The sequence below is a fragment of the Dasypus novemcinctus genome, chromosome 10 (assembly GCF_030445035.2).
Source record: "Dasypus novemcinctus isolate mDasNov1 chromosome 10, mDasNov1.1.hap2, whole genome shotgun sequence".
In the NCBI taxonomy this organism is placed as follows: Eukaryota; Metazoa; Chordata; class Mammalia; order Cingulata; family Dasypodidae; genus Dasypus; species Dasypus novemcinctus.
The window spans coordinates 98,776,006-98,848,094 of record NC_080682.1 but is presented as its reverse complement, the minus strand read 5'-3'; the positions used below and the strand labels follow the sequence as shown (position 1 = coordinate 98,848,094).

General features: G+C 38.1%; 3 protein-coding genes across 3 annotated transcripts; all 3 read right to left on the bottom strand.

Moving 5' to 3' along the window:
- Window positions 1–33,260: 33,260 nt before the first annotated feature.
- LOC101439385 (olfactory receptor 52D1-like) lies at window positions 33,261–37,650 on the bottom strand. Its single transcript, XM_004471735.2, has 2 exons — window positions 37,638–37,650; window positions 33,261–34,210 (listed from the first exon to the last, which is right to left on the bottom strand). The coding sequence occupies exons 1-2, from the start codon at window positions 37,648–37,650 to the stop codon at window positions 33,261–33,263; spliced, it is 963 nt and encodes a 320-aa protein (XP_004471792.2).
- Window positions 37,651–56,484: 18,834 nt separating this feature from the next.
- On the bottom strand, window positions 56,485–57,417 carry LOC101439814 (olfactory receptor 51G2-like). The gene has a single exon (XM_004471736.3). It carries the CDS (start codon window positions 57,415–57,417, stop codon window positions 56,485–56,487), a length of 933 nt encoding a protein of 310 aa, XP_004471793.3.
- Window positions 57,418–62,591: 5,174 nt separating this feature from the next.
- On the bottom strand, window positions 62,592–63,551 carry LOC101440243 (olfactory receptor 51G2-like). The gene has a single exon (XM_004471737.1). The coding sequence runs from the start codon at window positions 63,549–63,551 to the stop codon at window positions 62,592–62,594; it is 960 nt and encodes a 319-aa protein (XP_004471794.1).
- Window positions 63,552–72,089: the final 8,538 nt, after the last annotated feature.

Below are 72,089 nucleotides of genomic sequence, written 5' to 3'. Positions count from 1 at the left end.
GTGTGAAGTATTCTGTTATTTTCATCTATTTTCTTAATTTCACACATATTCTTGAATGATACATTTATATCTACACAATTTTATTCCGGTTATTATGCCATCTTAACTTTTAAAGGCATTACTTTACAGTCTTCAGGGATATGTTATTGCTTTGAAAAAGTCAATTGTAGGTAAAATTGACATAAATTTATAGGTAATTTTCAATATGCTATGAATGCCTTTAAAATTCACTATTTTTCTTTCATGCTCTGTATTTTCATACGGAAAAGTTTTAACATTCCCTAGGTGATGTTTTAAGTTCCCTAGATGATAGATTATACTTGCATGCAGCAAGAACTGAGCACCACTATCAACATTTTTTATCCAAGTGGATCAACCTTTAAGCTAAACATTTGAAGAGAAACAACATTTATTGAACACCTACAAAATGCCATGTTCTTTACTGTATACATGGTATCAATATCAGTTAATGGTCACAATATTTGTTAAGTACCATATATACAGAAATCATAAAAAAGGCTTAACAGTCTCATAGTTAATGGGCTAGTAAATAGAAGAGCTTGGATTTGACATCTGTGCAGCTCTAAAGCCATTCTCTTTCCATAAAGCTCACAATGCTTCTACTTATATCTAAATCTCACTGAAAGGAGTTCTAAGAAACACAGCTTGTCACAAGTACTGTGCAAAAATTGCTCTTTTTTTCTGCCAACCTCTACCCTTAGTTTGAATCCACTTAACAAATATTTATAGATAAACATTCAGTCAGGATATAAAATGCCTAGAGCTATGTTTACAATAGTGTTGGGATCTTAGAAGTGCACAGGACACATATTTTCCTTCTTTCCCATCTGATTTCTATGGAGATTGAGCTCCATCAAAAGAGTGTCATATGCTAGTTCAAAATATTACACTTTTTTAGAGATGGTGGCCATTTTTGAGGGACATACTTTGATTTGAGGGCATGTGAGCATACTAACTAAACCCCAAGTTAGGCATGTATTTGTAGTTCTGAAAAGAAAGGTTGGTTATATGAACAAGCTTTGGAAAATACATAACTTCTTTTAGAAAGCCTTAATACCAAGAACTGGGTGTTTTGGGGTAAGAGCTTAGTTGAATTTCCTGAATTAATTCCTACCAAATTATAAAATCTATTACCACTTCTCCCAAAGCATAGTGACTAAGGGTATGGAGAAAGAATGGGTCTTACAATCTTTGAACATTTGAATATTAAGAGAGTGGGAGAATCATTTTGGTCTAACAGTTTAATAGAGTAGATTCAGATATATAAACATTTCATTTTAACATAATGGCATCTAATACTTATATTAATAGATGCTTACATTCTTCTAGTCACTCCTAAGTTCTTTAAATACATCAGCCCATTAAATGTTTATATAAACTCTACCAGATTTATAGCATAGATACCCTCATTTCCAATAAGGAAACTGAAGTACAGAGAAATTAGTTCACTTTTCCTGATTTCAGAGATGGTTAGAGGTGGAGCAGTGATTTGAAACCAGGATGTCTGGCAGTAGGTTTACATTCTTAACCAAGGCACAATATAGTTAGTCATGCTATACTAAGATATTCCAATGTGTGTGATAGAAGAGGAAAGTAGATATTCAGCCATGGAGTTTGGAAATTCAGGAAATATGTACAGATGTCAAGTCATCAGGAACATAAGGTAGCCAATAATAAAATTCCCTGTCGATTATGCCAAGTCAGGTGTGTGTGTGTATGTGTGTGTGTGTGTGTGTGTGTGTGTAAAGAAGGTGGTGGCTCAGTTTTGAATTAGCCAAGTCTGCATTCAAACATCTCACCTTGTAAAGATTTTCTCCTTTTCTACCATCTGACAGGTGCTAATCAAGTTTCAACATTCCAAAATCATAATTCTCAAAATTTAGAAGGTATGAAGTCTCTGAAAAATACAGATTCCTGAGGACCTCTCTAAAAGCATCAAATTCAAAACTTTTGTGGTGGACACCATAAAATTCATATTTCTAACAAACATCCTAGATGCTAATTATTCAGTGGTTTATAGTGCTTTGAGAAATACACTTACAGAAAACTATTGATATACATATAGCTGTCCTTTAACTCAGATGCTGCAACACAATTTAAAAGTCCTATCTGTACTTATAGATTCTATTTAAAATTTAGAATATTGGAGAGTTTCATTAGAAACTTTTTGACAAAAAAATGGCACATAATCTAAAAATCACCTTTCTTGACACTTTCAGCTAAATGAAGCCATAGGTTAGCCAAATAACCCAAAATCTAAGTAAAGAGAAGCAATTTTCTAAGGACAGATGGGACAAATACCCTTACTTGCCTATCTGATTCCTAAAAAGATTGATCTCCATCAAAAAAGTGTCATACGCAAGTTCAAAATAATGCCCTTTTTTAGGGATGGTGGCAATTTTGGAGGACTTAACGTGCCAGGAAAAGCTGTTAGATGCCACACAAGCCAGTAGGAAGAATTTAATAAAAATTTTTTTCTCAAAGCCAATTGTGGGCATTTATCTGTATATAGAATCCCTGAGAGCCACAGACACAAAGAGGAATTATTCTCAGTCAGATATTTCTACACAGACCTCCACCAAATACTCACCAGAAAGATTAGGGACAGGATGAGGGGCCCCAGAACTCCCTCATGGTTGGACAGGTCTGATAGAGGGGAACAGCAACCATGTAGGAAAGACCACAGAAAGTATCACTCCTCTCTCCCATGTAACAACAGCCTTCAGCCACTGGAGGAAGCACATATATGAAGACCCACTACAGGTGAGGGAAGGGAAGAGAAGCAAACCCTATAACCCTGGGGAAGAGGCAGGATCATCAGACGTCTCCTACAGCTTGGGAGAGGCAGAATCACAGGGAAGACTCTACACCCAAAACCCAGGGACCTAGCAACTGCCTGAGGCTCAACCAGAACAGATATGATACTTCCCAGCACTCACAACCAGATTGCTGGAGTCTGGTAACTAGTAACAGTGGTCTAGTCTAGAAAGAGATTAAAGAGTCTGGAGATGGGCTTGATTTGAGGCACCAGCTACAAAGGGAAGGCCTAAAGCGGATAAACACAGGTAAAGCTAGGGGATGGGAGGGTTGTGATACATTCACCAAAGAAAATAATAGTATCAAGAAATAGACAAACTGAATATTCTTTTATCGGCTGAAGAAACTGACCATGTGGTTAGAAAATTTCTAACAAACAAAAGCTTAGGTCCAGATGTCTGTACTCATGAATTCCACCAAACTTTATTTTTCTTTTGGATTTATTTTAATTTATTTTTTGTCTTTATTTTTTTAATGATACATTCAAAAAATATGAGTTCCCCATATACCTGCCACCCCCCTCACCCCACTCCTCCCATAACAACTTCCTCCATCATTATGGGACATTCATTGCACTTGGTGAATACATCTCTGAGCACTGCTGCACCATGTGGTCAATGGTCCACATTATAGTTTACACTCTCCCCCAGCACACCCAGTGGGCCATGGGAGGACATATAATGTCCAGTAACTGTTCCTGCAGTACCACCCAGAACAAATCCAAGTCCTGAAAATGTCCCCACATCACATCTCTTCTTCCCACTCCCTACCCTCAGCAGCTACCGCGGCCACTTTCTCAACATCAATGCTACATTTACTTCCATTACTAATCACCATAGTTCCAGAATAGAATATCAGTAAGTTCACTCTAACCCATACTCTATTCCTTCATTCTGTGGCCCCTGGCATTGTTATGTCCACTCCATCTCTATATTGAGAGGATGCTTAGATTCCACTTGGGTGATAGATGCAATTCTCCTGCTTGCAGTTGCAGGCACTCTTGGCTCCTTGGTGTGGTGGTTGACCATCTTCACCTCCCTGTTAGCTGGCTGGGGTAAGTCCAATAAATCAGAGGATAGGAGTTGCTACCAACTTTTAACAAAGGTAGAATACTAATTCTATTCAAATTATCCAAAATATATAAATAGGACAAATACAAATACTTTCTAACTCATTCAAGACACAATTGAAGACATGTTAGGTAGGGGTCATTTCATAAGAGGAATAATGGATAGATAAAGGATGAATAAAATCACACAATAGGGGAGCCTGTAGAAGCCACTTTTGCTTATAACTAAAAGGAAAATATGATTGATTATTTGGGAAAAAATTAAGGTCCGTTTGCAATGTTAAATAGTGCAAACTTTCTCTAAAATCCACGAACTCATATTTTCTCTTGCAATAGCAAAAATAGTTATTTTTCTGAATTTCATTCTTGTTTGTCAGCACCAATGTGTAGCACAGAGGCCTACAAATGGAAAATTAGCAATCATAAGCCAAGATCATCAGCACAGTTGACTCCATGCCTATGCTTAAGTGGATGAAAAACATCCCGGGGACCTCAGAAAGATGAAAGAGCAGGTATAATATTGGGAGGCATTGTGGGTAATCATAGTTTGGAGATCTTTTAAAAATGAACTATTTGAGTGTCTCTCTTTCAATGAACAGATCTCAACCTTGTTAAGCGCATATAGAAAAACAAAAACACTAATGAACCTTCTATCATAACTAACCATATAATTGCATCATGAAGACTGAAAGTACACAACATTTACCAGCAAATTGTGAACATATGATTCCAATGAACCTCATCATATCCATTCAATTCAATTCAACATTTTACTTCAACATACACTGAAGAAGTATCTGCCATTTATGTGCCAGGTCTTGTGCTGGCACAAGCTAGATAAAGTGACTTTCCTCATGGAAATTAAAATTTAGTAGCTAAAACAGTGATAATTTGAAGATTTGTAACTCTCAGGAAAGATCATGTTCTTTGAACTAATCCCTTAAGATGCCTGTGGAACCATTTCATTACATTAGATTTAATTAAGGGAACTTCTGATTAGATTGCTTTTGAGTAGACCACTTTAGGGGCTTTGATTGGATTACATCGGTGAGACAAGACCCAGCTTGGGTCTCCACACTCTTTAGAAGTTTTATATAAATGGAGAACTGAAAACAGAAACACACAGAGAAAGACAGCTGCCATTTTTACCCTGCCATGTGAAAGAGGACTTCAGGACCAGCTACAGCTGAGAAAGAGACCAAGAGAAATCCTGAGAGGCTGAGAGAGAGGCCAGAGACTAGAATCAGTGAAGCAAAAGAAATTGAAGAGAGGCGGTCTAGAAAGAGAACAGCCATCCAATTGCTCTCAGGAGAGCTTCAGGAGAAAGTGAACGTGGGCATAAAATAGACCTTGACTGCCATTTTGCTTTGCCATGTGGCAGGAGTCCAGGATCTGGCAGCAGCTGATCTTTGTGTAAAAAAGCAAATCTTATGATGCCTTGATTTGAACATTTTAACAGGCTTGGAATGGTAAGCTTTTACCCTAATAAATTCACTTCGTAATAGTCAACCCAATTCTGGTATTTTGCTCCCAGAAGCCCTATCAAACTAAAACAGTTCCACAAATAAGCAATTAAATTAATTCAACAATTATTGAGATTAAAGTCATTCCTGGCTACTTTGGATTTAGAAAGATTTTTCTGAAAACATTTTATAATTTCAAATAAAATATTGTTTGAATTGTGACTACTAATTTGTAGACCAAAAATTGAAACACAGTGCAAACATAGTGAATGCCGATATGATTCTACATATACTACATTTTTGTGCTGAATGTATTTAATTCACTCTTCAAAGAAACAAGAAATGCAGTGAACCAGAACTTTTGCAGAAAATTTTGTATTTATGTAGAACTCCCACTGTTTAAGCCTCCAGATCATTTCTCATCATATAGTGACCTTCCAGTTCCTCCATTTTTGCCAATACCAGACATTCACCCTGTCTTGCTGTTTTATTAGTGGAGCCATAGTGAACTTCATCTCAGTTCTATCCTTTTACTCTGATGTGCTTAGAGTAGAATACAATTGTGGGAAGATGGCAAAGTAAGAAACGCCAGTTTTCAAATCTTCTAACAGAGCAACAAATAAACACACAAGAACCGTCTAAAACAAACTCCAAAGTCCTGGAGAACACTACATCATCCATAAAAGAGCAAGTGGAAAAGGCTTGTAAATGACATTAGCCAGTAACTAGCACCCATTCCCCAATATTGTGATAGGTCTTCATGGGATCCAGCCCCTGACTAATTCACTAGTATCAGAAAGGGACATAAAAATCCCCTTCTAAAGACCAGGGTTCAGCATGAGTGATCAGTGATAATGGCTTTTGGGTAGGGACTTCAGATTGTGAGAGAGACTATTTGTTTGTTTTTCATTTTTTATTATCTTTTTTTTTTAAAGATACATAAATCACACAAAATGTTACGTTAAAAAATATAGGTTCCCATATATCCCACTCCCCACACCCCCCACTTCTACATGGACAACATCTTTAATTACTGTGGTACATTCATTGCATTTGATGATTACATTTTCGAGCCTTGCTACACAGCATGGATTATAGCATATGTTGTAGTTTACACTCTCTCTCATTCCATTCAATGGATTATGGAGACTATTGTTATAACCAACCCTGGACAAAGACAGATGGTGGAGGAGATTTAAAGATGCAAGGCTACCTCAGAACAGTAGGGGACAAGTTAAGTTTGTGGGCAGATCAAGGAAGTTCAGCTTTGAGGAGCCATGCAAGAAGCTCCTGGCTTCCTAACTGACCCCTCCTTGGGGAAGTTTGCAACCACTATGCAGTCCTTCATGGCTCCTTGACCTTGTTTCAGATGGAGAAGACTGACTTGGGAAACTGCTCTCCAGTGTGCCCCCTCCCAGAATTTTCCCTTTATATGAATGCAGCCTGCGGCAACTAAAGGAATGTACAAAACCATAGAGGCAGACAATCTGGGGCAGAGGCTTGCCTGCTTTAAACACTGAAGAGTGACAAATCTGTCTCCTGGCAAATAGAGTGTGTACATTCAAACTCCTGTAGACAGGAGAACTCCAAAACAACTATCAAGGACAAGCCAAGGGCAAAATGTAGGCCCAGAAAAGACAGGGAGAATGCTCAACACCAGATTCAACTTCACAAGACCTTTTCGATAGGAGGGATGTATCTCAAGAAAATATCTGTCATAATGCTGGTTACAGAATCAAGGAAGAGACATCTCAAGGAATAAATCCCAGAGTTAGCAGTTTAAAACAGTAAAAGGTACAGTGTGCAAAAAAGTATAAGACAAAAAGGAACAGGAAATGATTGTCCATCAAAGGAAGAGCACAAAAATCCAGAAATACCAATGAAGAAGACCAGAATGTAAAATTACATAACAAAGACTTCTAAAAATGCTTTAAAAATACTTAAGGAAAGGAAAGGAAATATAAAGAAAGAATGAGGGGTTTCAAGAAAACAGTGAATGAACAATATAAGAATTTTATTAAAGAGCTAAAAATTGTAAAAAATGAACCAAACAGAACTACTGGACTTCAAGACTACAATAACTGAAATGAAAAATTCCCAGATGGGTTGCAGGAACAGATTTGAACTGGCAGAAAAGAGAGTAAGCAAATTTGAGGATGAGAAAATGAAAATGAGTTAAACTGAAGAGCAGGAAATAAAGAATTAAAAAAGATGAAAATAGCCTAAGACACCTCTTGGACACTATGAGCCATACCAATGTATGCATTCTGCAAATTCCAGAACGAAAGGAAGAAGAAAAAGTGGCAGAAGTAATATTCAAAAATATAAGGAAAAAACTACAGAAAGTTAGCAAAAGAAGTGAATATGCACATTCAGGAATCCTAGTCAAAACCAAGCAAATAGGAAAAACATAAGAAAAATATACCAAATCATATACTGAACACATTGTTAAATGTAAAGGACAAAAGAGAGTTCTGAGACTTGCAAGAGAAAAACATGCTGTGCATAAGGGAGTCTCAATTAGACTGAGTGTCTATTTCTCATCAGAAACCATGGAGACAAGAAGACCATGGGTTGAAATCCTTAAAATGCTGAAAGAAAACAACTGCCAATTAGGAATTTTATATCCAATGAGACTTTCTTTCAAAAATAAGGTAGAGATGAAAGACATTCACATATAAACAAAGGTTGAAGGAGTTACCACCACTAGACCTGACATATAAACAATATTAAAAGGAGTTATTCAGACTTAAAAAATGCTACTAGAAAGGGGTAAAAAGAACATAAAGAAATAAAGATCACCAGTAATGGTAACCATTTGGGTAATTATAAATACCACTGTTATTGTATTGCATTGCATTGTTTGATATGTAACCCCATTTCTTTCTACAGGTGCTAAAATGCAAATGAATAAAAGGTAAGAAAAATATGCAATTTTGGACATACAATATGCAAAAATATAAATGGTAAAAATATTTTAAAAACTAGGGAGATAAAGCTATATGGGAAAAGTATATATGCATGCCATTGAAGTCAATTTGGTATTAAACCAAATATGGCTGTTATAATATTAGAATGCTACATTTAACCCCAAGGTAACCATAAGGAAAATATATGAAAACAGAAGACACTCAATATGGTACAATGAGAAAAAAAATCAAATAACATAAATAAATGTAAATAAGGCATTGACAGAAGAGTTGAGGGAAAAAAAAGATATGACTTATTATGGCTAAATAATAAAATAGCATAATAAAGTCCTGCACCATCAGTTATGACTTTAAAAGAGACTTATGGGTTGATGATAATGGCAGTGGGGACACTGAAACCAGATTCTGCTGAGACTTTGCCAGATAAACCAGTAATGGCCTACGCTGAGAAAAGAGTCACCTGGCATCCTCCCCACCCTGAGGATACAACCACCAAATATCAAGTCTGCACTACCCAGTCTCCAGTCTGCTCCAAGGAGTCCCAATTTCCTCCTAAACCTAAGGAGAGGGCCACCCAACATCAAGCCTTCACGACCCAAACTCCAGCCTGTCCCAAGGTGTCCTGAGTTCCTCCCTGCATTAAGAAGACAACAACCCAACTCCATCTTGCCCTGAGGAGTCTGCTATTGAACCCAACTTGAGAAGAATTATGTTGTCTTACCAGAAGAAACTGGAAGGGAAAGTCTTGAGGTAATTGGCTTTCAAGACATTTCTAATTTTTCTCCTTATCTCCCCTCCACCCCTCTTCTCTTCCAGACCTATAATTAGATTTAAATAACAACCAAGCCCCAAAGGTGAAATAAAAAGTATGATCCATGAGGAAGTAAACTATATTCCAAAATAATTACATGAGCTTTCCAGTTTCTATAGACAGAAATCAGGGGAATATGTATGGGAATGGATATTGAGGACATGGGATGATGGTGGAGGGAATATGAAGTTCAATCAGTCTGAATTTATTGATATGGGTCCACTAAGCAAAAGTTCGGATTCAGTGCTGTAGCTCAAGGGGTTAGAAAGGGCTCTATGAGTTTATTTGAGTGGCTCCCTGAAACATAGACCAAAAGATGGCTTACAATCCACCAGGTTGAGATGTTAGAATTATCCTGATATACTGTAGATGAAAGTTACAAAGGATTGGAGATTGGAATGCTAGAATAGGTTTATCATCTAAGATGTGTCCCCCCTCCCCAGGAATGTCTAGAGGATACATCTTTCACAGGACTGTGAGGAATAAATTTGTGAAAATTAACTCTATCATCCCTGAAGTACTTTGTGGTCGCTCCTCTCTGTAGGTCAGGTGTTACTATAGCAACTGCTTTCTTGAAACTAGGATCCTTAATTACTATGGGGAGAACAAAATCTCTGTGGTAGAAGCCAAGAAGCAGCACTTAATAGCCAAAGAAAAGTGGGTGTGGCTACAACAGTGAAAGATGGACTCAAAGCAGCATTGAAAAGTGTCTGAGTCCCACAGACCTATGGTATTGGCTAATAGAGACTGGAGCAACCAGAAGTAAAATAGATGGGCAGTTTATGAAATTCCTACTTGATCTATATAAGTAGAAGTATTCCACACGGAGTGAACAAAACCCTAACTTTAATTACAGAAACAGGGACTCATGGCCACATAATCAATTCCCAGGATTTAGATAGTTCAGAGACTCAATGCCCCTTAAATGAAGGAAAGCCTGGGTCCCCTTGGGGAAGGATCCTGTTACCCTGCCAAAAATTTATACTGTTAATCTTCCTGCCACTTTTCCTCAGAGATCTACAGCTGTGTAATAGGGTAAATGTACACTGGGAAAAGGGAAATCAGATATTTCTGAGATTATTAGACACTGGCTCTGAAGTGACATTAATTACAGGAGACGTAAAATGTCACTGTAGTCCATCAGTCAGAGTAGGGCTTATGGAGGTCAGGTGATTAATGGGGTTTTGTGAAGTTCCATCTCACAGTGAGTCCAGTGATTCCCTGGACCCACTGTGTGGTTATTTCTTCAGTTCAAAGATGCATAATTGGAATAGACATACTCAGCAATGGGCATAATCTGCAAATTGGATCCCTGACTTGTGGAGAAAGGGCTATTATGGTAGGAAAGGCAAAGTGGAAGCCACTAGAATTTCCCTTACCTAGCAAAATAGTAAATCAAAAGTAATAGAATTTTGGAGGGATGGTAGAAATCATTGCCACCATTAATGATTTAAAAGGTGCAGTGTTGGTGATTCCCACCACATGCTAATTCAACTCTCCAATTTTGCCCATGAAGAAAACAGATGGATCTTGGAGGATGATAGATTATAATAAACTTTGTGACTCCAATTGTAGCTGCTTTTCCAGATGTGGTGTCTGGAGCAAATCATGAGCAAATCAACACATCCCCTGTTTCTGAGTATGCAGCTATTGACCTAGTAAATACTTTGGCCTCAATTGCTGTTAGTGAGCACCACCAGAAACAGTTTGCTTTCAGCTGATAAGGCCAGCATTATAACTTCACTGTCCTACCTCAGGGGCATATCACATTTCCAGCCTTATGTCATAATATTGTCTGCAGGGACCTGGATCATCTCTCACTCCCCAAAGACATCACACTGCTCCATTATATTGATGAGATCATGCTGATTGGACCTAGTGAACAAGAAGTCATAACTACTCTAGACTTCTTGTTGTGGCATTTGCATGAGAGAGAATGGGAGATAAGTCTAACAATAATGCAGATACTTTCTTTCCACCTCAATGAAATTTCTAGGTATCCAGAGGTGTGGACCATGTTGAGATATCCCTTATAACATGAAAGATAATCTGTTGTATCTGGCCTCTCCAATGACCAAAAAGGAGGCACAATGCTTATATGGTCTCATTAGATGTTGGACACAACATATTCTTCACTGTATGTGATACTCTGGTCCATTTACCAAGTGACCAGAAAAGCTGCTAGTTTTGAGTGGAGACCAGAAAAAGAGGTGACTCTGTAACAGGTCCAGGTTGCTGTGTAAGCTGCACTACCATTTAAGTCATACGACCAAGTAGATCCAATGGTGCTGGAAGTGTCAGTGGCAAATAGAGATGCCATTTGAAGTCTTTGACAGGTCCCTGTAGGAGAAACACAATGCAGAGTCTTTGGATTTTGGGGAAGCCCTGCCATCCTCTGGAGATAACCACAATCATTTTGATAAAGAGCATTTGGTCTGGGCCTTAGTAGAGACTCAGTACTGAACCATGAGCCACCAGGTTACCATGAGCCCTGAGTTGCCTATCATAAGCTTTGTATTGTCTGTCCCATTAAACTATAAAGCTGGGTTTACACAGCAGCATTCCATCAAAAAATGGAAGTTGTATATTTGAGAAAGGGTTGGAACAGTTCCTGAAGTAACAAAGTTACATGAGGAAGTTGCGCAAATACCCACAGTCACCAATTCTGCAATATTATCTCCTCTTTCTCAGCCCACAGTTATGGCCTCTTGGGGACCTCTTTATAATCAGTTGACCGAGGAGGAGAAAATTCTGGTCTGCCTTATAGCTGATATTCAGGTAACACCTGAAAGTGGACAGCAGCAGCACAGCAGCCCCTCTCTGGGACTTCCCTGAAGGACTTGTGGTGAGGGTAAATCCTACCAGTGGACAGAACTTCAAGCAGTGCACTTGGTTGTTCATTTTGTTCAGAAGGGGAAATGGCTGGAGGTCAATTTGTACCCTGATTTGTGGGATTTCGCTAATGGTTTGGAGGAATGATCAGATACTTGGAAGGAACATGATTGGAAAATTGGTGACAAAGAGGTCTGGGATAGACATGTCTGGAATAGCCTTTTTGAGTGGGTAATAAACAAGAAAATGTTTGTGTCGCATGTGAATGCTCAACAGAGGGTAACTTCAGCCAAGGCAGATTTTAATAATAAAGTGGATATGATGACCTGTTCTGTGGATAGCACTCAGCCTTTTCCCCAGCTACCCCTTTCATTTCCCAAAGGGCTCATGAACAAAGTGGCCATGGTGATAGGGATGGAGGTTATGCATGGGCTCAGCAACATGTAATTCCCCTCAGCAAGGCCAATCTGGCTACAGTCACTACTGAATGTCAAATCTTCCAGCATGCAAGACCCACACTCAGATCAATTATATTGGAACACTTTCAACATAGAAGGGGCAGTGATTTGTTCTGAATGGACAAGGCACATTCTCTGGATATGGTTTTGCCATCCCTGTATGCAATGCTTCTCCCAAAACTATCATCTGAATACTGACTGAATGTCATATCCACTGCCACTGCAGTCCACAAAGCATTGCTTATGATCACAGAACCCATGTCACAACAAATGATGTGCAGGAGCAGGTACAAGCTTATAAAATTCACTGGTTTTACCATGTTACCCATCATCCTGAATCAGCTGGATTGGTAGAATAGTGGGATGGCCTTTGGAAGACTCAATTACGGGTGTTAGGGCAAGATGGTGTCAGAGTAAGAGCACCCATATCATTGCTCCTACAGAAAAAAAAATGGCTGAGTGGGGACAAAATCCTGCCTGAGTGAGCCGTTTTGGGAACACACAAATCACAAGGCTGATGGACATCAATCCAGAGAGAGCAACAAGAAGAGTGAAAGCTCAAGGTAAAACCACAGTTTTCTGCCCATCCCCAGGAGAAGCAGCCACAGATTTCCTTTACTTCCTCGGAGAAGAAAAACTCCAAGAGTGGGAGGGTTCTGGTGAAGGGTGGAGAGGGGTACTATGAGTGCAGGTTCAATTGTCTGGACCCCCTTTTTTGAGCTTTGAGGAACATACCAATTGGCTTGAGGAGAAAGCAGGAAGGGGGGAGGGCAAATCTGTGGAGGCAGCGTGATTTACTAACCTCTGGGGGTTATGTCTGGGAGAAGTTGGAGCCAGGCAGTTAACTAATTCTGTGCAACATACCTAAGGAGGACACAGTAGGAAGTGCTTAGTAAGTTTCCAAGAGCATCTATAGGGTTTCCAGCAAGGTGTGGGTGCTCTCTCTCGAAGAGACTGAGAGTCATTTTCTGCTGTGATTTTGTTCACCAGTGTCCCATTTGAATTTCAGAGGGGAATTCTCAAGTGGGCTTCCTGATGCTCTGGGCGAGAGGAAAGTGAGCAAGGGAGAAAGGGGGAAGGGCAAATTCCTAATTAGTTTATTCAATTGCAAAGAATCTATCCTGCCCCTGGAAGGGGACTTTTTTTCAGGAGTAGGTTGACCTTGAAGGAGGGTTTGACCCCTGAGGCGTTTCAGCTTTGAATATACAAGGTCTCTGGTTCAGTTCCAAACTCCTCTTAGTGTGGTGACCCACTGGGAAATTAGCTGATAATTTGAGACAGGGAAAACATAGATAATATCCTTATATTAACTTCCCTTGAGTCTCTTATTTTCCCTAAATAAGAGTTAAAGAGGGAAGTCAGTTTTTTTTTTTTTTTTTTACTGTTTGGTGACTCCTTGCTTAAGGGCTTGTGTTTTTTTTTCCTTGTTATCTTGTCTTTCCTTCCTCATTAATCCCCCACCCTTTTCTTTCTCTTCCTTTTTTTCCTTTTTATAATTAAATGCTGCCTCTTTGTTTATTGTTTGCTGTGCTTCCTCATCCTCAACCACCTCTTTTCTGTGTGTACTGATTTGGGCTACCAATGCTATCTCTTTTCCTTTCTACTTCTTTCTCCATTCCACTTTCTGTTGTTGCCCTTACATTTCCTCTCTTTGTTTAGCCTACAATTTTCTGCCTCTTTATTTCTAACACTTCTGTTTTCTATCTTTTATTAACTCTTTATCTTATTGTCCTTTCTTTTCTCTTTCCCTCTTTCTTGATCATGCTAGTCTTTTAACTCATACTATATTCTTCTCCATATTCAGTTTCAATTTCATTGTAGGTACTCCACTTTCTTATTCCTATAACTATAAACTGCTTATATGAGTTTAATATTTATTCTCCTAAGTCTTTTTTTTTTATTGATTTTGTGATAATATTACATTAAAAATATATATGTGAGGTCTCATTCAACCCCACCCCCCCACCCCCCCCTCTCCCCCCCCCCCCCCCCCAGCAACACTCATTCCCATCATCATGACACATCCATTGGATTTGGTAAGTACATCTTTGGGCACCTCTGCACCTCATAGTCAATGGTCCACATCATGGCCCATACTCTCCTCCATTCCATCCAGTGGACCCTGTGAGGATTTACAATGTCCAGTGATTGCCTCTGAAGCACCATCCAGGGCAGCTCCATGTCCCAAAGACGCCTGCACCTCTCATCTCTTCCTGCCTTTCCCCATACCCATCAGCCACCATGTCCACTTTCCCAATCCAATGCCACCTCTTCTATGTGGACATTGGATTGGTTGTGTCCATTGCACCTCTATGTCAAGAGGAGGCTCAGATTCCACATGGATGTTGGATGCAATCCTCCCACTTTCAGTTGTAATCACTCTAGGCTCCATGGTGTGGTGGTTGTCCTTCTTCAACTCCATCTTAGCTGAGTGTGATAAGTCCAATAAATCATATTGTAGGTGCTGGAGTCTGTTGAGGCTCAGGACCTGGCCATCACATTGTCAGTCCAGAGATTCAAATCCCCTAAATATATCTTAAACCCCAACATTAACTGCACCTCCATCACCTTAGCATGAAAGTCTTATGAAGGAAGATCCCATCTGAGTCCAGATTCATCACACATAAACATCAGTTCCAAAAAGGGGCCATCTGACCTGGTAGTTAACCCCATCGGCCATGACCATATCTCCCATGGGTCTCTTTAGCCCTCAAAGGAACCGATATCTGGGGGTTGTATCTGCTTTATCTGTCTCTCTGACTCTGCTCAGTTGTGCATGAGGGCAATCCTTCTGCCAGCCTCCAGACTCTTTTTTAGAAACTCGTAGCCATATAAACTCATTTCTCTTTTCCATTTCCCCCTTACTTTAGGTCAAACAGCATTTTAAAGTCATGTTATTTTATGTAGACAGGGATATTCTGCTGATCCACATTGAACCTTCCATATAAGGTCATTTTCCAGTTGCATCATCAGTTGGTAGTTGATAGTGGTCCCTCGGTGCCAGGGAGGCTCATCCCCGGGTGTCATGTCCCACGCTGGGGGGAAGGCATTGCATTTACATGCTGAGTTTGGCTTCAAGACTGGCCACATTTGAGTGACATGAAGGCTGACAGGAGGAAATTCCCAGGCACAATGTTGCTCTAGGCCTTGTTCTTATTTTAGGCTTATCAGCTCACAAGCATAGTCATTAGCATCAGGGGCTCACTGTTGAACCCTCACTCCCTCCCGGTCCCCGCCGCTGTACCTGGGAGACTGTCGCTGCTCCGCTAGGGACCACAACAGAGCACCATTGGCCAGGAACCCAGTACCCCTCCTGCTGTGGTATTTAATTGTTGCCACTATGAGTATATCCAAACATTACCATGCACCCTGGACATATGTTCTGTACAGCTCCCTGTCAGCCAAATATCACCTGTCATTGGTATCCCATACCAGTATCCCTCGATAGCCATTGTTGAACCACTCTGTGATCCAGAACTCCCCGAAATTTGAAGCCCAATATAATGTCATGGTCCCTTACTAGGGAATGGTATATAGCGATGGATTTAAAGGTTAGATAAAGAACTTGGATAAAGTTAGATAAAGAACTTAGATAAAGAATGTTGACTTGCAAAAATTCTACATCCTATCTTTCCCCCCCCCCCCCTAATTATTCAGCTTCTCTTCACAGGAGTCCTAGACCACAGCAATGCATATATATAATATACAGCATTCCCATACATCCACCACAAAACCTTTTTCCTTCCACAGCGATACTCTTACACCCTTTTCATATCATATTTACTTAACGTGATGTACAGAGTCTGAGACATTAGCTTTCTAACAAGGTGACATCTGTGCTTACATTATGGTGCATACTTTAGGATATACAGTTCTTTACATTCTTAGTTATCCTATGTTTTACATTCTGGTTTACATTATCAGTCTGTCATCTCCTATATGTTATGGTGTAATATTACATGTTTTATATCCATCCTTGTGTACTCTCAAGAAACTCCTCTCTTACCCCCCATTTACCTTGGTTCCACACATTTAACGTCCATTTTCCCTTCCACCTTGGTGCCCACAGTGAGAGCCAACCTCCGTTTCCTGAGGAGCCACTTCCAGAGATAGATGGAATAGTGTTCAGGGCCTAACTTGCTCAACTGCCCCAATGCCCTGGGAGCCACCCTTTCTCTCGAGGGATACAGTTCCCTCTATTTGGTGGCATTAGTCCTCCCCAGGATGTGGGTCCACCCCCACTCTCACTACTTGGGTTTCTACCCCATGGTGATACCCACTCTGGCAGAATGAGCATTTAGACATTCCCCAGGAGCCCATCCTGCATCAGACCCTCCCCTCCGAGCATTCTAAACAGGTAACCCTCTTTTTTATATTTTGATATGATTTTCTCGGCATTTTACTCTCCACCAACACCTGACCCTCTCCTGTGTTCGTATGCTACCCCTCCCTCCCCCCACTTTTGGGCAATGTTACCCATCCGTCCCTCCCCAGCCACCCTCAAACCCACAAAGCCCCAACCAAAGGCAACCCCTTGCCCCCTTTTATCTCTTCTTTGTGTTCATACTTACCACCATCTCGTCTTAAATTCCACCCCTGCAGACATCGGCTCATATCCTTCCTCCACCCTCCGATTTCCTGTAAGCCTATCGTTCAGTCTCTTGCTATCTAAGGCAGCTTGTTTATTTCATATCATTGAGGTCATGTAGTATTTGTCCTTCAATGTCTGGGTTGCTTCACTCAACATAAGGTTCTCAAGATTCATCCATGTTATCACATATGTTTGTAGTGTGTTTGTTCTTACAGCCGAGTAGTATTCCATTGTGTGTATATACCACATTTTATTGATCCACTCATCTGTTGATGGGCATTTGGGTTGATTCCAACTTTTGGCAATAGTGAACAATGCTGCTATGAACATTGGTGTACATATATCGGTTTGTGTCCTTGTTTTCAGTTCTGCTGGGTATATACCCAGCAGTGGTATTGCTGGGTCATATGGCAAATCTATGGCTAGTTTTTTGAGAAACCGCCATACTGTCCTCCAGAACGGTTGGATCGTTCTGCATTCCCACCAGCAGTGGATGAGTGTTCCCCTTTCTTCACATCCTCTCCAGCACTTGTATTCTTCTGTTTTTTTCATAGCTGCCAATCTTATGGGTGTAAGGTGGTATCTCATTGTAGTTTTGATTTGCATTTCCCTGATAGCTAGAGATTTGGAACATTTTTTCATGTGCTTTTTTGCCATTTGTATTTCTTCTTTGGAGAAGTGTCTGTTTAAGTCTTTTTCCCATTTTTTAAATGGGTTGTTTATCTTTTTATTTTCAAGATATAGAAGTTCTTTATATATGCACGTTATAAGTTTCTTATCAGATATATGATTGCCAAATATTTTCTCCCACTGTGTGGGCTCCCTTTTTACTTTCTTGACAAACTCCTTTGAGGTGCAGAAGGCTTTAATTTTGAGGTAGTCCCATTTATCCATTAGTTCTTTTGCTGCTCGTGCTTTTGGTGAGATATTCATAAATCCATTTCCTATTACAAGGTCCTGTAGATGTTTCCCTACACTGCTTTCTAAGGTTTTTATGGTCTTGGCTCTTATATTTAGGTCTTTGATCCATCTTGAGTTGATCTTTGTATAAGGTGTGAGATGGTAATCCTCTTTCATTCTTCTACATATGGCTATCCAGTTCTCCAGACACCATTTGTTGAATAGGCCACTCTCTCCCAGTTGAGAGGGTTTGGTGGCTTTATCAAATATTATGTGGCTGTATATGTGAGGTTCTATATCAGAGCTTTCAATTCGATTCCATTGGTCTGTGTGTCTCTCCTTATGCCAATACCATGCTGTTTTCACCACCATAGCTTTGTAGTATGTTTTGAAGTCAGGTAGTGTGATTCCTCCAATTTCATTTTTCTTTTTCAGTATGTCTTTGGCTATTCGGGGTCTCTTTCCTTTCCAAATAAATTTCATAGTTAGTTTTTCTAGTTTCTTAAAGAAGGCTGCATTGATTTTTATTGGGATTGCATTGAATGTGTAGATCAGTTTTGGTAGGATAGACATCTTAATAATATTCAGTCTTCCTATCCATGAACAAGGAATAGTCTTCCATTTATTTAGGTCTTCTTTGATTTCTTTGAACAATCTTGTACAGTTCTCGGTGTATAAGTTCTTTACCTCTTTAGTTAAATTTATTCCTAAGTATTTGATTTTTTTTGTTTACTATTGTGAATGGTATTTGTTTCTTGATTTCCTCCTGATCTTGCTCATTATTAGTGTACAGAAATGCTACTGATTTTTGCGCATTCATCTTATAACCTGCGACTTTACTAAACTCATTTATGAGTTCTAGAATCTTTGTTGTAGATCTCTCAGGGTTTTCTATGTATAGGATCATGTCATCTGCAAATAATGAAATTTTGACTTCTTCCTTTCCAATTTGAATGCCTTTTATTTCTGGTTCTTGCCTCAGTGCTCGAGCAAGTACTTCTAAGACAATGTTAAATAGGAGTGGAGACAGTGGGCATCCTTGTCTTGTTCCTGAGTTTAGAGGGAAAGAGTCTAGGATTTCTCCATTGTAAACAATATTGGCTTTAGGTTTTTCATATATACTCTTTATCATGTTCAAAAAATTTCCTTGTATTCCAATCTTTTGGAGTGTTTTTATCAAGAATGGGTGCTGTATTTTGTCAAATGCTTTTTCTGCATCAATAGATATAATCATGTGATTTTTTTCCTTCAATCTGTTTATATGGTGTATTACGTTGATTGATTTTCTTATGTTAAACCATCCTTGCATACCTGGGATGAATCCCACTTGGTCGTGGTGTATAATACGTTTAATGTGTTGTTGAATACGATTAGCAAGTATTTTGTTAAGTATTTTTGCGTCTAGATTCATTAGAGAAATTGGTCTGTAATTTTCCTTTCTTGTGATGTCTTTGTTTGGCTTTGGTACTAGGGTAATGTTGGCATCATAGAAGGAGTTGGGTAATGTTTTTTCTGTTTCGATTTTTTGGAATAGTTTCAGCAGGATTGGTGTCACTTCTTTCCGGAATGTTTTGTAGAATTCACCTGTGAAGCCATCTGGCCCTGGGCTCTTCTTAGTTGGGAGATTTTTAATAACTGATTCTATCTCTCTGCTTGTGATTGGTTTGTTAAGATCATGAATTTCTTCTTTTGTCAATATGGGCTGCTTATGTGTTTCTAGGAATTTGTCCATTTCCTCTAGATTGTCATTTTTGTTGGAATATAGTTTTTCAAAATATCCTCTTATGATAGTCTTTATTTCTGTGGGGTCAGTGGTGATATCGCCTTTCTCATTTCTTATTTTGTGTATTTGCATCTTCTCTCTTTTTTTCTTTGTTAGTGTTGCTAAAGGTTTGTCAATTTTGTTAATCTTCTCAAAAAACCAGCTCTTGGTCTTGTTTATCTGTTCAAGTGCTTTCTTATTTTCTATTTCATTTAGTTCTGCTCTTATCTTTGTTATTTCCTTCCTTCTTCTTCCTGTTGGGTCACTTTGTTGTTGTTTTTCTAATTCCTTCAAATGTGCAGTTAGTTCTTCAATTTTTGCTCTTTCTTCTTTTTTGATATATGAATTTATGGCTATAAACTTCCCTCTCAGTACTGCTTTAGCTGCATCCCATAAATTTTGGTATGTTGTGTTATCATTATCATTTGTTTCAAGGTAGTCATTGATTTCTTTTGAGATTTCCTCTTTGACCCACTGTTTTTCTAAGAGTGTGCTGTTTAATTTCCAAATCGTGGTGTGAAATCTGGGCTTCTGTCCCTTGCAAATCTCCAGCTTGACTCCACTGTGGTCAGAGATAATGTTTTGTATGATTTCAATCTTTCTGAATTCGTTCAGCCTTTCTTTGTGGCCTAGCATATGATCTATCTTGGAGAATGATCCATGTGCGCTTGAGAAAAATGTATATCCTGCTGTGTTTGGGTGTAGTGATCTATATATATCTATTAGATCCAGCTCCTCTAATATACTATTCAGGTGTTTTGTTTCTTTGGTGATTCTCTTTTGAGATGTTCTGTCCAGAGTTGATAGTGGTGTATTAAAATCCCCCACTATAATTGCAGATGTATCTATTCTTTCACTTAGTTTTTCCAGCGTTTGCCTGACGTATTTAGAGGCACCCTTGTTAGGGGCATAGATATTTATGATTGTTCGATCTTCTTGACAGATTTTTCCTTTCACTAAAATGTAGTATCCTTCTTTGTCTCTCACAATTGTTTCACATTTAAAGTCTATTTTGTCTGATATTAATATAGCTACTCCTGCCTTTTTTTGGTTACTGTTAGCTTGTATGATTGTTTTCCAGCCATTCACTTTCAATCTCCATGCGTCTCTGGGTCTAAGATGTGTCTCTTGTAGACAGCATATGGATGGGTCATATTTCCTTATCCAATGTCCCAGTCTGAATCTTTTGATAGGTGAGTTTAATCCATTGACTTTCAGTGTTATTACTGTCAAGGAATTATATGTGCTAGCCATATTTTGATTGGATTTGTGTTTGTCATATTTTGTTTGTATATTTTTTTTGTCTTTTTTGTTATTGTTGTTGGTCTTATACTCTCCTCCAACTCTGCCTTTCCTGTTTTTTCCTTTCTTCCTGTAGAACTCCCTTTAGAATTTCTTGAAGGGGAGGTTTCTTGTTGGTATACTCTTTCAGTTTCTGTTTGTCTGCGAATATTTTGAACTCTCCATCATGTTTGAATGCTAATTTAGCTGGATAGAGTATTCTTGGTTGGAAATTTCTTTCCTTTAGTACTTTGACTATATCATACCACTGCCTTCTTGCCTCCATGGTTTCAGAAGAGAAATCAGCACTTAATCTAATTGAGCTTCCCTTGTATGTGATGGTTTTCTTTTCTCTTGCTGCTTTTAGGATTTTCTCTTTGTCTTGAGCATTGGATAATTTGACAAGTATATGTCTTGGGGTGGGCCTGTTGGGGTTTATGACTTGTGGAGTGCGCTGTGCTTCTTGGATATGTACATCTGTCTCTTTCAGTAGATTTGGGAAGTTTTCAGCCATTATTTCCTGTAGCATTCCTTCTGACCCCTTTCCCTTCTCTTCACCTTCTGGAATGCCTATAATACGTATGTTTGATCGTTTTGCATTGTCATTCAGGTCCCTAAATCCTAATTGGATTTTTTCTATCTTCTTATTGACCCCTTCTACTATCTGCTTGATTTCTGAAGTACTGTCTTCCACATCACTAATTCTCTGCTCTGTCTCTTCTAGTCTGCTGATATTTGCTGCAAGCGTATTTTTGATTTCTTGAACTGTGGTGTTCATTCCCATCATATCTGTTATGTTTTTTTGTATGTCTGCAATTTCCCCTCCAAGTGATGTCTTCATGTTGTTAACCTCTTTCATTACTTCGTCAAATTTGTCGGTGATAAATGTTCTGAGATCTTTCATTGCTTGTGCCAAGTTTTGCTCCCCTTCGTGATTATTGGTTTGTTGATTGGATTCAGCCATGTTTTCCTGATTACTGGTTTGGTTTGTAGATTTTTGTTGCTTTCTGGTCATCTCTTTATCTTTGACGGATTTAATCAGTTCCTTAGCTTCTTTGTCTGCTCTTGGAGGTTAATTAGCTGTTATTTTTGCATAGGTGTTATATCTTCTCTTTGTCACTTTTTTCTTCTTATTCTAGTTTCTTGTTGTTGGTTAAGTTCACTTTCCACTCCATCGATGTCCAGGCACTTCTGCCCTGCAAAAATCCCGAAAAAGCCCGACCTTGGAGAGCCTGCAGCCGCGCCCAGCCATCTCCTCCCGGGACCTACCGCAAAGGCAAGTTCACTCAGCGACCATCTTGCCTCCCCCCCTCTCCTAAGTCTTATACAGTTCTTCTGTTAACATTTACTATGACTACTACTATTATACTTTTTCTTTTCTTACATGTTTTGCTTTCTTTGGCCCCAATCTTTTTCCTTCAAGGTAACTTAGACAAAAACAGGGTAATAGAATAAGAAGAACAAAATGTCAAAGACAAAAATAAACACACACACACAAACAGAACCTAAAAATCCCTGAGACTAGAGGGAGAAGCTAATCAACTGAATGAACCCACCAAGTAAAATGCTGACCAGACAACAACAAAAAAACTACAAGCCAAACCAATAATCAGGAAGACATGACCCAATTCAATGAACAAATTAAAAACTAGGCAGAGGAGCAGAACATCAAACACCTATCAAAGCTCTCCAATCAAATACCATGGACGAATTTAATGAAGTTAAGGAAGAGATTGTGGATATTAAGAAAATACTTGGAGAGCATACTGAGGAAATCATAAACATATCCAAAAAGATAATGGATATGATGATGATGAATGGCAGTATTCAAGAAATCGAAAATACACTCTCAGCAAATAACAGCAGATTTGAAGAAGCAGAGGAAATAATTAGTGATGTGGGAGACAGTAAATCTGAAATCAAGCAGATCGTAGAATTGATAGATAAAAAGATTTTAAAAATCCAGCAAGGATTTAGGGATTTGAATGACAACACAAAATGCACAAACATATGTATTATAGGCATCCCAGAAGGAAAAAAGAAGGGAAAGGGGACAGAAGGGGTGTTGGAGGAAAGAATGGCTGAAAACTTCCCAAACCTATTGAAGGTGATGGAGGTTTATGTCCAGGAAGTACAGTGCACCCCAAAGTGTATAAGTCCCAAAAGGGCTATCTCAAGACATATACTTGTCAAAATATCCAATGCTAAAGACAAAGAGAAAATACTGAAGGCAGCAAGAGAAAAGAGAACCATCACATACAAGGGAAGCTCAATAATGTTAAGTGCTGATTTCTCAACTGAAACCATGGAGGCAAGGAAGCAGTGGTATGATATAGTCGAGGTATGAGAAGAAAAAAATTTCCACCCAAGAATACTCTATCCAGCAAAGCTGGCATTCAAAAATGATGGAGAGTTCAAAATAGTCACAGATAAACAGAAACTAAAAGAGTATACTAATAAGGAACCTGCCCTTCAAGAAATACTGAAGGGAGTTCTGCAGGAGGAAGGAAAAAAACAGAAAAGACAGAATTGGAGAAGAGTATAAGAACAACCAAAATGACAAAAAGAGAAATAAAAACAACATGTGGTGTACACAAATCCAAAGAAAATATAGCTAATGTAAGTAATTCCTCAAGAGTAATAACACTAATGATAATGGATTAAACTTACCTGTGAAGAGACACAGATTGGCAGAATGTATAAGGAAATACATTCCATTTATATGCTGTCTACAAGAATCCCACCTTAGATGCAGGGATTCAAGTAGGTTGAAAGTCAATGGCTGGAAAACAATCTTGCAAAAAAAAAACAATAACCAAAAGAGAGCAGGATTAGCTATATTAATATTGGACAAAATAGACTTTAAATGCAAAACTATTTTAACAGACAAAGATGGACACTATATATTAGTACAATGGGTAATTTTTCAAGAAGAAAGAACAATGCTAAACATTTATGCACCTAATCAGGGTGCTTCAAAATATGTGAAGCAAACACTGGAAAAATTAAGTGGAAGAATAGATGCCCATAAAATTATAGTGGGGGACTTTAATAATCCATTATCACCATTAGAAAGAACATCTCAACAGGAATCGATAAAGAAACAAAGGATTTGGATAATATATTAGAGGATCTGGACCAAAGAGACATATACAGAACACCCAAATACAGCAGAATATAGATTCTTCTCAAGTGCACATGGACGGGGAGGTGAGAATGGTCACCACACCAGGAAAGCAAGAGTGTCTGCAGCTGCAAGCAGGAGAGTCACATCCATCAGTCATATCCATAAACGTGGGGTCTAATTTATAGGTCACAACTTATAGGTGGAGTGGGCATCGTAATACCAGGATCCACAGGAACAAGGAATATAATAGGGATAGGAGTGGACTTGCTGGTATTCTAATATAGAACTGCTGTGACTCTAGCAATTGAAGTAATTGTATCATTGATTTGGAGACTCACTGACCTTTGGAGACTCACTGACCTCAGCAATGTGAGTTGCTAATGGCAGTGAGAGGGAGGAAGAGCTGTGATATGGGATTTTTGGGACTTGAAGTTGTCCTGAATGACATTGCAGGGACAGACGCAAGACACTGTATATCCTGCCATAACCCACTGGATGGACTTGGGGAGAGTGTGAAATACAATGTAAACTATGGTCCATTTGGTGTGGTAGTGCTCAAGTCTTCATTCACCAAATGCAATGAATGTGCCTTACTGATGAAAGGGGATGTTGATGTGGGAGGAGGGGGGCTGAGGGGGTGAGGGTTGGGGAGTGGTGTATATGGGAAATGAACCTCATTATTTATTTTTTTTCTTCTTTATTTTCGTTTAATATTATATTAAAAAAATATGAGGTCCCCATATACCCCCACCCCACTTACCCCACCCCTCCCACATCAACAACCTCTACCATCATCACAGCACATCCACTGCATTTGGTGAATACATTCTGGAGCACAATTGCACCACATGGACAGTGGTCCACAATGTAGTCAATGCTCTCCCTCAGTCCAACCATGGACCACAGCAGAACGGACAACATCCAGCATCCATCCCTGAATCACCACCCAGGACAACTCCAAATCCTGAAAATGCCCCCACACTGTATCTCTATTTCCATTTCCCTGCTATCAGCAGTCACCATGGCCACCCTCTCCACATCACTACTACAATTTCTTCCCTTACTAATCACAATAGTTCCCCAGAAGAATACCAGTGAGTCCACTCTAATCCGTACTCTATTCCTCCAGCCTGTGGACCCTGAATGGTTTTGTCCAGTCACCCTGTACATAAAGAGGGAGCTTAGGTACCACATGGATGATGGATGCAATTCTTCTTGCAGCTATAGGCACTCTTGGCTCCCTGGTGTGGTGGTTGACCCTCTGCACCTCCCTGTCAGCTGGCCAGGGAAGTCCAACAAACCAGAGAGTAGGAGCTGCAAGTCTGCTGAGGCCCAGGGCATGACCATCACATGGACAGTACAGAGATTCAGGTCTCCTGAGTATATACCAACCCCAGGGCCAACCACAGGTCCAGGAAAAGTAACAGAAGAGGCATGTGTAGAAAGGTCATATTTGAGTCCATCTCTATCACACTCAGGAACACAAACTCCAAAGTAGTACCAACTTACATGATCCTGAACTCCAGAGCCATCTGCCATGACCATAGAACCTGTGGGTCTCTGCAGTCCTCAGGAGAACCAGCACATGGGTTTTCATCTACCTTGGCTGTCTCTGGTACCCTGCTGATGCGTGCATAAGTGCAATCCCTTTGATGACCTACCAACTCTTTTTTGGAGATTCATAGCCATATAAACTCAATTGTTCTTTCCATTTCCCCTTTTTATCCAAAGTCAAAAAGTAGTTTTTAACACCTGATATTACATGTAGGCTGAGATATTCTGCTAGAATGAATTGATCCCTTTATTCAAGGTCTTTTTCTAGTTACATCATCAGCTGGTGCTTGGTAGTAATCCCTTGGCACCAGGGAGGCTCATCCCTGGGAGGCATGTCCCACACTAGGGGGAAGGCAGTGCATCTACATGCTGAGTTTGGCTTAGAGAGTGGCCACATTTGAGTAATATGGAGGCTCTCAGGAGGTAACACTTAGGCATCTGGCAGCTCTAGGCCCAGTTCATATTTCAGGTGCACAGGCTAATAATCATAGCCATCATTATCAAGGGCTCATCATTGGACCATCCATCTTTGTTGGTCTTTGCCATTGCACTTGGGGAATTGTTGCTGTTCCATTGGGGAATATGATAGAGTTCCCCTGGCCAGGAACTCAGCACTCTATCAGCTGTCATTTACAACTGCAACCACTATGAAAATATCCAAACCTTTCTATGTACCCTGTATACATGCCCTGGAGAACTCCCTCCCAATCATGTGCCTCCCACCAATAGAACCCCACACAAGTGCTCCTCCCCCACCATAGTTGAACTTCTATGTAGTCCCAAACTTATTCAAAAAGGAAGCCCAAAATATTGCCAGGTTATATTAATAGTAAAATCGAATGTAGTGATGGGTTTAAAGGTTAGATATAGACTACATAGTAATTTAGAAAAATTAAATAAAGGAAAAATAAATTGGGATATCAAAAAATGAAAAAATGAAAAAGCTTTGTTTAGACATTTTGCCTTTCATCACTGCTATAAGTGTTGACCTGTATGTACAGTGGCAAGGCAATTTCTTCCATATCTTCCTCAATGTCTACATCCTTTCTTTTTTTTTAATTATTAAGTTTGTCTTCATATCAGCTTTAGATCATAGTAATTCATATATACAATATATGGTACTACTACATATCCAACATCAAACCCTTTATCCCTTCCTCAGCAATGCTCTTTTTACAAGTTCATTTTACATTTGCTGCAGCTGATGTATAGATATTGAAACAAGAGCTTTCAAACATGGTTCCATTTGGGTTTACATTATGGTTTATATTTCAGACTATACAATTTTCTAAATTTTTAGTTATCTTATGTTTTACATTATGGTTTACCTTTTAGCCTATAGACTTTTATACATTTTTGGTGTAATTTAACATGTCCTATATCCATGACTGCATGGTCTTGTGGAACACTTCCATTGCCTCACAGTTAGAGTGATTCCATGTATTCAATACCTCTTTCCTCCTCCCCTCAGGGCCCACCATAACAATCAATCTTCATTACTTGAAGGACCACATTCAGAGATACTGGCAACAATGTTGAGGGTTTGACATGCTCAACTGCCTATCCCATTGGGAGCCACCAATTCTCTCGAGAGATACAATTCCCTCTGTTTGAGAACATCAATCCTCACCAGCATGTGGGTATACCTTCACTCTCATTGTATGGGTCTCCACCCAATGATATAACACACTGACAAAATGAGCACTCACACACTCCCTAGGAGCCTGCCCTGTGTCAGATGCCCCCCTTTAAGCATCTTAAACAGGTAACCTTCCTTATTATATTTTCTTAAGAGTTTTCTCTACATTATAATTTTAACTACATACCAGACAATCTCCTATGTTCAAATGTTCCCGCCACCCTCCTCCCAATTTCTGGGGTCATCTGACGAATCCTCCCTTCCCTAGCTCCCCTCAAGCCAATAAAGCCCTACCCAAAGCTATCCCTATGCCCCCATTTTATCCCTTCCCTGTACAAATACTTACCTCCATCTTATCATAGGTTTCACCCATGTAGGTGTCAGCTCACAACCTTCCTCTACCCTCCAACTTCCTTTAAGTTTATCATCCAGTCTCTAGCTCTCTGAGACAGCTTGGTTTACTTATTTCATATCAGAGAGGTCATGTAGTATTTGTTCTTCAATGTCCTCAACATAAGGTTCTCAAGATTCATCCATGTTATTACATGTGTTTGTACTGTATTTGTTCTTATAGCTGAGTAGTATTCCATTGTATGTATATACCACACTTTATCCGTTCATCTGTTGATGGGCATTTGGGTTAATTCTAACTCTTGGCAATAGTGAATAGTGCTGCTATGAACTTTGGTGTGCATATATCAGTTTGTGCCCTTGTTTTCAGTTCTATTAGGTATATAACCAGCAGTGGAATTGCTGAGTCATATGGCAAATCTATAGCTAGTATTTGAGAAACAGCCGAACTGTCCTCCAGAATGGCTGGATCCTTCTGCATTCCCACCAGCAGTGGATGAGTGTTCCCAGTCCTCCACGTCCTCTCCAACAGTTGTTGTCTTCTATTTTTTTGATAGCTGCCAGTCTTATGGGAGTAAGATGGTATCTCAGTGTTGTTTTGATTTGCATTTCCCTAGTAGCTAGGGATTTTGAGCATTTTTTCCTGTGTTTATTAGCCATTTGTTTATCTTCTATGGAGAAGTGTCTGTTCAAATCTTTCCCATTTTTTAAATGGGCTTTTTGCCTTTTTTTCCCCCCAAGATATAGGATTTCTTTATATATGCAAGATATAAGTCTTCTATCAGATAAATGCTTACCAAATATTTTCTCCCATTGTGTAGGCTCTCTTTTTACTTTCTTGACAAACTCTGTTGAGGTGCAGAAGACCTTAATGTTGAGGAAGTCCCAATTATCTATTTGTTCTTTTGTTGCTCGTGCTTTTGGTGTGAAGTTTATGAAGCCATTTCCTATTACAAGGTCCTGTAGATGCTTCCCTACATTGCTTTCCAACGTTTTTATGGTCTTGACTCTTATATTTAGGTCTCTGATCCATCTTGAGTTGAATTTTGTATAAGGTGTGAGATGGTAATCCTCTTTCATTCTTTACATATGGATATCCAGTTCTCCAGGCACCATTTGTTGAAGAGACCATTCTCTCCCAGTTGAGAGAGTTTGGTAGTTGTCAAATATCATATGGCTGTATATATGAAGATCTATATCAGAACTCTCATTGGTCAGTGTGTCTATCCTTGTGCCAATACCATGCTGTTTTCGCTACTGTAGCTTTCTTATATGTTTTGAAATCAGGCAGTGTGATTCCTCCAATTTCATTTTTCTTTTTCAGTATGTCTTTGGCTATTTGGGGCCTCTTTCCTTTACAAATAAATTGTATAGTTAGTTTCTCTAGTTCACTAAAAAATGCTGTGTTGAGTTTTATTGAGATTGCGTTGAATGTGTAGATCAGTTTTGGTAGCATAGATATATTTTCTTTTTTTTTTAAAGATTTATTTATTTATTTATTTCTCTCCTCTCCCCCCACCTCCTAGCCTGGTTGTCTGTTCTCTGTGTCTATTTGCTGCGTCTTGTTTCTTTGTCCGCTTCTGTTGTTGTCAGCGGCATGGGAAGTATGGGTGGCACCATTCCTGGGCAGGCTCCCCTTTCTTTCGCGCTGGGCAGCTCTCCTCACGGGCACATTCCTTGCGCGTGGAGCTCCCCTACGCGGGGGACACCTCTGGGTGGCACGACACTCCTTGTGCGCATCAGCACTGTGCATGGGCCAGCTCCACATGGGTCGAGGAGATCCGGGGTTTGAACCGCGGACCTCCCATGTGGTAGACAGATGCCCTAACCACTGGGCTAAGTCCGTTTCCCAGCATAGATATCTTAATAACATTTAGTCCTTTCCATGAAGAGAGAATATTCTTCCATTTATTTAGGTCTTCCTTGATTTCTTTGAACAGTGTTGTGTAGTTTTCTATGTATTAGTCTTTTACATCTTTAGTTAAATTTATTCCTAGGTATTCAATTTTTTATTTACTATTTTGAATGGTATTTGATTCCTGATTTCCTCCTCAGATTGCTCATTATTGGTGTACAGAAATGCTACTGATTTTTGTGCAGTGATCTTTTAACCTGTGACTTTATTGAACCCATATACAAGTTCTAGAAGCTTTGTGGTAGACTTCTCAGGGTTTTCAATGTATAGGATCATACCATCTGCAAATGGTGAAATTTTGACTTCTTCCTTTCCAATTTGGATGCATTTTATGTCTGGTTCTTGCCTCAGTGCTTGAGCAAGTACTTCTAAGACTGTGTTAAATAGGAGGGGTGATAATGGGCATCCTTGTCTTTTACCTGATCTTAGAGGGCAAGATTTTAGGATTTCACAATTGTAAATAATGTTAGCTGTGGGTTTTTTTTATATATACTCTTTATCATGTTCAGAAAGTTTCCTTCTATTCTGATCTTTTGCAGTGTTTTCATCAAGAAAGGGTGTTGTATTTTGTCAAATGCTTTTTCTGCATCTACAGATATAATCGTGATTTCTTCCTTCAATCTGTTTATATTTTGTGTGATCTATATATCATTTTTTTAAAAAAACAATAATTAAATAATAATAATACATTTTTAATGTTAAAAGAAAGACTCAGTTACTGGGCCAAATATGTGGCAATACCTTTCAGGTCTGGGGCAATATTCTCCAGAAATCACTAGATGCTCTAAATCATTGCTCACTCTATGTTGTTGTTTCTCCCATAGCCAGAATTCATGAATCCAGGAATCAGGTGGTGGAAATGGGATTGGCACCACTCACTATTACCCCCTAGTTTACCACTAGGAAATTTTTTGCTTCCTGCCCCTACAAACTTAAACTCTGCTGGTCTACATGTCTAAAGGGGGGGAGTGATTCCCCAGCAACACAGTGGTTACATTGAACAGTGGCAAACTGGCCACTTTGGTCTCCTTTTGTTTCTGAATCAGCAAACAAAGAGGGGAATTACTGTATTGACTGGGGAGACTGAGCCTGGCTATCAAAGGGAAATAGGACTGTACCTACACTATGGAGGTAAAGAAAAATTTGCCTGGAATACCTGAGATCACCTAGGGCTTCTCTTAGTACTATCATGCTCAGTAATAAAAGTTCAAGGGAAATGACAACAACTCAACTCAGGCAGGAAAAAATGGCCAAAAATATTCAGATATGATGGCCAGCTGAGGTTCATGCTGAGAGCAAAGGGAACATGGAATTAGTAATGGAAGAAGGTAGTGATGAATACAAATTTCAACCAGAAAAAAGGACTGTAATGGTCATGAAAATTTCTTCCTTGTTTTGTTACAAATATGTTTGCATATGTACATAAAATGAAAATCTTTATTTTCTTCCCTATGTTTCCCCCTTATCATATAACATAAGTTTGTATTAGTTACATGTTGTAGTATTTAAGGATGCCAAGCTTAAATCTGCATATTATCCAAGGACTTATACCCTATACTGTAGGGCTTTATTACATTTCAATTTGCAGGACAGATGAATGTTTTTAGGCAGAAATATATATATATATATATCTGTAGTAGGTTGATATGGTTATGAATTCAAAATTCAATGAATTCTGTTTGTAATCTGGTCTGTACCTGGATGTGATTAAGTTATGATTAGGGCTTTGATTAGGCCATATCATCATGGCATTGAGTCCCCACCCATCAAGGCAGATAAAAGTCAAGGCAAAGGACAGAGTTGAGGGGTTTGATGTTGGAGTTTTGATGTTGTAGTTTGGTGCTGAAGCCTTAAGCAGGAGCTTAAGTATCTAAGTATGGTTTAAGGCGATGTGTATGGCTGCCAAGTTGGCAAGAGGTAGACTGTGATGACTAGGCATATGTGTCATCTAAGCCAGGTACTGGTGTCCTGTTGGTAAAGCAAGCACTGGGCTAATTGTAATTCAGGGCAATTCACGGATTTTAATCATCAGGGAATTGATTACATAGATGGCAAGTTACATCTACAATCAACTGAGGAGATGGCTGTCAGCGATGAGTGAGGTTTCTTCCAATCAGTTAAAGGCCTTGAAAGGAGAATTGATTTCAACATTCAGAGAGAGAATTCCCATCTCTATTTCAGACGGCCAGCATCTCCTAGGGAATCAATGAAGACCTTCATTGGAGTCCCTGGCTTGAAGCTTGCCTTATGGAACTTGGACCTGTATATCCCCATAGTTGTATGAGACAATTTTATAAAATCTCATACTATTTAATGATATCTTGTGTTGGTCTTGTTTCCCTAGAGAAATCTGCCTAATAGAATGGGGATTGTATTTGTTTTCCATTGCTTCTGTACTAAATAACCATAAATTTATTCACTCAACTAAAATCAAGATGGCAGGAGGGTTGTTTTCTTCTGAGGAATCTTTAGAGGAGAAACTCTTTCTTGAATTTCCCAGCTTCTAGAGACTGACTATATTCCTTGACCCATGGCCTCCTCCCATTTTCAAAGAAAACAAGGGTTTTTCAAGTCTTTTTTATATCTTATCACTGTGACACTAACTCTTCTGCTGCCTCTCACTTCCAACTTTAAGGACTCATTTCATTACATTGTGTCTACCCAGAAAATCCAGTGTATAATCTCTATTTAAGTCCAATGATTATTAGGAGCACACGTGGCTCAAGCAGTTGAGTGCCTGCTTCCCATAGGGGAGGTCCCAGACTCAGTTCCCGGAGCCTCCTAAAAAAATAAAAACAAAAAACAAGCTAAATAAATTAAAAAATAAAAAAAAACCTCTGGGGAGCTAATGTCACTTAATGGTTATGGGCTAGCTTCTCACATATGAGGTCAGGGGTTCATGTCTTGTTATATAAATTCCCTGTTATTTCTATCTTTCTTAAAGTTAAAAAAATCTCATCTTTAACATAAAAGCATTTTAGGGCACAAGCAGAGGTTCTCAAACCTCTGAGGCGGTCTAGTTTCCTCAGGGGTAGAAAAAAAATACTCATCGCCTTAGGATTTTATCCCCCTTTATATATATATATCTTACAGACAATTGAGAGTCAGTGATTTTGTAAACCTGTCAGCTATATTGTTATATGCAGGCAAGGATTACAAACCACTAGTTTAAAATGTACCTTAATAATAAGTATACACTCTTCATTTAAACACTATGTGAGCAAAATATAGCTCTCTTAGTTTTAGTTATTTAGAAGCTGGTAGCAGTAGGATACAGACAAACAAAGTATTTTCATTCTTATCCAGAACTCTTTTGCATATAGGAAACTATCTCTTCTTGTATCTCTGAAATTACCTAGCACATAACTTTGCATAAAATTCTTAAAAATATACTTGAAAATTTAATTAAACATTTTTGGTTACATACCCACTTTTCCTCAAAGGAAAGATAAAATAGAGAATAAAAAGATTTCCAAAATCTTTGTGGTCCTCAATACTTGCATATGTTTTCATAATAAGTAATGTGTTTTTACATATCTTATATTAAGGTAATTACTCTTAAGAGAAATGTATCTCAAATGTTTTGCCGCCTGCTGGAACTAGTGCTAGGCTTGTTTTATGGGAGGCAGTTAATAACAATTAATGAATATAGAACTGATTCATAAATTAATCAATCAGCGAATATAGAATGGCTGCTTCATAATATTTGGGTCATTTTTTTTTTTTCTCTTTCTTTTTTTCATCTAAAGAGCCTTAGTACTCGCATTCTTATCTCTTTGGTGTTTACTCCATAAACAATGGGATTCATGGTAGGTGGCACCAGTAAGTAAAGGTTTGCCAGGAGGATAAGGGTATGCCTAGGGATGTTGTACCCAAAGCGATGTGTGAAGAAGGAGAAGAAGGCTAGAATATAGAATAGCAACATTACACAAATATGAGCTCCACAGGTCCTAAAGGCCTTTGTCTGGGCCTCCCTTGAAGGTAGTCGGAATACAGTCTGTAGGATTACCCAGTAGGAGAGGGAGATGAGGATAAAGTCCAACCCTGTGGTGAGGAGAGCAGCAGTGAGCCCATAAATGCTGTTAAGAGTGATGCTATTGCAGGCCAACTTGGCAATGCCCATGTTCTCACAGTAGGTGTGATGGATGATGTTGGTATGGCAAAAATGCAGCCGGAGAATGAGGAGGACACCAGGAGTGACTACAGCCACACTCCGGGCAACCAGAGCCAATCCCACCTTGCCAATTAGAGAGCCTGTAAGTAGGGTTGTATAGTGCAGTGGTGCACAGATGGCTACATAGCGATCAAAAGCCATGGCCAGAAGAACTGCAGATTCAGAAAGAAACAGAGCATGAACAAAAAACATCTGTGTGAGGCAGGCAGGAAATGTTGATGGAGAAGGGCCTTGCCAGAAGATTAGAAGCATTTTGGGCACTGTGACTGTACAAAGGAGGACATCATTGAATGCCAGCATGGCCAGGAAGAGATACATGGGCTCATGAAGTTTCCTGTCCCAGGCCACCACTGCCATAACCAGGCCATTGCCTAATACAGCCAGAAGGTACATGAAACTGAAAGGAATGGCGATCCATATGTGGAAGTCTTCTAATCCTGGGATACCCGTCAGCAGAAAGACAATGAGTTGAGTGGATGTACAGTTAGATGCTGTTACAGAGAAGTGGCCAAACTCTGTTGCATGAAAAACAGGGAAAAGAACTAGAATGAGCAATTGCAAAAAATGGATTTTTCTTCCCAGTCAAATCATAATCATTCTTTTTGACATAACCTGGAAGGAATAAAGATAGAGAATAAAATGGCCTGAGATGAATTATTAGATAACTGAATAATTGTGTGCAAATTGTTTCCCTTCTTTTGTATATATCGTTCTCTCTGAAAAGAAAGTGTGAACCAGAAAAATCAAGAGCTGAATGCTTTCTTTTTTGAAATGTCAATGGTTCTAACCATATAATTTATGTATATTTTATTAGAACTTTTATCTCTTTTTTGTACATAATTTCTACTTTTACATCTTGATAATCCTTAAATAGTGATTTCTCTATTTCTTTTCTCTCCATAACATTTAATAAAATGAGGGAAGAAATAATTCTCCATTTTTCTGAGGCCAAATTGAATGGCAGAAGAAGGGTCAGATGGTAGACTGCTGAAGAACTGAAAACAACATGAAGTTTGCAATTCTTGCTTCTCATCCTGAGTGTTAATTGTTAATTTTTCTGCAATAAAGAAAACAGTTTTATTTGTTTACTTCTTATAGAGATCTTTGAAGATAATGGCTGAAATAACACTGAAATTTAAAGTGCTGTGTAAAAGCTGTAGTATTGTTTACATAGTAATAAACACTGACCCTCAAGGATCATGAAATTGAGCCAAAGAAGGCAAGGAAAATTTCAGAGGACAGAATATTCTCATTCACAACAAGAAAACCAAATAATTATTCAACGTCTATCATTGAAAGAGCCTTACACATAGCAGAGTGACTGCCATTTTCATAACAACAACCAAGACAACAAAATCAAATTTTAGAGATTTTATAATAGGGGTTATTTCAACATATCAAATAGTATTATAAAATTACCTTTACTCTTCTCTAAAAAATGCTTTAAATACAGAATTATGCAGTTGAGAGGCTTGTAAAGCAACTTCAATTTAGTTGCCCACGTTCCCAATCAAAAGTAGTAGTTTTTTTTTCCCAACGTTTTCCATTATATATATATATATATATATATATATAATTTTTCCTTTCTCTTTATTTTTTTTTAAATATTACATTCAGAAAATGTAAGAGGTCCCCATATATCCCACATTGCCCTCACTACACTCCTTCCACATCAACAACCTCTTTCATCATCGTAAGACGTTCATTGTATTTGGTGAATACATTTTGGAGCACTGCTGCAGCACATGCATAATGGGCCATGGCAGAACGTACAATGTCCAGCATCTGTACGTTTTGTAACTCCCCCACATCAGCTCAGGCGGCGAGAGGAGCGGCAGTGGTCAGCAGCCAGGCTTGGTGCAGGCTCTAGGCACTCCCAGAATTGCAGCCTCCCCTAGTCTGCCACCATGCCTGGTAGGTTCCCCGAACCGCCCGCCCCCCTCCCCCCCACTGCCAAGGTGTCCTAGAGGATGGTAAGATTGGAGAAAGGGGAGTGGAAAGAGGACCCCAAGGCGAAGCTGTCATCTAAACCTGTTCCTGGGGAAGGAAGCCAAAAATGGCAGCAAGAAAGGATAGATCTTCAGACAAAAAACAAAGAAATAAAGCAAAGCAAACAAACAAAAGTGCAACCAAAAATGAAAAGAGAAGTAAAGGGAAAACAATCAGAAAGGGCTAACAAAAAACTAAAGATTTGCCTACGGAAGACGTGGAGAAACTGAAAATGAGGAGAGTCCAGTCTGATGAAACAGCTGAGAGGCAACTCTGATTAATATTATCTACCATGTCTCACCAGTGGTCTTGTTTCTCCTTTATTGTGTAACCCACAGGAGTATTTTATCAACGTTTGTATTTTTTTTGGTAAATGAAGTGTTTCAGTAGCTCTAGAAGAAATATTTTTAAGAAGGAAATTGAAAATCCATCTTATCCCATTTTTTAAGTGTAAATGCTTCTTTTCCTTTTTTTTCAAGAGGTGAAATCATTGACTGATGACTTTTTGGTACAACCAGAAAAGAGAGGGTTATTGAATTAAAGGAGGCTTGACTGTCTTCAATATCAACTAAACAGTCTGCGGGTGGGGCATGCAGTTTTTATCCCCTATGCTAAATGGTGATTTAGAGTTACAGTCATGCATTTAATATATGTTGAAAATTTTAAATTATTTCTCTTTCCATGCTTTTAGTAGAATTGCTTTTTAAACCCACTTCCTGTCTTGGTTCTCCCTGTCAGAAAGTGTGAACCTGCAACATCCTTTTTCTAATAACTTTGTTATGTGCTGTGAAAGATTGGAAATGGGAATATGTAGTTTGTATGATATTAAACTGTGAATTATAAGGACTAATAATATAACTGTTTATCGATATCTGAAGACACTGATGGTTGATATCCTCCAAATTTTAAGCCAGAAAGACACTGGAATTACTTTGGAAAAGAATTACGACTACATGGCTTTTTTAGGTTTTTGGTATGTATATTAAAAATGTTTACAGTTTTTCATAATGTCTATGTACTCATCTTCCAAACAATCAATAAAATCTCAATTATGAAGAAAAAAAGCAATATTTTTGGCAAAGCCACTTTATATGTTTATCAAAACTTTTGGACTGCAACTCTTTGGAAGTTTCAAAGAGTTAAGCATAATAAATACTATTGCCTTAAAAAAGTCACCCAAATCTGGAATTCCATAGTCTTCACTTTTCATGAGTGGCTGTCACATGATCAGATAGCCATAAAACTACTTTACAAGGTATCTATCAATCATTCTTTGCATTACTTGAAATCATCTTTTCCAGATTATCCCAACCCTTAACAAATAACTGAGACACATTATCACATTATCAATATGCATTTATCTTATTCTTTCTCTCTCACTCTCTCTCTCATTCTCACCCAAAATTTGGATTAAAAGAAAACAAAAAACTTCTCATCAAAGAGCAAACATATATTAACAGAATAGATATATTGGCTTTAATGAAAGTTCCTAGAGTTACTTTGTTAAAGCAGGCAACTCTGTTCACAATTTTATGGGGGTCTCTTAAGACTGAGATTTTCCTAATTCATTTGGGTGTCTTCATAGCACCCACGCAGGAAATATCAGCATATTTAAATAGAAGACATATCACATATCAATACAATAAGGAACAAAACAGCAGTAATAGTAAAAAAAATATGAAAAATGCAAAAACATACCAATGCTTACAATGTGACAAACATTTTCCTGAAAACTCCTCTCAACACTTTACATAGATTGTCCAGTTTAAAGTTCTCCTCTACTACATAGGGAAGTTATTGTTATTAGCCCGTTTTTACATAAGAGAAATCTCAGACACTGAAGGATTAACTTTAGGAAGTTTATATCACCAGTGAATGTGTAAACTCTGTTTTTAATCTAGGGATCCTAATTCTAAAACCCCGGGTTTTAAATAATAAGTGATTCTAATTTACCTTTTAGATACATGGTTTTTCTAAACCACTAGGAGCATAAAAGGGTAAATCTTGAATTTCCTCTTGGTACTTCCCACAGTGAGAGTCCTAGGTGTTGGATAAAAAGTCATTACTAGATTATGAGAACTGAGAGAAGAATATTTATACATCTTTATGGTATTTTGATATCTATAAAAAACAACCACCCAGGGAATAACCTCTGGGCCTAGGAGACTTTGGTTATTCTACCTGCTAAGTGGTCCTTTTACACCTGAGACCCCACAGTCAATATCTGGACTAGTTGATTAAACCATCTCTTTAACACTTGTAAAACATTTTTCATTTTTAAACTCATCTGATAGTTTTCTATCCTAGTCCAAGTCTCTGAACTACAACTCTGCATTTTTATGACAGATCAGTATTTAGACTTAACATAATACTATACAATTAACTAGGTGTCCTCCACTCTGAGGTATTGGGGTTTTACTGAGAAAAAAACGTGTGATTGGACTTTGAAAAACTTCCACTTTTCAAAGGGAGCTAACCATTTTTTTTTCTTTTTAGTCTTTAGAATAATCAAACTAGACTTCAAATAAAAATACATTTCTAACTGAGGAGATTAATTAGGCCTCACAAACAGAGTGCAGTTTTTCATTTCTGCACATAAATTAGCACAATTTAACATCTATTACTTCAACTTATAGGTCTAAAATTACCCCTAAATTAATAGGACTCGAAAGAAATCATGACCAATACCAATCTCACAATATACTTGTAGACCAAAATGTCAATTTATTTTATGTAATATGAATTCTTACTCTATTAGCAAAATAAATACTTTTGATATCCAGAAATAATTTCCCTGAATTTGTTACCTAGAAAATTTAATTAATAATCTTGATGCTCCTTATTCATCGTGCAGTCACAACTGAAGAGGATGGTGATAAGGGTGGCATTGATGGTGGCAATTACCACCTTCAGGAATGCAATTTAGATCATTAAGCCTTTAACCCAAGATCAATTTTCCAGGCCGACAAGAGTCTATTTTTAGGGGAATGTGATTTTCTTGATTTTGGCTATAATTTTTTATGATTCCCCCAATTGATAAATCCTCCTTGAGAACGAAAATGGAATTCAGCTTTCAGACTTAAAACTAGAAGTACACTTTGTTTTTACTGCAATACAAATGAGAACTTAGAACAAAACCAGGAGAAATTGTTCCAACAAGTGTGTAAGGGAGGCATGGAAAAATTTACAAAGTTAAAATAAACACATTTGTGACATGAGGTTATATAACCTGTGATCTGGATCATTAAAATTGGTGGGGGGTTCTCCAAAGAAAGTAGCTCTAGTTAAGATCTGACAGAAAACAAAAAAACTGACCTAATAATGACACAGAGCACTTGCACGTTAGAGTTCAGAAACCATTTTAGAAGGTGGTTATAAAGTCAGAAAATATAAATTATAATGATGATGATGATTTACAGAATGTATCCTCTCTTTCTTCTTCTCGTGTATGTTAATGATTGAAGCTTTTTAAGTAAAATTCAGAGATCTAGATTATCTGAGGAAATATGTATTTCACAGAAACATGTGAAATGCATTAATCCACTTAGCTCATCAACATTTTGCAAAGTGCCTTGATATTGAGGGGCAACACTTTAATCATATCTTTTAATATTAGGTATTAGACTGTAATATCATTAATCCATTTATATTCCCTGATTTTTCCAGATTTTTATGACTGAGTTGTATTTCCCAAAAAATATATCTTGCTTAAAATATTTATACAATTAAGAAAATCTATCAAGTTATAGGTCTTATCATCTGCTTCTAAATGGGCAAAGGAATATACATGGAAGAGGCCTGAGTCTGGGCTTGAGTCCTAGCCAGGGATGGACATTGGCTTCAAAATACATAGTTAACAAATATATTTTGTCAGAGTTTTTGATAATTTGTTTTTATATGAAGCTGAATGTACTTATAGCTAATATAAAGAGAATGGGCTTTTAAGCATTTGCTATTTTCCATTCAAAATAATTTCCAGAAAGTTGGTATGAATCTATATTCTAAAACTCTATAAGTGAGTGAATATCGCCAGTACTTTCACAATCATTAAGGATTATTCTTTTAAAAGTTTTTCCAATTTGATAGCCAAAGTTTATAAATCATTAATCTTTCAGTTGGCATTTCTAAAATAGAAAAATGAATATTTTAGTATTATATCAGTGACATATCTTGGCTGTTCTCGAAATTTTCAACATCATATTTCCCTATTATTTACTTAATTGAAATATTATTTTTATCAATTTCAATGAATTGTTTAGAGAGGAGGAGGCAAGATGGTCACTGAGTGAACTTGCCTTGGCGGTCTGTCCCGGGAGGAGACGGCTGGGCGCAGCTGCAGGTTCTCCAGGGTGGGGCTTTTTTGGGATTTTTGCAGGGCAGAGGTGCCTGGACATCGATTGGGTGGAGGGGTGACGGAGAGGATTGGTCTGGTGGATATAATTTGGGTTCTATTCCCCGCAGGTGAGACCCGCGCATGGGCTCCTCCCTGTTGGGGGTGGGGGGAACCGCGGTACTGCCCGGTGGCTCCGCTTTTGGATGGGTCTGAGGTGCTGAGGAGTTCGCGAGTTCTGGGAGAGCTGTTGGCGGGTTGATGCGGCGGGTCACCTTTGTGGATCGATTTGGGAAGATAGACAGTGTTTTGTTGTGAAGCGGGAGAAACTTTGGATTGCGAATACAAACAATAGCGCTTCCGCCAGAAGCCCCACCCCCAAAAGCCCGGCAACCGAGCTCCAACCCAAATAGGCTGTAGGCAATAAAGAGACGTAAATGGAATACTGTTTTAGGCTGCGGTAAGGGAGGGGGACATGTCTGGAAGCCGATTAGGGAATATTCTGCGAAGCTTGGGAATTCCGGTTTTGGAATCTGTTTTCGGTGTCACAGGCCGGGCTTCGGATCTGTACTAGTAAAGTGGCTGTGGTGTAGAGGCGCCATCTAGTGGCAGTGGTTTGGAATCACAGGACGGGAGCTGTCCAAAAGCTGAAGTGAGATATACCAATACTAATGAGCCCAGCTAAGTAAGTGAATTGAAGGGTTCAGTCATAATATAGAGTTTGCGGATCTGACTTCCCCCACAGGGCTGGCACCCAGCTGTGGGGATCCCTGAGGGCTGTGTTACACTGCGGGGCTCCCAGGCTTCCTGTTGACCAGATTGGAGGTTGCCAGGCCTGAATTCCCTAAACTCTGGTGGCCCACACCGCAGAGACTCACACCTCTTGAGTCCTCAATATCTCAGACTTTACATCCCTGAATCCATCACACACTGAGGTCCATCTGAGGTCCTTAAATGCCCTAGCCTTCAACGTTGGCATTTTTTTCTTTATCGTTTCATTTTGTTTTGTTTTTATTTTCATTTTGACTTATTCTTTACTTTTTTCAATTCCCTGATTGCTAACACCGCATTATCCCCTAGACTTCTCTCACAGCGTATCCCCCAAAGTCTTTTTTTACTCAGTTATTAAAGGTTTTTTTGTGTGTGTGTGGTAGGTGCTGTGTAGTGGGTGTTTTAATTCTGGTTCATGTATATCTGTTTTTTTTTTTTTTCTTTCCCCTACCTGTTCCCCACCCTTTGCCCACCCTCTTTTCCTTTCTTCCTTTTGTCCCTTCCCCCCCTTTTTTTTCTTTTTCTTTTTTTCTGTTGTCTCTCTCCCTCTTGTCCCTCATATTCTACTTAGTTTATTTTAACTCAATTATACAATAGGTGCGGCAGGAAACACCTCACATTCGCTGGGTTTTCTCATCCTCCACTGCCTCATTTCTGTGTGAACTGATTTAGGCTACCTACACTATCCTCTTTCCCCTACATCTTGATATCTGCCACCCATCTACTGTCTCTCCTATATTCCACCTCCCACCTCCCTTTCTTCGATCCACGAAGGGTCTAAGTCTTAATTCCTAATAACTTTGTTTTGTTTTCTGTCTGTTATCCACTCTTGAAACTATTACCTTTCTTTGCTCTTTCCCTCTCTCACGAAAACAATAGCTTTTTAGCTCATACCATATTCCTCCCATATTCAATCATCTACCTCATAATAAGTACTCTACCTACTGCTATAACTCTACACAATTTACATGAATCTAACCTCCATCCTCCCAGATCTCATATTCTTGCTTTGTTAACATATATCACCAATACTACTTTACACTTTTCCTTGCTTACACAATTGCCTTTCCCCAACACTATGACTTTCCTTTAAAGTGAACTTAACCAACAACAAGAAATTAGAATAAGAAGAAAAAAGTGACAAAGAGAAGATATAACACCTATGCAAAAATAACAGTTAATTAACCTCCAAGAGTAGACAAAGAAGCTAAGGAACTGATTAAATCTGTCAAGATAAAGAGATGACCAGAAAGCAACAAAAGTCTACAAACCAAACCAGTAATCAGGAAAATATGGCTGAATCCATTCAACAAACCAAAAATCATGAAGGGGAACAAAACTTTGCACAAGCAATGAAAGATCTCAGAACATTTATCACCGACAAATTTGACGAAGTAATGAAAGAGTTTAACAACATGAAGACATCACTTGGAGGGGAAATTGCAGACATACGCAAAAACATAACAGATATGATGGGAATGAACACCACAGTTCAAGAAATCAAAAATACACTTGCAGCAAATATCAGCAGACTAGAAGAGACAGAGCAGAGAATTAGTGATGTGGAAGACAGTACATCAGAAATCAAACAGATAGTAGAAGGGGTCAATAAGAAGATAGAAAAAATCCAGTTAGGACTTAGGGACCTGAATGACAATGCAAAACACTCAAACATACGTATTATAGGCATTCCAGAAGGTGAAGAGAAGGGAAAGGGGTCAGAAGGAGTGTTGCAGGAAATAATGGCTGAAAACTTCCCAAATCTACTGAAAGAGACAGATGTGCATATCCAAGAAGCACAGCGCACTCCACTAGTCATAAGCCCCAACAGGCCCACCCCAAGACATATACTTGTCAAATTATCCAATGCTCAAGACAAAGAGAAAATCCTAAAAGCAGCAAGAGAAAAGAAAACCATCACATACAAGGGAAGCTCAATTAGATTAAGTGCTGATTTCTCATCTGAAACCATGGAGGCAGGAAGGCAGTGGTATGATATAGTTAAGGTACTAAAGGAAAAAAATTTCCAACCAAGAATACTCTATCCAGCTAAACTAGCATTCAAACATGATGGAGAGTTCAAAATATTCGCAGACAAACAGAAACTGAAAGAGTATACCAACAAGAAACCTCCCCTTCAAGAAATGCTAAAGGGAGTTCTGCAGGAAGAAAGGAAAAAACAGGAAAGGCAGAGTTGGAGGAGAGTATAAGAACAACAACAACAACAAAAAAGACAAAAAAATACAAGCAAAATATGACAAACACAAATCCAATCAAAATATGGCTAACACAAATAATTCCTTGAAAGTAATAACACTGAATGTCAACGGATTAAACTCACCTATCAAAAGATTCAGACTGGGACACTGGATAAGGAAATATGACCCATCCGTATGCTGTCTACAAGAGACACATCTTAGAGCCAGAGACGCATGGAGATTGAAAGTGAATGGCTGGAAAACAATCATACAAGCTAACAATAACCAAAAAAAGGCAGGAGTAGCTATATTAATATCAGACAAAATAGACTTTAAATGTGAAACAATTGTGAGAGACAAAGAAGGATACTACATTTTAGTGAAAGGGAAAATCTGTCAAGAAGATCGAACAATCATAAATATTTATGCCCCTAACAAGGGTTCCTCTAAATACGTGAGGCAAATGCTGGAAAAACTAAGCGAAACAATAGATACATCTACAATTATAGTGGGGGATTTTAATACACCACTATCAACTCTGGACAGAACATCTCAAAAGACAACCACCAAAGAAACAAAACATCTGAACAGTATATTAGAGGAGCTGGATCTAATAGACATATATAGATTGGTGCACCCAAACACAGCAGGATATACATTCTTCTCAAGCGCACATGGATCATTCTCCAAGATAGATCATATGCTGGGCCACAAAGAAAGGCTGAATGAATTCAGAAAGATTGAAATCATACAAAACAATATCTCTGACCACAGTGGAGTCAAGCTGGAAATTTGCAAGGGACAGAAGCCCAGATTTCACACCACGATTTGGAAATTAAACAGCACACTCTTAGAAAAACAGTGGGTCAAAGAGGAAATCTCAAAAGAAATCAATGACTACCTTGAATCAAAAGATAATGATAACACAACATACCAAAATTTATGGGATGCAGCAAAAGCAGTACTGAGAGGAAAATTTATAGCCATAAATTCATATATCAAAAAAGAAGAAAGAGCAAAAATTGAAGAACTAACTGCACATTTGAAGGAATTAGAAAAACAACAACAAAGTAACCCAACAGGAAGAGGAAGGAAGGAAATAACAAAGATAAGAGCAGAACTAAATGAAATAGAAAATAAGAAAGCACTTGAAAAGATAAACAAGACCAAGAGCTGGTTTTTTGAGAAGATCAACAAAATTGACAAACCTTTAGTGAGACTAACAAAGAAAAAAAGAGAGAAGATGCAAATACACAAAATAAGAAATGAGAAAGGCAATATCACCACTAACCCCACAGAAATAAAGACTATCATAAAAGGATACTTTGAAAAACTATATTCCAACAAAAATGACAATCTAGAGGAAATGGACAAATTCCTAGAAACACATAAGCAGCCCATATTGACAAAAGAAGAAATTCATGATCTTAACAAACCAATCACAAGCAGAGAGATAGAATCAGTTATTAAAAATCTCCCAACTAAGAAGAGCCCAGGGCCAGATGGCTTCACAGGTGAATTCTACAAAACATTCCGGAAAGAACTGACACCAATACTGCTGAAACTATTCCAAAAAATCAAAACAGAAAGAACATTACCCAACTCCTTCTATGATGCCAACATTACCCTAGTACCAAAGCCAAACAAAGACATCACAAGAAAGGAAAATTACAGACCAATTTCTCTAATGAACCTAGATGCAAAAATACTTAACAAAATACTTGCTAATTGTATTCAACAACACATTAAACAAATTATACACCACGACTAAGTGGGATTCATCCCAGGTATGCAAGGATGGTTCAACATAAGAAAATCAATCAACGTAATACACCATATAAACAGATTGAAGGAAAAAAATCACATGATTGTATCTATTGATGCAGAAAAAGCATTTGACAAAATACAGCACCCTTTCTTGATAAAAACACTCCAAAAGATTGGAATACAAGGAAATTTTTTGAACATGATAAAGAGTATATATGAAAAACCTACAGCCAACATTGTTTACAATGGAGAAATCCTAAAATCCTTCCCTCTAAACTCAGGAACAAGACAAGGATGCCCACTGTCTCCACTCCTATTTAACATTGTCTTAGAAGTACTTGCTCGAGCACTGAAGCAAGAACCAGAAATAAAAGGCATTCAAATTGGAAAGGAAGAAGTCAAAATTTCCTTAATTGTAGATGACATGATCCTATACATAGAAAACCCTGAGAGATCTACAACAAAGCTTCTAGAACTCATAAATGAGTTTAGTAAAGTTGCAGGTTATAAGATCAATGCGCAAAAATCAGTAGCATTTCTGTATACCAATAATGAGCAAGATCAGGAGGAAATCAAGAAACAAATACCATTCACAATAGTAAATGAAAAAATCAAATACTTAGGAATAAATTTAACTAAAGAGGTAAAGAACTTATACACCGAGAACTGTACAAGATTGTTCAAGGAAATCAAAGAAGACCTAAATAAATGGAAGAATATTCCTTGTTCATGGATAGGAAGACTGAACATTATTAAGATGTCTATCCTACCAAAACTGATCTACACATTCAATGCAATCCCAATAAAAATCAACACAGCCTTCTTTAAGGAACTAGAAAAACTAACTATGAAATTTATTTGGAAAGGAAAGAGACCCCGAATAGCCAAAGACATACTGAAAAAGAAAAACGAAATTGGAGGAATCACACTACCTGACTTCAAAACATACTACAAAGCTACAGTGGTGAAAACAGCATGGTATTGGCATAAGGAGAGACACATAGACCAATGGAATCAAATTGAAAGCTCTGATATAGAACCTCACATATACAGCCACATAATATTTGATAAAGCCACCAAACCCTCTCAACTGGGAGAGAGTGGCCTATTCAACAAATGGTGTCTGGAGAACTGGATAGCCATATGTAGAAGAATGAAAGAGGATTACCATCTCACACCTTATACAAAGATCAACTCAAGATGGAGCAAGACCTAAATATAAGAGCCAAGACCATAAAAACCTTAGAAAGCAGTGTAGGGAAACATCTACAGGACCTTGTAATAGGAAATGGATTTATGAATATCTCACCAAAAGCACGAGCAGCAAAAGAACTAATAGATAAATGGGACTTCCTCAAAATTAAAGCCTTCTGCACCTCAAAGGAGTTTGTCAAGAAAGTAAAAAGGGAGCCCACACAGTGGGAGAAAATATTTGGCAACCATATATCTGATAAGAAACTTATAACTTGCATATATAAAGAACTCCTGTATCTTGAAAATAAAAAGATAAACAACCCATTTAAAAAATGGGAAAAAGACTTAAACAGACACTTCTCCAAAGAAGAAATACAAATGGCAAAAAAGCACATGAAAAAATGTTCCAAATCTCTAGCTATCAGGGAAATGCAAATCAAAACCACAATGAGATACCATCTTACACCCATACGATTGGCAGCTATGAAAAAAACAGAAGACTACAAATGCTGGAGAGGATGTGAAGAAAGGGGAACACTCATCCACTGCTGGTGGGAATGCAGAAGGATCCAACCATTCTGGAGGACAGTATGGCAGTTTCTCAAAAACCAGCCATAGATTTGCCATATGACCCAGCAATACCACTGCTGGGTATATACCCAGCAGAACTGAAAACAAGGACACAAACCAATATATGTACACCAATGTTCATAGCAGCATTGTTCACTATCGCCAAAATTTGGAAGCTACCCAAATGCCCATCAACAGGTGAGTGGATCAATAAAATGTGGTATATACACACAATGGAATACTACTCGGCTATAAGAACAAACACACTACAAACACATGTGATAACATGGATGAATCTTGAGAAGCTTATGTTGAGTGAAGCAACCCAGACATTGAAGGACAAATACTACATGACCTCAATGATATGAAATAACCAAGCTGCCCTAGATAGCAAGAGACTGAACGATAGGCTTACAGGAAATCGGAGGGTGGAGGAAGGATGTGAGCCAATGTCTGCAGGGGTGGAATTTAAGACGAGATGGTGGTAAGTATTAACATAAAGAGATAAAAGGGGGGCAAGGGGTTGCCTTTGGTTGGGGCTTTGCGGGTTTGAGGGTGGCTGGGGAGGGGCGGATGGGTAACATTGCCCAAAAGTGGGGGGAGGGAGGGGTAGCATACGAACACAGGAGAAGGTCAGGTGTTGGTGGAGAGTAAAATGCCGAGAAAATCATATCAAAATATAATAAAGAGGGTTACCTGTTTAGAATGTTCGGAGGGGAGGGGAGGGTCTGATGCAGGACGGGCTCCTGGGGAATGTCTAAATGCTCATTCTGCCAGAGTGGGTGACACCATGTGGTAGAAACCCAAGTAGTGAGAGTGGGGGTGGACCCACATCCTGGGGAGGACTAATGCCATCAAATAGAGGGAACTGTATCCCTCGAGAGAAAGGGTGGCTCCCAGGGCATTGGGGCAGTTGAGCAAGTTAGGCCCTGAACACTATTCCATCTATCTCTGAAAGTGGCTCCTCAGGAAACGGAAGTTGGCTGTCACTGTGGGCACCAAGGTGGAAAGGAAAATGGACGTTAAATGTGTGGAACCAAGGTAAATGGGGGGTAAGAGAGGAGTTTCGTGAGAGTACACAAGGATGGATATAAAACATGTAATATTACACCATAACATATAGGAGATGACAGACTGATAATGTAAACCATAATGTAAAACATAGGATAACTAAGAATGTAAAAAACTGTGTATCCTAAAGTATGCACCACAATGTAAGCACAGATGTCACCATGTTAGAAAGCTATTGTCTCAGACTCTGTACATCATGTTAAGTAAATATGATGTGAATAGGGTGTAAGAGTATCGATGTGGAAGGGAAAAGGTTTTGTGGTGGATGTATGGGAGTGCTGTATATTATATATATGCATTGCTGTGGTCTAGGACTCCTGTGAAGAGAAGCTCAATAATTAGGGGGAAAAAGAACAGAAAAGAAAAAGATAGGATGTAGAATTTTTTCCAAGTCAACACGTATTCTTTATCTAACCTTTAAACCCATCGCTATATGCCATTTCCTAGTAAGGGACCCTGACATTATATTGGGCTTCAAATTTCAGGGAGTTCTGGATCACAGAGTGGTTCAACAATGGCAATGGAGGGATACTGGTATGGGATACCATTGACAGGAGATATATGGCTGACAGGGAGCTATACAGAACATATGTCCAGGGTGCATGGTAATGTTTGGATATACTCATAAAGGCAACAATTAAAAACCACAGCAGGGAGGGTACTGGGTTCCTGGCCAGTGGTGCTCTATCGTGGTCCCTAGGGGAGCAGCGACAATCTCCCAGGTGCAGCGGTGGGGACCAGGGGGGAGTGGGGGTTCAACAGTGAGCCCCTGATGCTAATGACTATGCTTGTGAGCTGATGGGCCTGAAATAAGAACAAGGCCTAGAGCAGCATTGTGCCTGGGAATTTCCTCCTGTCACCCTTCATGTTACTCAAATGTGGCCAGTCTCGAAGCCAAACTTGGCATGTAAATGCAATGCCTTCCCCCCAGCATGGGACATGACACCTGGGGATGAGCCTCCCTGGCACCGAGGGACCACTATCAACTACCAACTGATGATGCAACTGGAAAATGACCTTATACGGAAGGTTCAATGCGGATCAGCAGAATATCCCTGTCTACATAAAATAACATGACTTTAAAATGCTGTTTGACCTAATGTAAGGGGGAAATGGAAAGGAGAAATGAGTTTATATGGCTACGAGTCTCTAAAAAAGAGTCTGGAGGCTGCCAGAAGGATTGCCCTTGTGCACAACTGAGCGGGGTCTGAGAGACAGATAGAGCAGATACAACCCCCAGGTATTGGTTCCTTTGAGGGCTAAAGAGACCCGTGGGAGTCATGGTCATGGCCGATGGGGTTAACTACCAGGTCAGATGGCCCCTCTTTGGAAATGGTGTTTATGTGTGATGAATCTGGACTCAGATGGGATCTCTCTTCATGGGACTTTCATGCTAATGTGCTGGAGGTGCAGTTGGTGTTGGGGTTTGGGATATATTTGGGGGATTTGAATCTCTGGACTGACAGTGTGATGGCCAGGTCCTGAGCCTCAGCAGACTCCAGCACCTACAGTTTGATTCATTGGACTCACCACACTCAGCTAAGATGGAGTTGAAGAGGGACAACCACCACACCATGGAGCCTAGTGATTACAACTGAAAGTGGGAGGATTGCATCCAGCATCCATGTGGAATCTGAGCCTCCTCTTGACATAGAGGTGCAATGGACACAACCAATCCAATGTCCACATAGAAAAGGTGGCATTGGATTGGGAAAAGTGGACATGGTGGCTGATGGGTATGGGGAAAGGCGGGAGGAGATCAGAAGTGGAGGCGTCTTTGGGACATGGAGCTGCCCTGGATTGTGCTTCAGGGGCAGTCACCGGACATTGTAAATCCTCACAGGGCCCACTGGATGGAACGGGGGAGAGTATGGGCCATGATGTGAACCATTGACCATGAGGTGCAGAGGTGCCCAGGGATGTGCTTACCAAGTGCAATGGATGTGTCATGATGATGGGAATGAATGTTGCTGGGGGGGGAGAGGTGGGGTGGGGTTGGTGGGGTTGAATGGGATCTCATATATATATATATTTTTTAATGTAATATTATTACAAAGTCAATAAAAAATGAATTGTTTATATTTTAAAACAAAGGGAAACAGATGTGGCTCAAGTAGTTGGGCACCTGCCTACCACATGGGAGGTCCCAGTTTTGATTATGGGGACCTTCTAAAGAAGATGAGCAAGACAACAATATGATGCAATGGAGTGGTGCAACAAGATGATGCAATGAAGACACACAATGAGGAAACACAATCAGAGACATAACAAGCAGGGAGCAGAGGTGGGTCAAACGATTGGGTGCCTCTCTCCCACATGCTAGGCATTGCCATCGGTTCCCAGTGCCTCCTAAAAGAAGACGAGCAGACACAGAGAACAAACAATGAACAGACAGAAAGAACAGGCAGTGAGGGCAAACAATGAGGGGGAGGACAAATAAATATAGAAAAAATAAATCTTAAAAAAATAGTGTATCACTTCTTAAAATTACTGTGGCAAATATTTTCAAAACATATTTATATTAATGTTGTTAGAATATTTTAGCCATAAATAATTTCTGGGATTTGAAAAATTATTTTATGTAAATTCTATCACTAATGATTGTTTCAGCTATGAATTGCAAAATGAAAATGAATTATCTTTAACAATCAGGAATTCCATTAACTGACATACTAGAAATATAGATGTAGGAAATTTTAGAGTTTGCTAACTCATTGCTGTAACCACTTAATTAAGGACCTTCTGTTATCCCTACCTCAATTTGTTGGCTATGGGCTCCTTCTCTGGTTTATTTAAAGTTTATTTATTAAACATGTACAGTGCACCACTACTTTTTTATACCCTGTATATAAGAAAACAAATTGAATAAACCACAAATGTGATGATAATGACAGTGAGTCCTAAAAAGCTGTTATATGGTAGTCAGAGCAGGAGAGCTTAATAATATCTTGGGATAGACAATAGGAACGGGAAAGCTCACTGCCCTCACAAAAGTTTAGTGGCTTAATGAGGATAGGGTCTAAGATGAAAACAATGATTGACCATGATACACACCCCACAGAAATTTTCACAATGGAGACATTGCTGAGGATGGCAGTGTATCTGAAAGGGCTGGAGATGGCTACATAGTGGCCACAAGCCATCAATAGTAGGATACATGACTCCATCATGGAGAAGATATAAATAAAGTACATCTGGGTAAGGCATGCATCAAAGTCTATTTCACAAACACAGAATCAGAAAAGCTTAAGCAGTATAGGTTAGGTGGTAGCCCAGGTTACTGACAGCCAGGATGGAAATAAAGAAATGTGTGGGTTCATTAAGTGGTTGGTCCACCCTAATCACCATATGGTACGATTGCCCAGGATGGTAGTCAAGTATAAGGCACAGAAGCTTAGTGTTTCTATGCTTTTAATTCTAGAAACACTGAATATAAACACATATCATGATTTTAGTTTTGGCTATTTGATATTTTTTAACAAATTGTTGCTTAATTTCTTGCATAATATAGATATAGTGTACTTTGTATTTAAAGTGCTCTCAGGTAAATTCTTTTGATTTCTTCCTGCATTTCTGTTGAGGTATACATAAAGTAAAAACCTAATATTAAAGTTAATTAGCACAGGAATCTAAAAGGAACACTAATGAAATTTATCAATGTGTAAAAAATATTAAAAATTGGTGAACTATGCTAATGTTTTCCAAACATACTTCTCTGATTGTACTTTTAAAACAATGTTTGAAGGAAATAGAAGATTTGTAAAAGTAGAACAAAGTTAAATAAAAATTGAATAATAGGTAAACTATAGCAATATTTTATTGCTTTTGCATTAAAATATTTATGAGTATAAATATATGTGCAAAAGTTTCTTTCACACTCTGAAGAAAAAGGCATTCTTTTCAAATTTGTTTTCTGATTTCATATTTAAAATGTATTTTTGCAGAAGATGGATGATCGATAATTGAGAGAAATATTTAAATGCAAAATGAGTTATAAGTGAGTAAATAAATTAAAAAAAATTCTAATACATAAGTTAAAAATAACATTTTATTCCTACACCTTCAAATATTTTATGTGTGTGTGTGTTGGTTACTTTTATAGGATGTGCAACAATTACCACACATTCAGTCACTTAAAACAACACACCCTTATTTTTGTCACAGTTTCCCTGGTTCAGGAGCTCAGGCAAATTCTTATTTCTGTTCTCTGCTCTGACTCTAGCAAGGCTATAGTTTATGTGTTGCCCAGGCTGCATTTCCATCTGCAGGCTCAGTTGGAGATTATTATTCTGAAATTTGTCAGGTTGTTGTCAAAATTCATATCCTGTGGCAGCACAACTGAGGATGTGGGTTTTTTGCTTGCTGTGACTAGAGGCCAATCTCATTTCATGGGGGACACGATAGCTCATAGAAGTCAGCTGCAGTTCTTAGCCACGTGGGCTTCTCAAAATGGCGCCTTATCATATCAAGGCTTGAAGGAGCACTTCTCCCTCTAATCTAAAATGGAGGAAATGACCACATCACCTGCGTTGTGTATTTGTTCCGTGCTCTAGGTTAGAAGCGAGTCACAGGTTTGACCACACTCAAGGAGAGGGCTTACACCAAGACGTGGACAGCAATGGGTACAGAAACACCAGGGATCACCTTAGCTACCATCTAGTCACACTGGTGTTAAGATTTTGCTCCTTTTACAGCATGAGCACAAGGAGCAAGTCATTACGTGGGCTTGTATTTAAATGTTGTATGTTATTAGAATATGATTGTATTGATTTTTAAAATCCAGTCTCTATGGAAATAGGCATACAAGGATGACTGTAATGAGAATGATTTTATCTCACTGAGGAAATTTTCTAAATTTATTGGGGGGTGCAAATTTAAATTAATGGATGAATTTTATAACCTAGAAAGAAATACAGTTACAATGTTATAATGAAATAATTTCCTCCCGAAATTGTTTATTTGGCATGCACTCTATGGTCATTGATTGAAATGTCTATCTTTTTAGTATTATAAAATACCTTGTGACACATATATTTGGTGACATCCACTTGGCAAAACCATAGTCTCATGCAAATCCAAGTGTCCATCTATTCCATGCCTGTACCTAGATACTTATGTATTATAGAAAAATCATATTACCTGGCAGATTCTCCAAACACATCATTCCCAGTGAACAGTTTCTATTATTTTGTTTCTTTTCTTTTATTAGAATATTGTTTATTCTGTTTATTTGTTTTTAAGATACTTACCTCTCTTCAAAATCAGGCCTCTTCTTCTTCCCTGAAATCTTGCCTGATTAATTTGCTACAGCATCACACACACACACATACACACAATATATAAAATAAATAGGAATATAAAAGAAAGCAACTAAGCCCTATAAAATCTATTACTTAATCATATTGAGTTTTTCTTCCTTCCTGTTGAAGAAAACTTGGCTCAATACATAATGCAACCTCAAAATTTAAAAATTGATCATTTGGTTTCAGAGCAATAAAAAAATGAATTATCTATTCAAAGACATTTGTGAGAAGCATATTTTAATACTTCCGTAGAGGAAACAGTAGACTACTGGGAAAAATGAACTCATTAATTATTCCTGAATGCAACTGTAGCATGTAGAATCTTGTGATACATAATAAAGGAAACATTACAGACAAACAGAAAAAAGTAGCAGTAGAAAAAGTGTCTAATATTTGAAAAACAAAAACTCCCTTCAGAATGTGAACTAATACAGTAAGTTAAATTTAATTTCCTATAGAAAGCCAAATTAAATATTTAATTTGAAAAATAAAAAATATAATATTGGAATATAATAGGAAAGAAAAAGTCACACCAAGTTCTACAGACGCAACAACTATAACCAAAATAAAGAATCCATTGACAAAAATAATATAGATAGCTCTTACAGATTAACATTAGCTAAATAAGCAATGCTGGAATCACCATGTGCCAACTGCTAAGTCTACTATAATGAAAATAAAAGAAGAAATGCCAAGTTCCAGCAGTAGGAAAAAAAATGTGATCGACAGTATTTTTAGGACGCTTAAAGAATTTCTTTCATCACTAAAAAGTGAATTGATTTAAAATAATAGAGTCCATATTTGACTCTTACTTAGAAGTAAATATATGTCCAGGAAATATACTTCCCCAATAGTTACTAACATATTATGTTTAACAAATTCTTTTGAAATCTGTGGTCTCAGCCAGTCTAAAAGAGTTCCTCTGAGGAAGTTGAACGTACTTTTAGTGTTATCATCTCTCATATCTCTTTGAGAGAAACTTGGTCCCCTTTCAGGAACTGGTGATATAAGTTCAGTCACTATCTTTTAAAGTAATTATTTAGTGACAAGGGCTATGAATAGCAGTGAGGATATTTTCATGAATGGATTTGTATGTGGTTTAGTGCATGTGAGTGTTTATATACCATGTAGTCAAAGAGAGTTTCCAAACTAATTAATTTCTGAGTAGTTAGAGAAGTGAGACAAGTTGATTACAAAGAAAAAGTAGTAAAATAAGATTCCTATTTTGATGCTCCTCAGTGGTTGGACATGTAAACTCATCAGATTGTTTTCATATGTAATGTTTACTTTCAATATCAATTATATAAGTGCCTCCATTTCCTCTTGGAGTTTGAAATCACAGGCCCTCTTATTTCAAAGAGCTCCAGGCAGTCACCTACTCCAGTTCACCCATCTGAATTTATCCTGAATCCTTCTATTGACATCCACGACCTTCAATGTTGGAAATTACTATCAATCAGAAACAATGAATCATGTAAAATGCATACTGTCTTTCCCATTGTAACACATTCCCATTAGAGTTCATATAACTGATAGCCTTTCAGATATTCCTTGTGTGCAAATTATGGGTTTCAGCCTCATCTTCGCAGCTAATCTTACAAGACGGCCCTTTTATAATAAATACCAATGTTGCCCCCACGCAAAATGCAACTGGTGTCCCCTGATGCCCGTTAAAAATGATGGCGTTTTTTTTTTTTTTTTTTGCTGTTGCTTATGGTCCTGAATTTTTGTCTACTTTGTGGTTTGTGCCTCCAATAATTTGTGACTATTGATTCATTCCTTTATTCTTTTAATACATATTTTGTGGTCATTTGTATGCTGAGCTCCCCGCTGGTATTAATACCTCAGTGAACAGAACATTAGGATGTCCCCTGTCCTATGGAGCAGATACTGTACAGCGGAGGGAAAAGATAAGGAAGTTTTCCCAAGGAAATATACCCACTGAGTTCCCAAAATGAACACTTTAAAAAAGATAAGAAAAATGAATGAGGGAATGAAAATAATAAAGGCGGGAAAAGAATAAATAATTTCCAAAGGGTGAGGCGGAAAGAATAGATTGTTTAGAGGTGAGAAGAATTTTAATAAACCCTTTCAACCTCCTGCTTTACTGTTCGACTCTTCAGAAATATTATACATTTCTTAAGCATAAACAGAAGCAAAATACCAATAATACTTCTAAGTATATGTTATGGAGATTTTGGTGTTATTTTTGGAGTGGGTTTAGGAAGCCTGGGTCAATCAGCAAAATATGGAAGTGAATTGTAGGTGAGACTTTCAACAACCTCTGAGCAACTGATGACTTAACCCATGAAGTACCTATTTTCTCATTCTTGGCTAGACATGCTACAAATGCAACCTGCCAAAAGAACTGCTATTATTTCTCCTTTATTATGCCATTTTAATTACTCCAGGAAGGCAAGAAACTATCTATAGTTGGTGATTTCCAAATAAAATATAACTTTCCTCTACTAAGTATTCTTAGTAAAACATCCACCATAAGAGCTACTAGGAGTAAACAACTTACTTTTATTTATTTTTTGTATATATAATTTCATAAATAAGTAGAATGCTGATCAGCAAATACAGCCCCAACAAAAAAGTACACATACCATGCAATTGTACCAGTAAAGTTCTGATTTCAACCTGTTTTATAAATTTGCTACCTAGTTTTCTAAGCTATATGTCTGTACTTCATCAGCAGATATCAGCAAAATTGGGAAAAATACATAGCAAATAGTAAAATGAAAAATGTATTTGTAAAGTAATATCTAAAGTCTACCACACTCTCACACGTGAAAGCAGAAAATTAAATAGAATCTCAAGGAGGAATAACAAGAAAAATATAGTAGAAACCTTTGTAGAAATTATTCAACAGGAATTAAATTGTGGAATACATGGATTTAAATTAAAAGGTGTTATGATGTGGAGAGGGTGGTCACAGTGGCTGCTGATGGTCAGGAGAGGGAAAAAGAGATATGATGTGGGGGCATTTTCAGGATTTGGAGTTGTCTTAGGTGGTGCTGCAGGGACAGATGCTGGATGTTGTGTGTCCTGTCGTGGCCCACTGGGTGGACTGGGGGAAGAGTGTGGACTGCAATGTGGACCACTGTCCATGTACTGCAGCAGTTCTCCAGAATATATTTGCCAGGTGCAGTGGATGTGCCACAATGATGGAAGAGGTTGTTGATGTGGGAGAGGTGGCATGGGTGGGGTGGGAGGTATAAGGGGGCCTCATATTTTTTTAATGTAACATTTAAAAGAAGATAAGAAGAAAAAGAACTTTAAAGAAAGGTGTTATATAATGTATGCCCTGTTTCTTGGACGACAAATCTTTCAATAAATTCACTAATATCCATGTGTATTGAGATATTATTTATTTTGACAACTATTATCTATTTTAGGGGAAATGAAGGGTCATAACTTACTGTTTCTATTTTCCAAACCTTTCAGAATCGTGAGGGATATAAACACATGCACGAGGACTGTGAACGTAGAAGTATTCCTCACTGATATTTTTCTTTTATTTGGCCCAAGCTAGAAGTTAACCTCATGGGGATTAACCCAGAATTTGGAAAATGACTCTAATGTCATCTCTGTTACAATTTGAATAGATTACCCAATATACGGTTGCGTATCTCCCGGGTCTTAATGCAGTACACAATGGGGTTGAGAACAGGAGGGCCTAACAGGTACACGTAGCCCATGATAATGTGCACCACAGGTGGAGCATGCTTCCCAAAGCGATGAATAATGGACACTCCCAGCATCGGGACATAGACGAGCAGCACAGCACAGATGTGAGAGACGCAAGTGTTGAGGGCCTTGAATTGTTCTTCCTGTGAAGCAATGTGCAGCACAGTGGTCAGGATCTTCAAATAAGAGAGGAGGATGAGCACAGAGTCCATGCCAAAGGTGATGAGAATGATGATGAGGCCATAAATGCTATTAATGCGGTGGTCAGAACAGGAAAGCTTGATGATATCTGGGTGCAGGCAGTATGAGTGGGAGAGCACGTTGGCTTTACAAAACTTCAGTCTCTTAATGAGAAAGGATATTGGGAAGACAACTGCCACAGCCCTTAGCAAAATCCCCACACCTATCTTGGTAATGGTGGCATTAGTCAAAATCATGGTGTATCTGAGTGGGTTGGAGATTGCCACATAGCGATCAAAAGCCATGGTGAGCAGGATGCCTGATTCCATTAGAGAGAAAACATGGATGAAGAACATCTGGATGAGGCAGGCATCAAAGTTTATTTCACGGACATTGAACCAGAAAAGCTTGAGCAGAGTGGGCAGTGTGGCAACACAGAGTCCGAGGTCACTTGCAGCCAACATGGAGAGAAAAAGGTACATGGGAGCATGAAGTGACTCTTCCACCTGGATAACTACTAAAATGGCACTATTCCCTATAAGGGCAATGAGGTACAGGACACAAAACAAAATGGATATCACTGGATGGAAGGCCTCCAGGCCAGGGAACCCAGTCAGTAGGAAGGGTCTGTAGGCACTGCCGTTGTAAAGGACCATCATGTCTAATTTGGAGTACAGAAGCAATAGTCATGTATTCCTGGAGTAAGAGAATATGGATTGGCACATCATCACCATTACTCTTTAAAACAAATAGTGTATTCATAAGCATATGGTGGGTACTAAATAAATTCCTTCCATTACCTTTTCAAAGCTAGAGTATATATATTTCAAAAGGGAAATCTAGCTGGGAAATAATTTTCAATCTGAGATCCTAAGGATGGGAAGAAATGTCCACCCAAGGGTGGATAAAGAGTATACGAGAAAGGGAGAAAAGCGCTTGGCAAATGCATGACACACAGAAAAAGAAGATACATTTTAGAATTTATAACAATTTGTAGAACAGATTTCAGTTGTGTGTAAAGTCTTGGCTTGAGTGGTAATAAGAAGGAAAGCTGGAGAGGTAACCATTTTTCAAAGAAGTTTTAAGTCTTTTCCAAATAATAAAAGAAATGGAAGGATATTAGTTTTTCAGAATGTGTGTGAGTGTGTGTGGTTAGGGATGGTCCATGATATGGTTACATTCATATTTTTAACATATAATTCTAGTTATATTGGCTGCAAGGGAGCATTTTATTAATCTCAAAATGACCCCTTCCCTTTCTCAAGAATGCTGTAATATATAATAATAGCATTAATGAACAGAATAACACTCTGCCCCTGGAATTTTAGCACTTTACAAGAAACCTTAGTGTAAGAATTTCTGGTTTACCCTGATTTTTCAGGTGAGGTATTGGACTTTAGAGAAGTAAAGTGTCTCTCCAGAATAGGGTATCAAACCACAGGACAGAGACTAACTCAGTGCAGAAATGGAAAGTTGTAGTAATGAGTTTTACCACATATTGTGTTGATTTCCTTAATTAGCCATATCACTACATAAAAATGAAAAGCACAAGATCAACTTGGGGTCAATAATTTTTTCTCTGTGGACATTTTACTTAACATCTTCTGGCCTAGATTTATTTTTATGAATTACTGATAAAAATAATAACTAATAATATTACTGCATAGTAGGCTTGGAAGATTACATTAGGAAATTCACATAAAGCATTTCAAACCCAGCCTTTACGTAGTATTGTCTTTTAAATACTGGTTATTATAGTGTTTCTCAGCTGACAACCCCACGTTTTCTTAGCTGTATTTAAACACCAAATAGATTGCTTGAATCTCTGGTTGCTGGCTGCAGAAACAATTAGGAGGCATTTGAAGTTTACAAATTGCCTAAATAAAATCCCAAGAATTCTTTCTAAAATAATACACATGAATACTGAGGATCTATTGCTTGCATTTAACATCTCCATTCCTCATTTGGGAAATATAGTTATTCAGAGAGAAATTTACATCTTAGAAAGGGTTAATGAGCCAGAGTCTCAAGAGGAAACATCCTTCTACAGGCCTTTGTCTAACTACTTATATAATAAACTTTGGAGAAGAAATAAGTCTAGAGATAATAATTATATTTTGAAATGATCCCTGTCTTGGCATTGCAGTCAGTAAAAAAAGAATTACCTGTTTTCCCTCCACAGATCAGTACTTCTGGACCATAGGCATAAAGAATAGTTTCTAAAGTTATGTCTGGGAGAAGGCAGTTTATATGTCTGTGTGTGTGTGTGTGTTTGTATGTGTTTACCAGTCTGTATTTGAATCCCTCTGAGCTTTTTCCATGAGAATCCTGCTTGTTGAGACAAAATTATTATGAGTATATCCCCAGAGTCTATCACTGGGTAAATTATGTTTTGTTTTCCTCTTTGTGTGACTCTTCTTATATTCATATTAAAACTCATGTCTGTATTTTCTTCTGCTTATCTATAAGGGATAAAAAAAGGATCTTATACCAAACTAAGATCTTAATCTAAATCTCTTAAGGAAATTATTATGTGATTAAGTCCCAGTGATATGGATATTATCTTATTAAACACATAGGCTTGCCCTCATTACATTAGTTCATTAACTACAGCATCTGAGTAACTCTTTTTGCTTCATTTCCTCAGCTCATTGGCCTGTTTATTTTTATCACCTCTATGTTTTGTGGTAGAGAGAAAAAGAAAAAAAAACTGCTTGAAGAAATAAAGTTTTGTCTAAACTTTTGTGATATGTAGAATAAAGCAGGGTAAGGTCAATAAACTGATTATGCTTATGCCAGTTTAAGGAAATATGCCTCCAAAATTTAATTACTATGGAAATTACTGAAGAAACTAGGGGTGTGAATTTTTATAGTTAATAATAATGGCAGTATTTATAATGTAGATCTTGAGAGATGACCCTTGAGAAAATCTGGTAATAACATTTCAAAGCTTTAGTTAGACTGATAACCTTGTTTCCAAGGGTACAGGATATGTGACTAGAAAAGAGTGAGTTTACTGAGCTGAGAGCATTCTTCCTAGATTCACAACTTAAGGGACTGACAAGGACCCCACCAGGTGGTGAAAACACAACTATGATAATGGCTCAAACCAGGAAACATGATGGCTCATGCCAAATAAGATTGAAATGCCAGATCTGCTAGGGTTTTATGTACAGGGTTGATGCAGATGTAGGCTGCATGGTAATAACAGGACATTTTAAAAAGTGCCATTACTAGTGTAAACTCATCAGGATTCAGGCAGACATAATTATATAATGAAGGGCAAGCACTATGGGGGAAGCCAGGATTGTTGAGCAGATTGTTAGTACAATATCCCAAGGAGTCAAATGATGGGCAGTCAACAATAGTGCTACTCAGTGTGTATCCTCTAATGAAATCAAAGTGGATGATCAGGAAGGTTGAGGACAACTGTTCCCCAAAAAACATAACATCTTGTCTGTTTTATGGATTTCAATCAGGTTTCTGTCCTGGCATTTACTGTGCAAAAGAGGGGTTGATTTCCCAGGAGCAAGGGAATTATAATACCTTAGCAAGTACACACAGTAAAGAGTCTCCCATTCCTTCTGAAGAGGGACTTATGGCCATTTACTTAGGTTATTGTGTACTGGGGACATAGAAATACCAAATATTTTGAGACCTGTGGGATGCAGGTTCTCGGTATTAAAATCTGAAGACAAAAATCATCATAATGTCTCCTACTTCATTAGTGTGGGAACTACAACTATAAAAGTCCTAAAGGGAACTTAGGGATGCATCTTCAGGAACTTATGTTAGACAACAGTTTCTTAGACATTGTATGAAAAGAGGAAGCAACAAAAGAAAAAAAGAGATAAAGAGTACTTCATCAAAATTAAAAGCTTTTGTGCATCAAAGGACTTGAGTATGACAGTAGAAAGACAACCAACATAATGGGAGAAAATATTTGGAAACCACATATCTGATAAAGTTTAATAACCAAAATATATAAAGTAGTCCTACAATTTAACCAGAAAGAAACAAGCAGCCCAATTGGAAAATGGGCAAAACTCTTGAATCAATATTTCTCCAAAGAAGATATACGAATAGCCAAAAAGCACATAAAATGATAGTCAACGTCATTAGTCATTAGGGAAATTGTATAAAAACATAATGATAATATTATTTCACACCCCCTAGAATGGCTACTACTAAAAAATGGAAAAAAAAAATGTTGGAGGAGATGTAGAGAAATAGACCCACACGTTCCTTTTTGGTGGGAATGTAAAATGTAGCAGCCGCTATGGAGAACAGTTTGGCAGTTATTCAGGAAGTAAAGACTTGCCATATGCCTCTGCAATCCTCCTTCTAAGTATATACCAAAAGTATTTAAAGCAAGGACTCAAATAGATATTAGTACACCATTGTTCTTAGGAGGATTATTCACAATTGCCAAAAGATTGAATCAGCCCCAGTGTCCAGCAACAGATGATGGATAAACAAAAGTGGTGTATACATGCAATGTCATACTGTCCTACCATAAAAATGAATGAAGTTCTGATATATGAAACAACGTGGATGAATCTTGAAAACATCATGTTATCTGAAATAAGCCATACAAAAAAGAACAAATATTGTATGATCTCACTGATATAATTAGTATAAGCAAATTCATAGAGTCAAAAACTAGAATGCAAGTTGCCAGGGGGAAGGATGAGGGTAGGGACTAGGGAGTTAGTGATTAATTGATAGAGTTTTGTTTGAAGTGATGGAAGAGTTTTGGTATGGATGGTGATGATGGTAACACAACATTGTGAATGTAATTCATATTAGTGAATTATATATTTGAGTTTGGTTAAAAGGAACACTTTTAAGTTGTATATATGTTGCTAGAATAAAAATTAAAAAATTAAAAAACCCACAGGAGTATATTACACAAATATGAACCCTAATGTAAATTATGGACTATAGTTAAGAGTATAATTATAATCATAAAGTTCTATCACTTTTAATAATAGTACTATGCTAATACAAATTATTAATAATAGCAAAAACTGCAAGTGGGATGTTGGTATATGGGAATTTTCTGCATGATTCTTCTGTTAAACTACACCTATCGAATTAAAAAAAAAAGTTTATATAATCTAACCCATTAATCATTAATCTATTCATTGTTTCATACAGCAAATATAGAACTAAACCCTAATATATGAAAAGCAGTCCATCTGTGAGAGGGGATGCCATATTGAACAAAAGAGAAAGAATCCCTGTCTTCTTAGGAAGTATGTTTTAGTGGGGATATTCTAAAATACTTCTATTATCAATGAATCTCAACCATGCCCATTATCCCCATTTGCCAAAAATTCTTTCTCCTCGGGTCTAAGGCAAAGAACTATGTTTATATGTATCCATTTGTAAAGATCCTAAGTAATGTGTTTAAACTCTCATTTCCATTTAGTATAGCAGTTTATTTTATGGAGTTTTTAATAATATGAGACTCTCCTCCATATATCTCTATATCTACATCTGCATCTATATAACATACGTTATCTATTTCCAAGGTTTATAATAATATGAACCTCTCCTCCATATATCTATCTTTCTATATCTATATCTGTATCTATATATATACACACATCTGCATCTATGTAACATATGTTATATTTCTATATCCAAGGTCTATAATAATTTATTGAACATGTTAGGTGCTCAATTAAACTTTGTTTAATGAAAGATAGGTAAATAAGAAGGGGGATTGTTTTTTCCCATGATGAGTGAGATGACTTCATTGGGAAGAGGATGGTGTCTCCTTACTTCTATCATCGCTGTATACTTTCCTCTTTCCATCAAAGATTTAATGTCGCTGGCTGACTCTGATGCCACCACCACGCAATTGAAAGAGGCGCAGCATCCTTAGTCGGATCTGCTTGGTCTTGATGGTATAAACAACTGGATTGAGCACCGGAGGTGTGAGGAAGTGAAGATAGGAGAGCAGCACACGACTGCACGGGGAAGCCTGTTTCCCAAATCTGTGAATCATGGACAGGCCAATCATAGGTGTGTAGAAGAGCAGCACAGCACAGATGTGGGAGACACAGGTGTTGAGGGCTTTGAGGCGCTCGGCCTTGGAGGCAATGGACAGCACTGTCCATAGAATCAGTCCATAGGAGAGGACAATGAGCACTGAGTCCACACCCAGAGTGGAGAGCACTACAAAGAGACCGTAGGCACTGTTGATGTGGGTGTCGGCACAGGCCAGCTTCATGACGTCTGGGTGCAGGCAGTAAGAATGGGAAAGCTGGTGATGCTGGCAGTAAGGCAGCTTCTTTAGCATGATGGGGGCTGGGATGTGGAGACTGACACTGCGCACCACGATGGCCAAGCCCAAGTTGGCAATCCGGGGGCTCGTGAGGATGGTGCCATAGTGTAGCGGGTTGCTGATGGCCATGAAACGGTCAAAGGCCATTGTCAGCAGCACAGAGGACTCCATGATGGAGAAGGTGTGGATGAAGAAGAGCTGGGCCAAGCACACATCCACCACCACCTCCCTGAGCCCCAGCATGTAGATGGTGAGCATGGTGGGCAGCGTGGAGGCAGACAGGCCCAGGTCGGTCACTGCTAGCATTGAAAGAAAGTAATACATGGGCTGGTGCAGGGAGGGCTCCGACCTCACCACCCACAGGATCAGACTGTTCCCTGTGAAAGATGCCACATACATTGCACACAGAGGAAGGGAGAGCCAGCTGTGCACAGCCTCGAGGCCAGGGAGGCCTGTTAGGAGGAAGTAAGTGTCAGTATGGTTGGAAGATGGCATGGTGATCTGGAGGAACAGAACTCCGAACATAAGTGCAATCACAGGCCCTAGAATCAAAGGAATTCATGGGTCAGAATGTGTAGTATAAACTGAATGCTTACACAATTCCCCAAAATAGTTCTCTGGTAACTCATGAACTTATAATTTCCCTAAGTATCTCCCATTGTCCATAGATAAGAAGCTCTTAAAAAAGCTGTGTTTGAACTATTAGAAAAAATCCTGTCTACATGGTAAGCCTAGCTCAGGAGACACACAATAAATTATACTTTAAATCACAGAAGAGTTTTAAACATGGCTCTGAAAACAAACAGAAGACAGATTTGGTCCCAACTCATCATTATACATATTGGGAAAAGAATTCTAAGTTTCAAGACAGTGTCAAACCTCAGCTCAGAATCCAAATGGCCTCAATTACCAAGTCAAGTTCTCCTTTCATCACTTCGCACTGTCTTTCAATAGTTATTCTACCATGTGGTAAATCTGAGAAGCTTGCAGGCATTGTCTGTCATAACTAAAAAAAAAAAAAAACCCTTGGCATATCAGCAACCTGTGTGAGCACACAAATACCACCTGCAAACACACACACATAAACTGGAAATGCCAACTTATGACAAATAGCTTAAACATATATCTAAATATGAGTAATTCTCTGAATGGATCTGTGCATGTGATACACTACTTAAATAGAATGATTCTTAACTCATATAATGTCAGATTGGTTGACTTAAAGCTAGTCTTTAACTATTTAGCATTAAACTAAAGAGAATCCAGAAATCAGAAAAGGCAATTACTTGTCAATAAATTACAATTTTGATTCACATAGAAACTGTATATTTCAGAGATATTCCACTCTCTGGGATTCGATCTGTCCTCTCTGCATTTGCTTCCTGGACAATTGGATGCAATCTCCTGCCAACTCAGTCACCTTCCTATATTTAATCCAGTATGGGTTTCCTCTTCTGATAACACCACATAAGAGAATTCAGTTCAAAAGCTTTTCCTCTTTCCTCCTAATCATAAAAACAGGTGATCTCTGAAATTTTCCAGGAATACAAAACCATAAAGTATAACCAGCTAGGACAACTTAATCTTGAACAGTCTTAATTAAGCATATATTTACTAGATTTATGTGCTTTCTTTTTTTCTCAAATGACATTGATTTTTCTTTATTTTATTACCAGGCTTCTCATCTATTCTAGGACACACAGTCCAGTATTCCTCTGACATCGAAAAGTAGGGCTACATAATTAATCCTGCCACTTATTCTTCTGCAGATAGCAATGCCCAAGCATAATGCATTGCATTTATATTTCACTTAAAGCACTTTACAAATAGAGCATTTTATAATATTTCAACCCTCAGAAGTAGAAAGGTGAGTTTTCATGCCTGGTGTCTAGATTAAAAAATCACCTCTAAGATCTCAAGTGCATAACTTCCTTAAATCTAGGAGGGTCATGAAGGAGCACCTAATTCTAGGTGGCTCAGTGCTTTGACATCTGAGTACTGTGGCTTGTAGCTGAGGACAATAGCCAGCTCTTGTTGACAAGAATCAGGATACTCACAGACCTCACTTTTAATGAAAAGTAAACCAAAGTGGGATAGATGTGGCTCAAGTGGTTGAGTACCTGCTTTCCACTTGGGAGGTCAGGGGTTCAGTTCCCAGTGCCTCCTGTAAAAACAAAAACAAACAACAGGCAAAACAAATGAAAAAAAAAATAACATAGGGAACCTGATGTGGCTCAGTGCTTGAGCTCTGACTTCCCACATATGAGGTCATGGGTTCAATTCCCCATAACTTAAAAAAAAAAAAAAAAGTAAGCCAAAGACTCCCATTCATCTTAATTTTTCATTTCCTACATGTTAGCCCCTTCTGGGTTTTCATCTATCAGCCTACCTTATTATATCCATATAATAATTAAAGTGTCCAAGGCACTGTTCAATATGTAGGAATAGACTTATGAAAATAGTAATAAGGTACCAGTAATGAAGGAAACATCAGAAACAAGATTATTTTAAATATGTGAGAAAAATAAAACAATGTGGCAAGAGAAGGTGATGCTGCATTAGACTGAGAGTTTAGGGGACAGTTTTCTGAGGAGATACCATTTGGGATAAAGATAACAGCACGTAGGAACAAGACAAATAAAGGTGAATATAATTATGAGGAGCTTCATAGAGAAGTGTCAGGAAAAATCTCAAATTATTAGAGTTTGGGTTAATGAGGTGACAGGAATCTGCTAGAGCTGAATTTATGATAGAAGTATGAAAGGTAAGAAAACAGAGAACTAGAATCAACAAAATCACCTAAGGAACTGCATTTCACCTATATAAAAAAAAAATCTCAAACAAAACAAAATGTTAAAAGCATACAGAGAATTCTCTGTTGTGCTGAATATGTATACCTAGTGACTCTGAATGGCAAGAAGAGACCTTGCTCCTCAGGGCCAACCTCTGATATGCCGCAGGCATGGCCAGGCACAAAAAGAGTTTCTTTGAATGGGATGCTCAAGAGTATTTAATCACTGGTGGTTAAAGAACAGAAAATATATGGCAATTGTAATAAAAAAGGATAGTATGTGACGGTTAATAAATTGTTGGGAAAAGTACTAAATTATAAATATATATATGTTGGCTAATCTCTGTTGCTTCAAGAAGTTGGGCAAGTTGTTTAACCCCCACATTTAACTTTATGAATTTCTAGTCAGTTACTGACAGAGGGAACAAATGAGAAATAAGGTGAACACATAGTTAGGGACATTGGTGAGAATTATGTATTCAGATTAACTGTTTGAATATTCTTTATTAGTTCCCCATCCACATTCATCCTGCAGTGTTTTTAAAACCTGGAGAAAATCTTTAATATTTCTTTAAAAACTGAAAAGTCGCTTGCCTCACCCATAGATCTCAGATGCAAAGAAACAAGCACAGCAATTGTACTTAGGGTAAGCAGAGCTAGGATTTCTAATTTTACTGCATTTACTCAGGCTTCAAGAAAATAATATTATGGAAAAAGGCATTGAGATGTTCATATACGTGGACCATGTCCCAATTATTTTTTTTTATATTACACTCATCTGATTGCATAGAAGAAAAATAATTTGATGAGCTTGTAATTGTGTAATATATTTTCCTTGTTTTAATATTTAAGAAATACTTGACGAATGAAGGGTTTGATGATAATAAGCACAAGAGTGTGGTCTTTAGTGCTGACTATCACCCAAACTCTGGTGGGGAAGAACCTTGAACACATGCCTTACTAACTCAGTACTTCTATAATTGACATATAGAAAAAAAAAAAGGCACTTTCATATATATTTTTCACTCTTAATTTATTCATATAGTGTCTAGAGTCTGTTAAGTACAATGAAACATCACATAGGGGAGGGTTACAGAAGAATGATTTCACAAAGAACTATTAGCTTCTCGCAAATAGCAACTGTTCCTTTGACTGGTAAACAGATTTTTCAATCATCTGTAGACCTGTGGCTTCATGGAGAAAAATGAGAAGTCATTCCGGATTTTCCAATATCAATGTTGATTTTCTTCTGCAGGCACATTACGATTCAGGTCAACAGCTTTAAGAGCCCACAGTCAGCTGTGGTAGTAATAAAACAATGGGTTTCATGTTCACAGAAGATTCTGTTTTCACATTATGTACATACACTCATATATGCTGTAAGACTTCAGTTCTTCTCATCTTCTAAACAAGGGGGAAGGAGGCAATTGCACTAATTCTTATAGCATGCCGATCACATAAATTTATTTGACAATAAAATAAGACAGTGGATGGAAGAGTTCTTAGTATTCTAAAAAGTGCACAGGAAGTAAATAAGGATTGCCAATGCTTGTTCCTTAATTATTTCTAAATGTACTTACCATGCTCAAAATGCAAAGAACTCTTTCAGGGATTATTCTTCAAGATTTACAGAGAATTTTATTTAATCTTCACTGCCCTGAGTTTATTGATTCAGTTAATATCTTTTTCACCTACCTTTTTGCAAGAAGAAAGAACATGTCTTTTCAGACTACCTTCATAAACCAACAACCCCTGTTCCATTCTGTCACTCAAAATTTTCCTCACTTTGTTGGCAAAGAATCAGTCTACTTATATCAGGCTGTATTTAAGACATGGAAGACTTTCAATGGTGCGTTACCTGTCCGTCTCCAAATTTCACATTTAACTGTTTTCCTCTGCTACGACAGCACATTTGAACATTTGATGAGGTCTTCAGGAAATTTAGCCAACAGCTCTGAGCTGGTACCTGAAAGTGAAGAGCCTCTTCTTTTCCTCCAAATGTTTGCTCTACCATCTTTTTTCAGGGTTTTAACTAAACACATTCTAACATTGTTCTTAAATGAGCACTAACAAGAACCATCGCCAATGACTTTTACTTTTTCCTTTCCAAACCCCACCTCACTGACTCACCCACAAGGAGACAAGAACTGAGAACATCTTTTCCCCTTCTTAGGAGTCCAGTGGCAGAGATTCCTCCATGGAGAGTAATTTTACAGCTAACCAGCCACCCTGGGCATCATCCCCACAAGAACCTGATAGGCACCAAGGGCTTTGGAACAGCAGCTGGCTTTAACCATATCATTGCCAAACAAATTCCACAATGGGTTATAAAGAGAGCCATTGTGACTGGGAAATCCTTTGGCCCTCCCTGTCTATGTCTGAATGCTTAGGTTACTAAGTCTCCTAATATTGTAGCTAAAAAGAAATGGTGTGTTTTAGAGTACAAGTTTCAACATCAGACATCAGTGTTGAAAATGGTCTCCAACACTTGCAGTGATACAAATTGCATGAGTTTCCTTTCTCGTTTTTCATGCATTTAAAATATGTTAGTATAAGCATTGGGAGAAAATGGACGTAATGGGTAACAACATTGGCCCTGGGATCAAACTGTATGGGTTTGAATCTCAACTCTGTCACTTAATATCTCTATATTTGAGTATATCATTTAATCTCTCAATGACTCAGTTTCCCAATCTTTGAAATTTAGCTATTGAGAAAAACCAGTGCATAGGATTATTGTGAGAATTAAATGGGATAAACTATTTAAGGATTTATAACAATGCATGGCAATACTCACGACCATATACTATGTTTAATATGTATAAGAAATATAATTCTTATAAAATATAATTACAGGAAACAATAATATTTTGAGTATTTAATGCAATAGTATATGTAAATCACTTACCATCGTTCCTAAAAGACACAAATTGAATATTTAGTCAATAACAATAGCTATTATTATAACTTTCATACAAGTGCAACAGAGAAAATTTTTCCTGTTCCAACAGAAATAATAGAAGATTAGTAGAATGAAGGATTTTCCAATTCTGAGGACACGTCTCTGTAGTTAAATAGAAATCAAAATACTAGCCACAGCTTTGAATATAAAGGCAAACCATCCATGCTCTGCAAAGTAATGTTTATTTGTTTTTTTCTCTCAATATTTTTTTAAATTTCACATTCCCATATACCCCCCACCCTTCTCACCCCACTTCTCCTACATCAACAACCTCCTTATCATTGTGGGACATGCACTGCATTTGGTGAATACATTTTGGAGCACTGCTGTACCACATGGACAATGATTTGCACTGTAGTTTACACTTTCTTCCAGTCCACCCAGTGGGTCATGGCAGGACATACAATGTCCAGCATCTGTCCCTGCAATACCACCCAGGACAACTCCAAGTCCTGAAAATGCCCCCACATCATACCTCTTCTTCCTTCTCTCTACCCTTAGCAGCTACTGTGGCCACTTTCTCCACACCAAGGCTACAATTTGAAAGAAATTGTAGCAAAGTAATGTTTTATAAAAGTTCTGTTTCACCCTATAGTTGTAAAAGAACAAAAATCTCAGTTTTGTTGTGGACAGTCTTTGTCAAACTTGAGTATGAATGTGGTAATACACAGAGGCCTTAAAAACCTTTCATCTCATAGCTATATACCATCAGGAAATAAAGGTTATTGAATATATATCCAAACAAAATTGCAAATCTCATCCTGGGCAAGATATATGAAGTATATGAGACATGAAAAGCAGACAGTGCAGAGCTGTGATTTCTTGTATCAAGGGTAACAAAAGGTGGTCTCCATATTCACCCTGACTTTCTGCCTAGGGCACTTTATAAACCTAGACAGAGAACTTGCATTCAATTGAGAGCAAATCTTCCCTTACTGAAGATAGAACAGATCAGATTTCAGATAGAGTGAGATAGATCAAAATTTGGGAGCAACTACTAGATAGGAAGGAATTTCCCGAGGAAGGAGTCCTGCTTAGATATCCATTTGAGTTTTTTTACAAAATATTGTTGTGCATATTCACAGAGCATGGCTCCAGAAAGCTTGGCAAAAACAATTACAGGGGGGCAGGAATGGGTTATATGTTAGATGGAGATTCTGGAATTCATACGGTATTCGAATACAGTGTACTTTCTGCAAGGAGGGTGTAAAAACATCATTCAATACTTTATGCCTTGATTTGAAACTCTGGAAGCATACCATAAGTATAGGACTGCTTTAACATGAATAAGGGCATAATAAATACTCACTTTAATAAAACCTAAAACCAAAATGCAAAAGCACCAAGATGATCCTCCAGTAAATTAACTGACTGCTAGAACAAATCTTGACTCACTTTACATAAAATAATATGAACCAGATTATCACAACCTGGTGGGCATCAACAATACATGATATACACCATAAAATGGACAAATAAAAAAGTAGAAAAATATAACCCATTGACAAAATAAAACAAAAGAGCAATAGAAAAAAATCCAGGATGATGAAGAGATTCTGAAACTAGATTAAAAAGGACTTCACAAATATATTTATACACTCAAATAAAAATATAGACATAATCAGTTGCCAGATGGAGAACAGAGAAATGAAAAGTATATAAATGAAGCCAATGGTAATTATAGAATAGAAAGTCTAATACCTGAACTAAGAGGAAAAAAAATCACTTTATAAGTATATCATTGTTACCAATGTATTGAAAAAAAAGAAGAAAGAGGAACTTGAAGTAAACTTGAATTTCAGTAGCTATGGAGAGAGTCTGAGAGAAACAATCTAAAATAAAGCAAACAGGAAAAGCACTGAAAGAAAATTAACAGGGAAAAAAAGAATTATGTGTAACTATCAAATCTGACAATGTGTGAGTGTAGTCAGAGAAGGAGAAAACACAGAAAACAGGGTCAGGAAACAAGTTTAAGAAACAACAAAAGAAAAGTTTCAAGTGTCCTAGAAAAAATGCGCAGGTTCAAGAATATCAATAAACTTCAAGGATCATTAGGACTAAGAAAATTCTACCTGGGCACATCATATTCCAACAGCTGGAAATTAAAACTAATATAACACCAGCTAGAGATCCAAAAGTTGGTGTCAGAATAGATCAGCAGGGCTCACTTTCATACAAAAACAATGGAGGAAGGGCAAGAAGCTGTCCTAGGGAGTTGCATTTAGGATCTGAAGAGCAGGGGAGTAATGTACATGGCATAGGAAGGAGAAGGCAGAAAGAAGAAGAGGTCAAAACGAAAACTCTAAGTTACTTTTCCCGGTGGTTGGGAATGGTATTCGTGTCCCACCTTCAAGGTGAACAGCTTCTGGAATGCCCGTGACTCATGGTGGCCAAATGAGAGGGAAATGTAGGTCTTCCTCTCCAGGAATGGGGAGGGTGCAGTTGAAAGCAGATAGTGTTTTCTCTTTAGAAAATTTGGCTCACAGAGCAGACTTTGAAACACAGCTCTGCCAGGCTTTGAAACTCAGCTTGCCAGTCCAGTAAGTACAGGTTGAAAAAGACACTTCCATGGAAATATGCATTGGAGATTGCCACCTGCAGGCAAACTAGGGAAAAGCAAGAAGGAAAAAAGAAAGCTTTTTGGAGGTTTGTTTTTTTAATATATTTTTTCTTTTTATTTCTTAGAAGACATTTAGATTTCTTAAATGTTACATTAAAAAAATAGGGATTCCCATATGCTCTGCTCCCCATACCACCTGTATTTACCCACATTAACAATATCTTTCATCAGCGTGGTACATTCATTGCAATTGATGAGTGCATTTTGGAGTACTGCCAATAAAGACAGATTATAGTTTATATTGTAGTTTACACTCTCTTCCACACAATTCTGCAGGTTATGGTAAGATGCATAATGACCTGTATGACAATGTAATGTCATTCAGGACAATTCAAAAGTCCTGAAAATGCCCCTGTATTACACCTGTTTTCCCTCTCCCTGACATCAAAATCTCCAGCAGCTACTGCCTCAACATCAATGATATAAATTTTTCCATTGCTAGAATCACAATAAGTCTATAGTAGAGTACCAGTAAGTTCACTCTAGTCTATAGTTCATTTTCCAAACCTGAGGATTCTGGGATGGTGATAGCCACTCCAATTCTAAAAGAGAGGGGGCTTCAGTCCCATTTGGCTGATCGATGCGACTCTTGCTTTCATTGTAGACTCTCTCGGTTCCTTGGTATAGTGGTTGTCCATCATATCCTCCTTGCTAATTGTC

What these genes read in the sequence shown, in the direction of transcription:
- LOC101440243 (XM_004471737.1), bottom strand. Translation starts at nt 63,551, where the DNA reads ATGCCATCTTCCAACCATACTGACACTTACTTCCTCCTAACAGGCCTC.
- LOC101439814 (XM_004471736.3), bottom strand. Translation starts at nt 57,417, where the DNA reads ATGGTCCTTTACAACGGCAGTGCCTACAGACCCTTCCTACTGACTGGG.